This window comes from Lemur catta, chromosome 2, assembly GCF_020740605.2.
Source record: "Lemur catta isolate mLemCat1 chromosome 2, mLemCat1.pri, whole genome shotgun sequence".
Taxonomy (NCBI): domain Eukaryota; kingdom Metazoa; phylum Chordata; class Mammalia; order Primates; family Lemuridae; genus Lemur; species Lemur catta.
In genome coordinates, this window is record NC_059129.1 from 29244146 (window position 1) to 29314708 (window position 70563).

Consider the following 70563-nt stretch of genomic DNA (forward strand, 5'->3'; position numbering starts at 1 on the left):
TCTTGTAACAGACCTCCGCTCCCAGCTCCCCACTCGGGTCGTGGTCAAGGCCCCCGCTGCAGCCCGGACTCTCACGCCCGTCCCTGGCGCCACAGGGCACCAGCCAAGCGACACGGAGCCCTGGGCCCCCCCGACAGAACTCAAATAGGCCCCGTCCCCCCAAAACAGAAACCACTGCCAACAGCAGCCTGGGCGCAAAAACATTAAATAAAAAACTAAAACAAGGTACGATATTCTCTATTAAGGCTCAGTTAAGCTGCCTCCCAGGTCAAGTACTCATGAACGCCACGGCCCCGGCCCAGGGCGGGCGGGCAGGCAGGTGAGTGGGGAGCGGGGCAGGGGAGGACGGCAGGAGGCCTGTGCTGGTCTAGTCAACTGTTGGGGAGGTGGGGAGTCCCCTAAGAACCCCCAGGGGGATGCCCCCGCTGGGGGAAACTGAGGCTCCGCCTGCCCAAGTAGGGTCCAGGGAAAGAAGGGACAGGAGCCGGTGCTCCAGGCTGGTGGGTCTCCCGGGGCCCCTCCTCCCCAAGGAGTGAGTGCTCATGGTGGGGAGGACTGGACAGGGCCCCGCTTGGCAGTCGTGCTGGGAGTCGGGCGCAGGCCCTGTGGTTGGCAGGCGAGGTGCAGGGCGGCTGGGGTCCTTCCCAGCGCGGGGCCCCCGCCGTGCTCCTGTCTGAGCCTCACCAGCCACTCTGACCCGCTGGCCTCCACTCTGAGGGAACCAGCCCTGAGCCGATGGGACCAGGGACCAGGGACCAGCGACCACAGTACTCGGCCTCCACCCTCAGGGGGGCCTTCCGGGGCTCCACAAGCTCAGCCCCCCTCTGCCAGCCCCCTGGGGGGACATGAGGAACGGCACACCAGCGTCTCGTGGGAGGGACCAGCTTCCTTTGGCATCTGCCCTGGCTGCGGGCGAGGACGGGTGAGAGCGTGGATCGGCTCACGTGCTCCCTGGACCTCAGAAATCATCTTTGAGGGGTGGGGCTGGGGGGGAGGAGGCGGGTCGTTCTCCGGGGGGCCTGGGGGCTCCGGGAAGGCAAGAGGGCACGGGGAGGCCTTGGCTTGGGCCCCAGGCCTGGAGGGGTTGGCAATTGGGGGTCTCCCAGAGGCCCCTTCCTTGGGGGTCCCCGGGCCGATTTTCCAGTCTGTGGAGAAATACTGCAAGAACAAGCTTCGGGGCGGGGGCCGGGCCCAGGCCGGGTGGCGGCAGGGGCGGCAGGAGAGGCCTCTAGTGTTCCTCGGCCTGACTGACCTTCAGGGCACTGATGACGCCGCTGATGTTCTCTTCTGGCACCTGCAGGGGCAGAAGCACACACCGGCCCGTGAGCCCGGCCCCGCCCCGCCCGGCCCGCCCTGGGTGGGAGACACTCACCAGCGCGTGGTCGAACTTGAAAGTACTGATGTAGTAGGCGGGGATGTCTGCAGCGGCCAGGGGCTCGGAGATCTGGGCCACGATGCCACACTCGTCTAGGCAAAGGGGGACCACGCTCAGCACCGCGTGGCCGGAGCCCCTGCCCTCTGCGGGCAGCACCCACCCTGCTCCCACGGTCTTCCCAGAGAACTCCGCCCTCCCCGACCCCCAGGGCTCAGCCCAAAGGCCCCTCCACCCAGGAGCCTTCCCTGTCTGGTGACTGGCCATCGAAGGGCGTGCCCTCCTCAGGGCGGCAGAGACCCGGCTCTGCCCAACCCCCGTCACCCTCTGCCTATCTCTGCGCCCCGTGTTCCTCCGTCTTGCGAGTTCTCTGAAGACAGAGCTGGAGGTGGCGTGGGTGACAGGGAGGACGTGGGTTCGGGCCCCTCTCAGTCTTGCTCTGACTTCTTTTCTAACCCGAGGATGGTGGGCAGATCCCCTCCTCTGAGCCTCGGTTTGGTCCCCTTAGTCCCTGCCAGGTAACAGCCCCTGCCTGTTCTAAAGGCATTTGGTTGGGGCTGGAATGCGATGTCCTTCTCCCTCCAGACCCCCACAGTGGGGGTCTGTAAGGCCCTCCCACCCCTTCGTAACCTCAGCTGGGGTTGCCTGGGGCTGGTCCCTCCCTCACTCCCAGGCTCCCTTCCCTGATTGGAAGGTGCACACAGGGCTTCCTCCTGCAAGAAGAGCTCCATGATTTGAGGACCCCTCTCTTCTCCTCCTATACAATTCCCTAGGTTGTTTCCCTAAAAGCTTGTGCTCTGATTTCAGCAACGACGCACCTCCCCAACACCTTCCTTAACTGGGCGGGTGGGTGCAGATCCGGTCACTGGCTCCCATAGGATTCGGAAACCCAAGGCTGGACTCACCCTGGGCTGCAGCCTTGTGTGGGTCACCCCATTGTCACCAAGCCCAGCATCCCCTCGACCCCTGGCCCTGGTCCTGTGCTCTCAGCCCCTGGACCTGTGCGGGAGTGGCCTGGCCCGTCGCCCAAGCTCCTGATTTCTGCCCGAATCCACAGGCCTCTGTGGTGGCCGTGCGGGCCTAGTGCCTGCACTTCCGACCATCCACTCTGCTACGCGGTGGAGACAGGTTGTGTCCTAAGATCCCTCTAGCCGTAGACACAACCGTTCCTACAAACACGGGGGCAGGCGTAGGAGGTGAGGGTCTAGCCTGGTACCTTTTCAACTTCGAGTTGTGACGTCAATTTAGAGAGCTGGTGACCAGCGCTTTGTAAAATGACACAGAGCATGAGGCTAGAGCAAGTGTGGTCTTGGGAAACTTTGAGTTGTCTGTGGGTGTGGGTGTGCCGGGTCACCACGTAAAATCTAGCGAGACTCCAGACCATGGTCAGAAACATATGGGATCCGCCAGTCTAGACCTTTCAGGTTCTCCGTGAGTTATCTTTCTTGGAGGCATATTTATAGCTAAGCGTGCAGCTCCACAACCTCAACATCCGGGACGGAGCCTCCAGCTGTTGCCTGCAAGCCCAACGCGCGTGTTTCTTACACACGCATTCCCTCCATCGTCTGCCTCATGGGCAGACGTCTGGCACTGTGTGGACTCACGTGAAGGAGAACCACGAACAGTCGTTACCTCTGAGCAGCGGGACTAAGGAGTGTTTATTTTTCGCCTCGATTCTTATCACAGCCCAATTTTCTAACAATAAGCAATGTATTAGTTTTTGAGTGGGGAAAGTAAGAGCCTTCTGATTGAAGCCTCCTCCCGTCCCCGGGAGGCCTGCGTACACCTGTGGCACACTGGTCGAGGGACGGCGCATCGGGGCCCCTAAGCCTCAGTGTCCCCTCCTATAGCCCTGAGCAGGGGCAGAGTCACCAGGACGCTGCGTGTGAGTGAGCCCGGTGATGCCGGCTCCCTCCCAGCCCCGGTGTTGAGGCCCTCGGGGCTCACCAAATCCCAGGGGCTGTCCTCCAATCCGCACCATCTTCCAGAGCTCTCCAGACGCGCTCGTGAACAGCAAGTTACTAGGAAACCTTCAAAGGGGCGAGAGAAAAACCCCACGGGCTGGTGTTAATTTTGTTCCCTCCGGCAGCCCTCCGCGGAGCCTTCCCTGCCTGCCCGTGGGGTGGGTGGGGCAGAGCTCAGCGCCCCCAGCATCATCCCCTCCTGACACCCCAGACCTGCTCGCTCTGCAGCCTCCCTGTCTCGGGGGCAGGCGGACTGGAGGGCGGTGCTGGGCTGGGCTGTGCGGGACGTCCCTCCCCAGCTCCAGAGTGCGGGCTGACGCCAGGGCTCAAATGCCCGCTTTGCCACCTCCCGCTGGGGACCCCAGACAACCCCTGCACCTCTCAGAGCTGGAGGGCCAGCTCACCTACGGTAACAGGCTGCAGTGAGGGCTGATCAGGGACAAAGTGGCTGACGTGCCCCACACAGTCCCCCCCCCAGGGCCTGGCTCACCTCTGCTGGGTCTGCACGTCCATCACCAGAGAGATGTAGCCCTCGATGAGAGAGAAGGAGAAGAAGCGGATGTGGCCGCAGTCATCGCCGGCAGCCATGGGGTCCTTCACTCTGGGGGCCGGGGGCAGCTGGTGAGGGTGGGGTCCCCACTGTACCTGCCCGCCCGTCCTTCCTCGCCGGCCTGGGGGAGCTGGGCCAGATCCAGGCCCGAGCCTGCCTTGCTGGGGGCCCCTGAGCTGGTGTCTCTCCCTCTGTGTGCTCACCGATGCGACGGGGACGGCCCCATTCACGGAGGCGGGTGCTGCACTTAACAGTGCGGAGCCCAGTCGGCCCCGACGCCGGCCCCTTCCCTGTGTCTGCTCACGTATCGGGGCACAGGCTGTGGTCGCCGCCAGCTTGCGGGACGCCCCCCACCCCGCCCTGGTGTTGGTCTAGACATTACAAAACCTGCCGAGGAGGGACGCAGACTGTCGTCCTCCTGAGTTCTCGGTGCCTTCAGGGACTGGGGCTGCCCGTGCAGCTCAGGGACAGTGGGGAGTTCACTACATGTACATGTGTCCCTGGGCCCTCGCCAAATTTGGGGGTTCCCAGGGTAGACTGTCTCCCTCCTCAGACTGGGGCTCCCAGGCAGAGCCTTGTCGCCCGCCCGGCAGCCCCTCGCACCGGAGGGGGTCCTACCCATTGGAGTAGAACATGACGTCCATGAGGAGCGTGGCAACAGCAGGCAGCGTGTCAGGGTCCAGGCTGGTGACACAGAACCTGTTGCTCGGGCTGGACAGCGGGTGGATGACCGGCCGCTGGACTGGGAGAGGACAAAGACATGGGGCGCTGAGGTGGGGACCTGGAGTGGCAGCGTGGGTGGGTGCGGGGCCCAGGGGGAGGGCGGGGTGGCCGGCAGCTGCCAGAGCAGGACCCAGCACAGGCCCCTTGAGACTCGGCCCCCGTCGCTTCTCCAGCCTCCACCAGCACCTCCAGCTCTCCCGAGTCTCTGGCTTGTCTTCAGGCCCCCGGGCCTTTGCACATGCTGTGTGGGCTGCCTGGAATGCCCTTCCCAGCTCCCTGCTGGGCTCAGCTGCTACTTGTGCCCCAAGCCTCAGCTGGACAGCCCCTGCCCCTGGGAGGCCTGCATGCACGGCCTCCACCCTTGCTGTCCCATGGCAGCACAGTCTGCCTGGGACTGCTGCACCATGTTACGTCTGGCACTCTATTATTATCATTAGGGACAGGGTCTCACTCTGTTGCCCAGGCTGGAGAGTGCAGTGGCATGGTCAGAGCTCACTGTAGCCTCGAACTCCCGGGCTCAAGGAACCCTCCTGCTCAGCCTCCCAAAGTGCTGGGACTACAGGCATGAGCCACCGCGCCCAGGCCCTGGCATTCCACGCACGCTCCGTGGACAGAAGCCACACTCTCTGAATGCGGCTGGCCCAGGGCAGGACCTGGTAACCTCCTGAGGTGCCCCCCGCACACCCCCCAGCCCGGCTCACCCATCTTGGGCTTCACGAAGCCGTTGGTGATGCCGAGGTTCTCGGCTGCCACAGTCTCGCCATTGACAACCCGCAGGATGGTGAACTCTGACGACAAGGTGTGGGTGACGAAAGGCAGGTCCCGCTCACGCACCTGGGGATGCGGAGGGGAGGCGTGAGTGCCAGGTGGCCCCACCAGCACCAGCCTGTCTGCCCCCAGGTCTAGCTCCCCCCGCGGCGGCACAGGAGGGCCAGGCTGTGGGGTGCGGGGGGACGTGGGGGAGTAACGGAACAGGCGGGCACTCGTGGGGCATGCTGGGACTGCGGGGCGCGGAGCCGCGGCTCACCAGGATGAAGTCCGTCTGGTACGTGGACAGCATGAACACCGAGATGTTCTGGTCGGCCAGCGGGGCGATGACCGACTTGGCGATCTTGGTCACGCCAATGGGCTGGGAGCTGGAGAAGCTGCCACCACCGGACACCACGTTCAGGGCCAGCCAGGTGGCATCTGCCACGCTCAGGTGCTCTGAGGAGGGCAGCTCTGGAGGGGGGACACAGAAGGCAGCCTCATGACTGCTGAGGTCCCAGGGGGCCGCTAGGGCAGGGCGGGCCAGAGAGGTGGGGACTGGGGCTTTGGGGCCAGCTCTGTCGCCCTAGACATGCTGGGTGACCTCGGCCAGCCCTGCCCTGCCCCCGGCCTCAGTTCCCTCATTTGTCAACTAGATGGGATTTGTCTCCAAGGTCCCTTCCTTGGAGGACTGAGCAGGGAAGCCCTCAGGTGACTCATGACATGCCAGGAAGCTCCACAGGGCACCAACCACGTGGGCAAGGGTTTATCTGTGCTGAGCCTCAGTTTCCCCAGCGGTAAACCGACGTGTCAGTAGTCAGAGATGCTTTTGTTACTTTTAGTTCTCGCAGCCCTTCTGCGTGCCAAGGTGCTGTCATCGCCCCCACTGTTCCATGTGCAACTGGCCCTGGGGTTCTCAGACTGTGTTCTCCAGGGGGCTGCGGAGGGCTCTGGGCAGAGGGGAGGCCAGGAGAAGAGAGGGTGGGGCCCTGGGGTCTCTCTCCGGCTTTGGCCACAACTGCATGCTGGGCTTCTCTGGAAGAACAGGCAGCTCAAGAAGATGCTGCATTATGGGGGGCAGTGACTGTCACTCCCCAAAAAGCCTGGGGGCTGGTCCCCCGGCCTGGGCGGGCTGGGGGACTAGGGCAGCAGCAATCGCCGAGTCTCCTTGACTGCCTCATATAGACCCAGAACTGAAGTGTCTGAGCTGTCCTTTTGTGCCATCCTGCAGAGAGTCCCCAAGGAGCCCTGCACATGGGACACAGGTACACACAGGTGCACGTGTGTCCTTGGACACTCGGACATCAGCTGGACACAGGCTGCACACAGGACACTCCATGCACGACTGGGCACCTGCTCAAACCCAGCCCGTAGCAGGCCTGGAGGGGGGAAGGGAGCAAGACATGGGGAGGGGCCCCTGACCCCGCGTCCCACAAGGAGCCCGCAGAGGAAGCAGGATCACCACATTCCCACCACACACTCCGCAACCCAGAAGCCCCGGAAGGGTCGGTGAGACAGGGACGGACAGAGCCAGGACTTGAATGCAGGTCTGACTCAAAACCCAGGCTCCATCTTGGGTGCCAAATGGGAAGCAGCACCAAGTCCCCAAGGAAACAGGGGCCAAGAAGGGCAGGGCTCAGAGACTGGTGAGCTAAGGGGCCAATAACGATGATGACGATGATGCTGCCACGTGGGGAGACCAGTTGGGCCGTGTCGGCCTTCCGAGGAGGGGAGCTGCGTGAGGCCACTCCAGGCTCTGCTTGCCCGGCTCTGGTTGCCATGGCGACCGCTGCCCAGCGCGCCACCGGTCAGCCAGTGGTGGCTGGGGAGGCAGGCGGCTGCGCAGGAGAGGGGACAGGCTCGCGAGGGGGGGCAGGGACCCTGCTTCTTGGGTCCTGTGTCCAGTCTCTGCCTGCTCTCCAGGTACCGGAAAGGGCTTCTCGAGCCCAGGACCAGCCGAGGAAACACGCTCCCCAGAGCCCAGGTCTCATCTCAATCCCGAAATTCCACGGAGCCATCCCCGGCAAAGGGGGCACTTTGTGGGGGCCGTGTGGTGAGCCCCCCACCCCACTCGCCACCTCAGGGTGTGCGCGCAGAGGCAGGCCCGGGGCCAGCCGTGTCGCGGGGTCACCCTCTGCCCGGTGCCACCTCCAACTCGTGCCACCCCGTGCACTGGGCAGGAAACCGTGCAGCCCGGACGACAGCGTGTCGCTCTGAAGCAGCCATTTACACATATTTAACGAGGAGGTGAAATAGAAAATGCCCCTTTCATGAGAGCAGGACCCCTAAAGCGTTCTTGGGAAAGTTCTGGCAGCATGTTAACCCAGCAGGACCACGCCAGCTCTTGTGAATTCACCCCCTATTTGCCCGGCCCATTCCAAGCTCCGTGTGACCCCAAACCACCCGGTGGCTCCTATCTTCTTCCGAGTAAAAGCCAAAGTCCTTGCGATATTCTAACCCAGCGCTGCCCAAGAGGGCCGTCTGCGATGGCAGGGACGGTCCACACCTGCGCCGCCCAACGGGGTACCCACTCGCCACAAGGGGCCACGGCGCACCTGCAATGTGGCTGTGCCACAGAAGTGAAATTTTACATTTTATTTTAATTCACTGAAATTCTCATGGCCACACGTGGCGAGTGGCTGCCAAACCGGGCAGTGCAGCTCTACAGTCAGCCCCAGGCGGCGTCCCTACGCCAGGGCGGAGGCCTCTGCCTGCTTTGCTCCCTGCCAACCCCGTCCCGACACCTGCTGCACGGACGGTGAGGACTGTGGCGGCTCCGCCAGGCTCTCTACCGTTCCCACCCTCGCCAGCTCCCCCCGCCCCCGGGCAGGGCACGGTCACACTGCCAGACCTGGGGCAGGCAGGTGGCCTTTGACATTGTCCCACGCTTCCAAACCCAAATCGCCAGGATCGGGCAAGGGGCCGGGGGAGCCAATTGCCACAGTCCACCCCAGACCCAGCCAGTGTCTGAACTCCCCACTCACCAGTGAGGACACGGCTGTCCCTCTGCCTACGATGTACAACTGCCCTGCAGGAGCCTAAGGCCCAGGGGGGGCAGCTGACTGGCCCAAGGTCACAGGGCAGCAGGGGAAGGTGCGTGCCCTCCGAGGCGGTGACATGCTGGGGTGTGTGCACCTCCTCAGGGGCACCCTGTAACTGAGACCCTGCCACTGGGAGTGTCTCGGCAGGTTTGGAGGATTCCTGGAGTGGTCTCACGGAGAAGCCCAGGCTTGAGGCCAGCCGGAAGTGGGGGCATGGGGAACAGCGGGGAGGGGAACAGTGAGCAGCCCCCTGGTCACCGCTGCCTGGAGGACTTCGGGTCGATCCAACAGCTGGCCCGAGTCGGGCGGCCTGTCCGGCGGGATCGGTCTGCCTGCCCTGCTTGAGGCCTGAGCCCTGGGCAGAACCCACTGCGGTTCTTCAAGGCCTGGGCCTTGCGGGCAGTCAGCGCATGGGCACACAGGAGCCCTCTGAGGCTTCCAGAAGGGCGAGCTTTGTTAGAGCAGTGAAGCTGGAGGCCACAGTGTCAGCTGCCTCTTGCCCAGGACCCCAAATGCTGCGTGACACCCTGGCGGGGAGGAAGGTCTGTCTGGGCCGCGTCCCCACCCCAGGCCAAGTCTCAGGGGGCCCAGGGGGCTGCTCTGGGGCTGTGGGGACAAGCCACCGGGAGGCTGGCAGGAGGCAGCAAGCCTGCCCGTTCCCTGAGGGAGCATGGACGACCCCAAGGCTGAAGTGGGTTATCCCTGTCACTGCCTATATGGCCCAGGACCCTAAAAATAACCTCCTGGGGCCGAAGACTCCTCCTGGTGGAGGAGGCAGCAGTGTCTGGCCACCTGGCCGTGGGCCCCGAGGCTCCCTGTGCGTGGTGGCTGCTCCTTCCCTGGGGCCAGGCGGGTGGGTGGAATCCCGGCCATGTGACCTCGGGCAAAGTTGCTGCCCCTCGGTTTCTTAGCTTTCAAATGTGGGAGGACAAAATTGGGACTGACTCTGGGAGCCACTTCGAGGATGCAACAAGACAGTCCCCATCTGGCGTTTCGCTAAGTGCCTGGCATCCGGCGATTTCCACGATGCCGTGCCCGGGGCTCATTTTGCTGGTTCACCTTTCTGGATGGCTGGTGGGTAAAATGTATCGGGGGTTTTAAAAATGTGCAACTTCACTGTAAAGAAGTAATTACACATGGGGCAAAGATTCATGGGTGAGAACATTCAACCCAAGGGATGCAGAATGAGGACCCAGGAGCTACCTAAAAGTCCAATGACAGGATCAGGTAGATGGACCACACTCCATCTATGACAAAATATTATGCGTTTGTTTAGAACACATGTTTTCTGGCTATAAAATATGTTTTGGGATAGTAAAGTGTGAATATATTAATAAAATTTATGTTGGAGATGATGGGGTTAATGCCTCCCTGTGCAGAGACAATCAGTAGAGAAGGCTCATTCCTAGCAGACACATGCTCAAGTATCTAGGTCTTGGTATCTTAGTTTCAAACGGTTTGGTAAACAATAAATGCACGCACGCGTGCACCTGCGTGTTTACAGAGGAGAGAGCAAATGGTTGCCCCAAAGGGTAGCAACCAATGAGTCTAGTTCCAGGGGAAGGGTATCTGGGTGTTACTGCAGGAGGCTTAACTGTCCTGCAAGTTTGAAAACTGTCAAAATCGAGTATTGGGGAGCAGCATGCTTTTGAAGGCTCCTAGGAATGGGGAAATGAGCGTGAAATTACACTGAGTGGAATAAGAATACAACAAGCACATACACTACGGGCCAACACTGCACAGCATCACACACGAGGGGAGATCGCTTAGGAAGGACTCTGCCGTGAGGTGGGCAGGCAGGAGCTGGGTGTCAGGCATGAGGGTCCTCAAAGCCCACCCCTCCCTCTTGCTCCCTGCCCTCCTGGCTCTTCCCAGCCGGGGAAATGCAACCTCAGCTCCGGGCTGGGCAGTCGGCTGCTATTGTAAACAACGGGGCTGACCCTCCAGATGCAGGTGCGCAGTGGCCTCGGTCATGCTCATGGGCAGGGCTGGCTTCAGGGGACAGCAAGAAGACCCAGCCGCAAGGTCAGGCCTTCAGTTCCAATGAGGACATGAGCTTCAGCCTGGACCTCACGGAGAAGGGGCCCCGGCCGGGGGGCACTGCTTTGCCCCCTGGGTGACACGGCAAATGAGGAACTCGGAGCTGGGAGGGAGAAGTGGCGTTCTGATGTGCACCCTGGTGGACGCACAGAACGGTCCGACAACTCCCTGGGGCTCGCGGAGCGCATGCGCCTTGCAGAACTGAGAGGGAGGCACAGTGACCCCGGCTTCGGGATGAGGCCGTGGAGGCTGCAGGTTGCTGAGCAGTTTGCCAGAGTCGCGAGTAGTGAAGGGAGCAGAGTTGGGCTTTGAACCTGGGCCTTCCCATCTTAGCCTGGGATGAGGCCAAGAGTTACGTCTCCATGGTACCTTCTGAGGGGTCCTGGCCTCTGACCATGCCCTGCCCCACGTGTGGCTCGGATCACGCTGACACACCAGTGTCCCTGGTCTACAGACAAGGGCCCCTCCCCTCGAACTCCAACCTAAGATCCTACCCACTGCCCATAGGCTTATCACGTCATTCTGGGTCCCTAAGAGCCCCTGGCACTGCACGCGTGCTCATTAAATGCGTAAAAGATAATACACATGCGCATGCCCGCTTGCCGCACGGACACGCTGCATCCGCTGGAGCCGGGAGCCTCTTAGCAGCCTCCGAGCTAGACAAGGACCTCTGCTGGCTCGTGTCAATTGCAGCCTGCCCCCTGCCCTCCCAGGAAAGGCTCGGCGTCCCCTGCACCGCTGAACCGTGGCAGCTGCCGGCTTCTCGCCATGAAAGCTGCCAGCGAACAAGCACCCCGGCTAATGTTGAGGGGCCGCGGAGACCCTTTGGTGGGAAGTGACGTCTGCAGAGCTGGGAGAAGCGGCGCCGGCCTGAACTCTGCACGGCGCGGCCAGCATCCTTCTCCCGGGCCGGCCGAGGTGAGAGGTGGCCCCCGTGTCCACCCCACACCTGTGCCCCGGCCTTCCCAGAGCCTGCCAGGGCTGCCCGGGCCACACCCCCCACAGCCCTTGTCCCACGCACTCGCACTCCGCAGCAGCAATTTGGGCTGCAAGCAAGCTGACGCCAGCTTTCTCGCCCAAGGTCCCGTAGCAGAGAGCAGAGGGAGACACTTGTACGCCTTCCCCGCCCGCAGCCGAGGTGGGAGTGCAGGAGAGGCTCGCTGCTTAGGGAAACCTACGCAGTCCTTTCCTGGGTGACAAAGTATATCTGAGAAGCCCGGTTTGCTGCCCAGGAAACGTGCCCTGGAGGGGAGGCCCTTATCGAGGAGTCAGAGTTAAGGACAGCCACCACCGGGGTCCTGTCCTCTCGGCCCGCGGCACTGACTGAAACCTGCTTTCCCAGCCCTCCTGCCTTCTCTGTACTGAAGCCTGCGCCCTCTGTTCCCCGCTCTGCTCCGGCCACCGGCCACCGGCAAAGGCTTGGGGAGTGGCAGGGTTGAGGGACTCTGGGCACTTCCCTCCCTGGGCCAGCTGGGGGTCTCAGCCTGAGCCTAAAGACCTCGATTTGAACAGAGCCTGCTTACTCAACCCAGGGGGCCCTGCCTTGCTCTCTCCTCCCTCTCCTGCACATGCACCCAGGGACTCAACCCAAGTCCTGTCCCACGGATGACGAGCCCAGCTCAACAACCTTCAATGGCTCCCACTGCTGACAGAATAAGCCTTAATCATGTTCTGCCTGCCTGCTTTGTGTGAACCTCTGTTTTCTAATTTTTTAAGAGGCTGGACCTGGTCCCTGCTTCTGCTCCTGTACTTACTCACACAACTCTCACCTGATGTGTTTGGTTCCTTCCCCAGCCTTCTCAGCCACAGTGACACAAAAATGTCACCTCTTCCAGGGCCTCGTTACTACTCTTTTAGCTGGGTCCACATCAAACATCACCTCCTCCAGGAAGTCCTCTTAGACTGCTCCTGCCCAGCCAGGCACTGTTCTCCTTTGATACTGTCATTCTGGGTCCTGTGTCTCTGTCCCCAGGAACTGTAGGTCCCTTGGGGCAGAGGCTGGATCCTTCCATCTCCCTGCCCAGGGCCCGGCCCATGGGAACATCCACAAATGACACCAGCCGTGAGGCCTTGGGCAGGTTATGCCATATTTCTGTGCCTCAGGGGCCTCATCTATAACATGAGGACAGTAAGAGTCACTTCCAGGGCTTAGTACAGCGTGTGCAGATAGATGTGTCGGCAGGTTGGTGAAAAGTCAATATACGTTGGCCCAGTGAGTTCAGTTCTCTACTCTCTGGTGTCTCGCTCCTTATTCCAAGGGCCCCTCCTGCCCCGTCCCCTGCATGCAGGGTACCCTCTGTGACACGTTCTCACAGAACCCCATAGCCCCGTGCACAGCACCTGCCACCAAGGCAAGCCCATGACTAACGGTGTGAATAGCTGGCAGGCCCGAGACCCACGGAGTCTGAGGTGGTCTCTCATTCCTGGATACATCTCCAGGGCCAGCATACAGCAGGTGCTCAGTAAACGCTGCCTCTTGCAATGCTCAGGGGCTCAGAATAACCAGCCCCTCAGCGGCCGGACACATCCCAGGGTACTGACAATTCCTGCACACACAGCTTTGTGGGGCCTGCAAAACCAGCCCGCCAGCTCCCCCTCACCACACACGGCGTCCTCGCACCTGCTGCCCAGACAGGTAGCGAGTTAGTCTCACCTGGGGAGGCTGATTCAGTAGACTATCTAGGCCCAGGGAACATCACCTGTTCCCAGAGGTAAGATACACGAGCAGCTTCCTTCTATCTTTGAGCTGCCACAAGTCTCGGCAGTTCTGGGTAATGGTATACGAGTGCCCACAAGAAAATAAAAATATGTTTGGGTTGCCCGAGCAGACAGTCTTCACGGGGCTTCCGCTTTGTGGTTAAGGTGAAAGCTCCTGTCTGTGGCACTTAGCTCTGCAAATGCCTGCTGAATGAATGAATGAATGAATGCGTGAGTGAGTGAGTGACCAGGTGGGTGTCCCTGGTGCCGGGCAAGGGCTCCCTGCGGAGCACCTGCACACTCCCTTTGCTGTGACGCAGGAAGCCAGGCCCTGCTCCGGGGTCACAGCCTCCCCCTCTGGGTAAACCAGTAAAGGGGTCATCCCACCAACGCTGGTCAAGAACCATAAAATGGTCAATTTCCAACCCCATAATTCTATTTCTACTCAGACGCCATTTTAGGAATCAATCTAAATAAGAATCAATTTGACACACTTAAGGAGTTTATAAGCTTATCAATGGAGAAAAATTAAAACCACCTCGATTGTAACCGAAGGGAACTGGGTGAAGTCTACCACTATGCCTGCCGTCACAGTCAGTAACAACACATGATGTTTTAAGCTGTAATGTTAAGTGAAAACATTTCTGTACGTAATAGGATCGTAAGTAAATGAAAAAGCAGCAACCCGTGCAGAGAAAATAGTTGGAAGGAAAAACACTAAAAAGTTACTAGAACTTGTCTCCGGGTGGAACTGGGGTTTTTAAGAATGTCTAACTGGTTGCATCCTCTGCAAGTTTTGAAGGAAGTAACTTAGTGGTTCAGAGAGCAGCGGCTTTAGGGGGAGTCTGGCCCCACTGCTCGTGGGCCTGGGCGAGTGCCTGCCCCGTCCATCCCAGGCACACAGGGAAGGTGACACCTCCTAGTAAATTAATGCGTGGGCCAGCATGGGGCTGGCAGCCTAGAAGGCCCTCCACACGTGTTAGCCGTCCCTTCAGAGCAGAACAAACATAATCATCTTTAATAATAAAACTCAAGGGATCTGGGGTGGGCGTGGGGGAAATGGGGAGTGACTGCTAACGGGTAGAGGGTTTCTTCTTGGGAGTGATGAGAATGTTCTGGAATCAGGTAGTTGGTGATGGCTGCACAACCTTGTGGACATCAAAAAACTGCCAAACTGTGCCCTTTAAAATGGTGAATTTTATAATATGTGAATATTTCAATTTAAAAAATGGAAAAAAGTAAATGAAAATAAGAAAAGGATCGTGATTAAGGCTGCCCCAAAGGGGAATGAGGGCCGAGGACATTTAAAGCACGTGGCTCACACGACATGTTCAACCACGCCTGCTCCTTTTCCTTCTCAGCCGGGGGATGCAGGGCCTAATTCCCTCACTCCCGCCCCTGCAGCCCTGGAGTCTTCCCTAGGCCCTCTCAAGACCAGGCGGGGAGGACCCTCCCGAACACAGGGACAGAAGGAAACAGACTCTTTGCTGACTTTCTAGCTGACAAGCTGGCAGGGGCAGAAATGAGGAGGTGGGGCCAGGCCAGCCCTGACTTCCAGGGTCCCGCTGAGCCCCCAGAAGGGAGACGCACTTACCTAGGAATCCCTCCTCATCCACGATGATGGTGTAATCCTCCGGTGTCTCAGTCAGACTGAAGAACTTGCACCTGGGTGGACAGACAGACACAGGGTATCTCGTTAGTCCTGGGAGGCCCCTGGGGCAGCTGCCCACTGTGACCCAGTGGGAGATGGACTCAGTTTACCCAGAGCTCTGACGCCAGGCTGCTGGGTGACTGCAGCCAGGCTGCTTGTCTCTCCCGATGTGTCCCCCCAGTTCTGACTCAGGAGGTCTCGGAGAGGCACAGAGATGCTGATTGAACCCTTTGTACCTCCCAATCTTTGGGGACCCCTGAGCCACCTAAGATCCTGCCAGGCCCAAGAATCTTAGGTTGCACTTTTTCTTAGAGGGAGGATCACAGCTCACCGCAACCTTGAACACCTGGGCTCAAGTGATCCTCCCACCTCAGCCTCCACAGTAGCTACCAATACAGGCACGCACCACCACACTGGCTAATTTTTCTTATTTTTTGTAGAGACAGGGTCTTGCTCTCTTGCCCGGGCTAGTCTTCAATTCCTGGCCTCAAGCAATGCTCTTGCTTTGGCCTCCCAAAGTGCTGGGATTACAGGCGTGAGCCACTGTGCCCAGCCAAGGCAGCCTTAAAGGAAATGCCCAAGTAGAGTCGGCAGTGAGGGGGTAATCTCCACCCCCACCCCCCGGAAGGTGGCAGCATCCTGCCCCACCAACAGCACACACTCCTCAATTTCCCTCCGGCTCTTTGGTTTTCAAATTACATCTCTGTCCTTGCCTGTCCCACATCCAATCTGCATCTATTGCCTGGACAGATGAAATCTATAATTGCTTTGTGGACAACAGCAAGCACCAGTCAGGCCCAGCCCCTTCCTAGGGACCCCCACGCGCTTAGGAAGAGCCTCAGAAGCCCCCTCGTCGCCCGATGGCTGTGCGCAGGTACTCCCGGGCAGGTTGGGCCCGCCCACCTGTCCTAGAGAGCCCTCTGAAAGCCAACAGTCATGGCATTTGCTTCTTGTGCCTTCGGCCATGAGGGATGCTCCCAAAATAGACCACACAAGTTATTCCAGGGGGTATAAACACCAGCGGAGGCAACAGCAGCCCGTGTGTAAATGGAGTATAAACATGTTGTTGAAGTGACCCGGCTCCCGGGGTTGAGCCACTGTGGCCCTGCCAGCGGCTGGACACCCCCCTCGGAATGTGCACCTTGGCAGGGGCAGGCCTCAGGAAGGGCACAGCAGCCAACCTGCCGCGTGGCTCTCGGGAGTCAGCCCCAGACTCTTGTCCCACGCCCCCCGTGTCTGTAAGTCCCACCCTGTTTCACCTCCCAAGTCACCCTGAGATCTGTTTTCTCCTCTCTCTACCACTCCCCCACCGTGAACTCCTGCCTTGCTCCCTCTTTCCCCCGCCCCCCATGCCGGCAAAGGGTGACAAATGTTCTTCCCACCACCCAGCATATCCTTCTCCCTTCGCTGGCTGGAGACTTCCCACTCATCCTTCAAGACCCAGTTCCAACATCTCCTCTTGGGTAAAACCTTTCCCGATCCAAACCAGCCGGCCTCTCCCTCATCTCCCACCGTGGGTGGTCCTTCCTTGACGCCTAATGCCATGTCTATGAGAGGACTTTCAGGCCACTGTGGACAGCTGGGCGGGTGGTACATCACAACTCTGGGGGGAGTTCATTCATCTCACAGTCTATGTGAAGTACACCCCTAGACTTGGGCAGTGTACAACTCGTGCAACTGCGCGTGATGGTCCTAAGTTTGTCCTGTGATCTATTACAAATAATACTTAAAGTTCTGCTTCTGTCAGTAGACCACAGCTCTTAGAGGCAAGGACAGTGGATCTCTGTATACACATCCAGTACCTGACACCAACTGGGCATAGAATCAACACTCAGTGACAGCTGAGCAAAGGGGTGGACTGTGTCCATACACCCACCTTCCCAGCCACAGAGGCTCCTATCAGAACTAACCCTGCTGCCCTCAGGTTGCGTCGCCTTGGCTTACCCCTCCTTCATGAGAGGCTACGGTCTCGGGTCCCAGCTCTGTCCTCTCTAACAAGTCATGGCTGGGTCCACACCCCAGACGCTGGGCCCCGGGTGTTTGTGGCCTCTCTGTACTCTGTCTACAAAGAGCTGGAGAAGAGGATCAAAACCCAGAAGTTACCTGGTCTGGGGCTAAGTGCTGGCAGGAAATCCAAAGCAGGGGACGGGTGGGGGACTATTTGCCTTCTAGCTGCCCTCATGGTACTCAGGAACATGATGACACAAGGACCCCTGCAGAGCCAGGGCTCAGCAAAGTTTGCCTGCACGTGAAATCCTATGTAGGACCAAGGCAGAGGGAGGTGGGAGCTGACTCTGTGGGCCAGATCCACAAAATGTCCTGATTCCTGCAGGGTCACAATGCCCTGTGTCGGCCAGACCCTGCCAAGGTCACCTGCCGGCTCACCGCGGAACAAGCCCAGACCTTTGCAATGAGAGCCTGGCTCTGCAACGGGCCCAGAGTCTTCACTTTACCCACACGACCTGCCCACCCGAACCAGAGGCTCTGCAAACAGGGCTCAGAACGGCTGCCTGGGCCCTATAGGCACCTGCTTACAAACCAGTCTCGTGCCTCAGTTAAAGTAGGTCCTCTACTGGCCCGCTTGGAATCAGGCACCAGCCCAGCGAGCCAGGGGTGTTTCTGGCAATGTGTGGCCCATTCGGACTGGAATGAGGGAGGCTTGGCCACGTCTTCTGCAGCCTGTCCCAGGGGGGAGGCGGGAGGGCTGGGGGGGATCTAACCTGCCTCTCCTGGCCAACCACGGGCTGCCGCCCAGCCGAGGTTTCTCTGTGGTGGCTCACGGGAGCCCTTTCAAACATACAGCTGGTGACAGGAACGCTTTGGGGCCACCATTCACGGGGCTTTTCTCCCAAAGGAAAAACCGGGTGGATGATGTGTGCCAGGCTTTGTTCTCTTAACCAGCCGCGGTTTTTCATGTTTCTCCTGGGTCTTCAATAGGTCTCCTGTATTATTTACATTTCATTTCTGCTGTCTTTAACAACTAGAAGCTGCCCTTTCAAGTTTTAGCTAGGAAAAAAGCCCTTAATTGGTTGTGCAATTTGAAGGGCAACCCTGAACAGGGGTCTCTTTTCCTGTAAGACGGAAAATAAAATCTGCCTGTGTCAGGAGCGACCGGGAGAATCACATCAGACAGTGTGGGGTGATGGCACTTGGCCAGTTCTAGGGGCATGTGCAGAGGCAGGACTGAGAAGGGTGGCCGGCAGGGCAGAAGAAGAAACCAGAAAGGTCTGGAGAAAGCCCCTGGCACCCAGGCTCCCTCCAGGGGTGCTCAGGCCTTGCAGACGGGAGCATACCTTCTGCGTGTTTGCTCTTACCGCAAAAGGATCCCCGATTCTGGGGCTCCCCATTCCTTGTGGCCCCCAGCCCAACTTCTGCATGCAGGCCAAAGTCCTCCCGTCCCAGTGAGCCTGCACACCCACCGGGCCATCAGTCCCCAGCAATGGTAATATCCGTCACAGCCCTGAGATTATGCACTTCCAGGTGTGTCTTTGCACACGAGCCACCTGCTCCCGGGAGACGGGGCTGCATCTCTCTCCTCTGCCTAGCACGGAGCTTGGTACAGGGTCTGTAACCCGTGCGAACTGAATCCGTGTGCAGGATAATCATTCCCATTTGACAGACAGGAACACTGAAGCTCAGGTAGGTTACAGCAGTTACTGCCTGGGGTCCACCGGGCCGAGCTCAGCTGCCTCTACGTGGGGCTGGTGGCCGAAGACCTGTGACTCAGCTGTTCCACTCGGCGGCATCCACCCTTTACAGATGTGTAACGGGAGACAAGGACAAGAGGATACATAACAGCCTGTTCTCAGTAACAAAAACCTGGCCACGGCCCAGACGCCCATCAGCAGGCGAGGCCGTGAGTAATGGCAGAATATTACCCGGCAGGCAACATGAGTGGCCCACGGTGACAGGCGTCTCTGTGATGTAACAGTCCCATGGATGGAAAAACAAGTTCCCACATACTGCGTACGGGATGGTATTCCTTTTACAGAGTGAAAAGCAGCTGCAATTTTAAAAAAATACACCTCTAAGGACTCCATGGAGTTGCAATCCGACTGCACACAGAGGCGGCGAGCCACGTTGGGTGGGGAGGGGAGAGAGCGGCCGAGGGGCTTTCTGGTTACACGTGGGCTACGGTCCAGATCCGACCTTGGGTCTGGCCCGTGTGTGCTGACTGTATTATTAATGTGAACTAGTTGGGTAAATAAATAAAAGCAGGCCGTGCAAGCGCCGATGATGGCTGAGGGTTGGGAACCCGAGCTGGGGTCCTCGGGGCCCAGAGTGAGGGCAGCTGCAGGCGGAGGCTGACCTCCGGGGAGCCTGAGAGGAAGCTGGGGCAGCAGGAGGGTAGGGCTGGGGTCTGCCTGACAGGCGGGGAGGACCCAGCCACAGAGCCGGAGCCAAGGCAACCTCTAGGCCTCAGAGAGGTGCTGGAAACCAAGTTCAAGGGCCACCAACAGGAAGTGGCTGGAGAATGGTCCAGGCACCCGGACCAGGCAAGAATCCAGGTGTGAACAGGCAGGACTGGACCCGGGGCTACGACCCCCCGCCACTGTCTGGGTCATCCAATTTGGGGTTTGCTGTGGCTCCACTGATGTATTTTCGCTCCCCTACTTGGTCCCCAGATCATAGTGCAGCCTTCCTCTGTCCCTCTGATGGTGCTGGGGGGTGGGGGGAATGCTCTGGAAAGAGCTATGTTTTAGAGCTGGGGGTCTGGGTTGGAGCCCCGTTTGTGGCACAGCCCCTGAGCCTGGACCCCCACTCCTGAGAGAGGCACACCCGCTGGCCTCGGGAACAGGGCAGGAAGTTGACGTCCCTTCATAGATAAAAAGTCCCAGGCCCTCTGTGGCTGGTTTGTAAACAGCACCCGCTTCTTTTGGTCCATCCAACCTGGAGTCCGATGATGGCAGGACATTCCCAGGTTTTCTCCTGACACGAGTGGAAGCTCGTTTGACCTTCCATGCTCCTCGTACCGCAGCTGAGAACACACGACACACAACCTCCGGCCTCCCTAAGGATGCAGACGGCTTTCTGTCAACACACTGAACACGACCGTGGAAATACTTGACCCTAAAGCAGTGAGCAGTCCTGCTCCACTCCCCCCAAGTCCCTGACAGTACTAAAGGGGAAGAATACTGCCCCGGGGACATGCTATCATAGGACTCTGGGGCCACCTCGGGGCACTGCCTGGGGCGGTGGTCCCACTGCTTGGCAACTGAGTGGCCCTGGCTCCTGGGACCCCCTCGCTTCCTGCGGCCACCACCGATCCAACTCTATCGTGTGCTGCTGGCCTGTGAAGCAGGGTGTCCTTGGTGGCTCCCGGCTGACCTCACTTCAACATCGTCCTCAGCAATGACCTCCAGCTCGAAATCCGCCCAGGACCCGACCCTGCCCACCCTCGCCCATCTCTCACCCTCTGGCACGCTCAGCACCCCAACCTGCACCCCAGATTTCCTAAGGCACAGGCCAACTGGTGAGGGCCCCTCTCATGAGCCCATCCTTCCGTCTGGGCTCAGGAAAACAAACTTCCCCGTTGCCGACTCTCCCGAGCGCCTCTCTGAGCGATCTGTCTTGTATTTGGCTTCTGGTCGTAGCGGCAAACAGGCTCAAGTTTCCTCCATCCTAAAAAAAGTCTTCCCTGGTCCCCATCTCCTCCTCAGGCCACCGCCCTCCCTCGATCCACTGTCATCGGGCCGGCCCTCAGCTCCCCAGTGGGTCCCGGCGCTGCTGGCCAGGGACCTCCACTGCCAACCGGATGATCTTCCCCTCAGGCCTGCCTGCCCTTGACCTCGGGCCGCACCCAGAGAGGCTGGCCAAGGCCTCCCTGGAAACCGGACTCCCCACACGGTCCTCTGCAATGTCGCGACACCAATACCCCTCTGTGCTTCCTTCGGCAGCCGCTGCCCCCCGTCCCCTACCCCCCACCATGTAGGCAGCACTCAGGGGCGGCCCCAGGCCCTCTCTAGCCTGTGTCACACAACCCTTCCCAGGGTCCCTCTCCCGGGGGCCACCCACCCTTCGGACTTGCACTTCGCTGCCCGTGCCCTGGACTCGCTTCTCACACCAACTCGGACACGGACACAGCTGCTCCCATTTCACAGATGAGGAGGCTGAGGCCTGGGTGGCCGAGTGACCTGGCCGGGCCGGCCCTGAGACCCGTTGGCACGTGCCCTCACCCTGATGGCACACAATGGACTGCGCACCAGCTGTGGGCTCCGCAAACCCACTGTCGTGCCCCCTTGGGCTTGGCCTAGAGCCAACCACCAGGGCAGGGCCAAGGCCCGGGGCTGCCCCTACCCGGGGCCAAGAAGCTGAGTCATCTCCGAGGAGAACACCCCCATCTTCAGTCACCGTGGCTGCCCGCGGTGGACGCCCGCTGACACTGGTAACTCGATCTGTTTACTCGCGGATTCCTAACCCAGCGGAGCGAGGCCCTCGCACGGCCTCTCCCCGGGCATCCTGGTGACAAGCCCCGGCCCGTCCCAGCCCTGTCCCCACAACAGATCTCAAACCAGAGGGCAGGGGGCAGGGAAGTGGGGCAGGGAGGGTCATTTACAGGTAAACCTGCCCAGCAAAGCCCACTCTGAGACATCAGACTTAGGAACCAGAGAAACGAGCAGAGGGAGGGAAACTGCACGTGCTTGTTGTTTAATCTGTGGCAGTGTACCACACGGTCCCCACCAAAACCACAAAAGAGGGACCTGCATGGAAGCAGCCAGGCGGGGAGGCAGGGCACAGGGAAGCCCAGAATCAGGACTAGAAGGCCGTTCTCTGCTGCCCCCTCTGGTAATGGAATCCTGAACAGATGCTGACCCAGCCTCCATTTGCATACCCCTAGGGATGGGGAGCTCACTCCTTTTTGAGGCAATTCATTCCATCCCAGGGTAGCTGATTTCGAGAAGCTCTATCAATGTGGCCTCCTTTTAACCGATACTTGGCTAGTCTCCCTCCTTCCTTCCTTCCTTGCTCCCTCCCTCCTTCCTTCCTTCCCCTTTCCTTCCCCTTTCTTCCTTCCTTCCTTTCTTCCTCTCTCTCTCTTTCTTTCTTTCTTTTTTTTTTTAGAGACAGGGTCTCACTCTGTCATCCAGGCTGGAGTGCAGTGGTGCAATCATAGCTCACTGCAGCCTCAAACTCCTGGGCTCAAGCGATCCTCCCACCCTAGGCTCCTGAGTAGCTGGGACTATAGGCACGTGCCTAGCCGATTCTTTTTTTTAGAGATGGGGTCTTGCTCTGTCACCCAGGGTCACCTGGCCAGTCTTAATTCTGCCCTTCAGGGACCCATAGACAGTCACCTAAATAACATGGACACTCCACCTAGGAAAATGACCAAGGAGGAGGCCAAGTCACCTCTTCACAGCCACAGAAGGAACAGGGCTTAGGGGCAAAAACGCTGCATACACCTCTAGCTCTGTGTTGCTTAAAGCACCGGTTCTCAACCCCTGCTACAAGCTGAACTCACCTGGTGAGCTCTAAGCCATACCCAGTGGCTCAGGGAGCCAGGAGATTGGGAGGCAGCCTCCCTGCTGGATGCCTGGGCCTCCCTGGCCCCCTGCCGTGCTCTGGTGGCCCACCTTGGGTGGCTGGGTGCCTACCGGCAGGGCAGGGTTACCGTAAGGAGTCTCTCCGGACCCTCCTGGGGCTGTGTCACCCCCTGCCCAAGGCACCTGTGCGGATGGCTCCGTGGGTCCTCCGAGACAGGGGACCACGCTCCACTGCCGCTCAAATTCATTCCATTTCTGCGACCGCGCAACCAAGCCTGGGGGCCCCCACACCTGAGTTACAGAGTGGAGGTGACATGCCCACTAGCTGTGGAAAGAGGGTGACACAGCCGAGAATGCTCACTGGGCTTCTTGGAGCAAGCGATGCCTGAGTCCGAGGCCCCGCCACCCCAGCGCCGTGTGTTTAAGCTGGGCACAAGCAGTGCCTGTTCCCCACAGTGCCAGCAGCAGATGACCAGGGACACCAACCATCCTGGCTTGCCTGGGGCTGTCACTTGGGCACTGAAAATCCTGTATCCCAGGAAACCCCTCAGTCCCAGGCAAACCAAGAGGGTTGGTCACTCTAGAAGAGACAGTCTAGACCCTAAAGACCTTCAATCCACACTGAAGGGACCATCCTTATGTCAAAACCAAGGCTCAGACAAGGCACGGAATCTGCCCGAGGTCACGTGGTGATCTGGCACCAGACAGGACCCTGCCCCTGCAGCACGGTGACCCCGAGATGTCCACCCAGCCAGGCTGTCTCTCTTCCTGGTGGCAATCGCTGTGTGCCACTTGGTTCACCACTCCCTTTGACCCACCACCTGGGCACCTCAGATCCGGCCCTTGAGATGTCTGCTGTCACCTCCCAGGCATCCTCCTGAGTGTCCTGAGACCCTGTCCATATACTCTCTACCATGCAGACAACGGTGCTTCTCAAAGCACAAATCTGATGATCTCATTCCTCAGGTCAAACACCTTCCATGGCTCCCTACTACCTCTAGGATAAAGCCAAAGGCTTCAGCATGGCTTATAGTGCCCTGTGACTTGGGCTGTTTCTCTTCAGTCTCCACTTGGTCACTGCTGGGTCCCTCCCTGGGACCTTAGTGTGCTGCACACTCCACCTGGGACCCTCCCCCCATCGACTCCCAACCTTTGGCCTCAGTGTGGACACGTGCATGGTCGCCCTCCACTGCCTACCCTCCTCTGTGCCGCCCACCCCACCCCCCTGACGGCAGGTCCCTGCCTAGCGAGGTGGCGCGTGCAGAGAAAGAGCCTGGATGTTGAGTCACTGCTGAGTTCGCCGCCCCCTGCCTCGGTGCTGGCTGCTGAGTGGGCAGGGACCAAGGCTGCCTGGCACCGTGACCCCGGCTCCTGGCGTCGGGTGAGCCTCACGATATTTGCTATTGACTCCGCACCTGCCTTGGGCGGCAGGGAGCGCCTGGGGGCTGCTGGGGGCTGACCAGGAGGGTGGTGTGGGAGGCAGAGGGGTGCGTCCCTGGCTCGCTGTGGGACCTTGGCCCTCCCCCTATCCCAGCCTCAGTTTCCCTAGCTGCACAGCAAGATGACCGGCATGGGCAATCCCTCTGGGTCACTGTCCCATGTCTCTCTCATGTCTAATGGGAATGTGACAAAGGCAGCATCTCCCTCCAAGCCAGGCAGGGCACCTTATAGGCCGAGGGGCCCACGGTCCTCACACTTTCCTGCTCACTCACCCTTAGGAAGGTACGGCTGGCTGGTGGCCACGTGCATTGTTTACGTGCTACGAAGGCAAACCCACGAAAGCTGAAGCGACAGACCAATGTGTGGCTGGCGAGCCATGTTAAGGATGACTGAGAAAAAACGTCAACGATGCTTCCAGAACAGGCAGAATCACGTACAGGCAACAGGCGTCGGGGGAGGCAGGACAGGAGAGGAGGCACTGGGAGAGGGAGGCTTCTGGAATTCCAGCCATGGCCTCTTCCCGGTCTTGCCGGGTGCTGGTTCCCTGGTGTGTTCAGCCTGTGACAAGGCAGTGAGCCACACAGGTATGATCTGTGCGTGCCGTGTGACCGCGGCACTTACTACATGGCAGGAGAGGCTCCCCCAACTCAAGGAAGAGAAACACCCGCTGGCTATTCTACAGCAGTGGAAACGCAGTGTATCTCTGGCACTTTGCAAGGCTGAGTGACAAAGGCAAGCCTCAGATCACACACAGCCAGGTATCCTTTTCATACGTATAAATGGGACAAAACTGTTTGCAAAAATCAAGGGGAAGATAAACGTGGGTAGGTGGCAGTTACCGTCAATGTCATGGTCTCTGCTGGAGGCACAGCGAGTTATTCCAACAAACATAAAAGCAGGATCAATAAGTATGTCATGAACCAAGGGTTATGAGTAATCAAATTCCGTGCACCTGGGGTCCATTTACAAAAAGGGTCTGGAATGTTTGAGGGTGGGTGACAGCAGATCTATGCTTTACGCAGCTCACCCTGGCTGCACGGAGGACGGTCGTTCTTGTGGCTCGTGGAGGAGCGAGCTGTTCAATCTCTAAACACCCCTTTCTGCTCCTGCCTGGGCCCTGCATTCTCTCGGTGGGGGGGCCAGGCCCAGTAGCACACGGGTGTGGATATGCGAGAGGGGATTTATTAGGGGAATCGCTCATGCAATTACGGAGGCTGAGAAGTCCCACGGCAGACCACCTGCAAGCCGGGGTAGCAGGGAAGCGGGGGTAGCAGCTCAGTCCAAGGCCAAGGCCTTGGAACCCCAGGGGCTGCCGGAGCAAGTCCCAGTGCCCAAAAGCTGGAGAACCTTTGAGTTCTGATGTTCAAGGGCAGGAGAAGGGTGTCTCGGCTGCAGATAGGAGCAAGCGATTCCCCTTTCCTCTGCCCTTTTGTTCCCCACAGGCCCTCGGCCGGCTGGACGGTGCCTGTCCCTGTTGAGGGTGGACCTTCCTTGGTCCGCTGATTCAATGCCAATCTCTTCTGGAAACACCCTGACAGATACACCCAGGAATAATGTTTTACCATATCTGCATGTCCCTTAATCCAGTGCCGTTGACACCTAAAATTAACCATCACAGGCTCTATCCATTGTTGTCCACAGAGGGGACACCAGGGGACGCCGGGATGCAGGACCCAGAAACCGGAGCCCGGGGGTCTGGCAGTGTCAGAGCTGGTACCATGGCAGCCCCAGCCCCTGTGCCCTCCAGCTGGGAGCCTGGAAGGACAGTCAGGGGACCAAGAGGAGGTGACCCAGCCGTCACTGTCACTTCTGAAGTCAGCAGTGCCTGCCAGAGCTCTCCCAGGGATGGGGGCTCAGGACATAGATGTGTTTGTGTTTTTGCAGGGGGTCGGGGGGAAGGACCCCCTCAAGGAAGAGCCTGGAAACGTCTAGAGCAGGGGTTACAGCGCACAGGCCTGCAAGGGACAGGCAGCTGAGCTACTCGGGTGAAGGGAACCAGGACTGAGACATGTTTCACATATTAAACACCTGGGAACCTTGTTTGTTTTCACAAGGAAACACGGGGACCCTGTCAGTCTATTTTTCTTCGTTGCACTTTTGGGAAAGAACAGTAGAGATATATTTTTCTGTACCCAGAAAACAGGCCAGTACCAGCACGATGACAAATGGCCCAGTACCCGGTCTCAGTGTGGGGGGCACCTGGGAGTGGAAGGGACTGGGCCGCCTGGGAGCCCCCAGCTGAAAGGGGGGGGCAGCTGCCAGTTGGCTCTGACAAACTGTCACCATATGGGCCCTGGGTTGCAAGATCTTCCAATTTTTCAAGAAAAGATGGGAAGGCAGATTTTCGTGATCTTTCTCAATGTTTAAATGCTGGTATAAGTTTTAAAAAACACACCAGGTGGGCCAAAGAAAACACGTCTGGCCCACAGACACCCCGTTCCCCCTCCTGGACCCCCAAAGGCTCAGTGTCTTGGGTTTTTGGGGTGGCTGATTTCCTAGATGGCGAAGGGTGGCGTGTGTGGCCGCTCGTGGGGTCAGTGCCAGAGCAGCCGGGGGCCTGGGCTCAGGGCCTGCAGGACTCAGAGCTCCTGGGCTGCTGCTGAGGTGGCGTCAGGGGCAGGTCAAGCAACATGCAAACCCGATGCAACAGAGGTGGCTGTGACCGTCTCCCAGCTTTGGACGGCAGACGAATGATGCTGGCCGCTAAACTGGGGGCCGCCGAGTGGCCTTATACGCTGATGTGGCCACAGCCTGGCTCCTTCCAGGATTCTCCAGCACCCAAGCCCATAGTCTGGGTAGCAGCGCCGCAGGGCCTGTCCTGGCCAGCCCTGCCTCATGCCTGGGCATGTCTGGCCTCCCCGTCACCCCTCCTGGAAACAGCCAGGAAGGAGTGTGAGCCTCTGCTCCCTGCCCCTCCCCCAGCAAGCTGGGTGACGCTGGGCCTGCACCTTGTCACCCCCCCGATGCTCACATTACCACTACTTTTCTCCAGGAAAAGTCCCCTAGTTGTTCTCTTAGCTCATAGGGGAAAACTTTTCAGCATTTACACCAAATGCTTTCAATGAGCTCGACCCTGGCCAGGGGACAGGGCAGGACAAGTGCTATCGCACCTGCGGGCACCTGCCTCACGGGCCTCTCTCTTCGCTTCCCATTAGCAAGATGGGCACGAGGAGGCTCAGGACACGAGCTCGTCAGTGGGGGGAAGGGGACTGGTGCTCCCGAAGCCTGTGCCCTTTCCACCGGCCCTCACGCAAGGTCCCCAGGTGGTGTGGGCAACAGAGAGGGCACGACAGTGCCCCTGCCTTGCAGCCCGGGCTGCTGGAACAAAGCACCAGAGATGGGGCTTGAACACCAGACGCTGGTTTCCTCAAGCGCCGATGGCTGGAGTGCGGCGTCACGGCGCGGCAGGGGCTGATTCTGGCGAGGGCTCCCTCCCTGGCTTGCCGGCGGCCGCCTCCTTGCTGTGTCTTCACGTGGCCCCTTCACGGCACACACTGAGAGCAGGCGAGGGAGCTCTCTGGCATCTCTTCCTATGAGGACACCGGCCCTATTAGGTCAGGGCCTGCCCTCATGTCCTCCTCTCACCTTAATCACCCCGCAGAGCCCTGTTTCCAAATACAGCCTCCCTGGAGGTCAGGGCTCCAACATGCGAGTTTTAGGAGGGACAAATGTTTAGTCTGTAACACCCTGAAGGTGACATATGCTACTGACAAGAAGACAGACTCAGGAAGCAACTGGACAAGACCAAAGGTGACAGATAAACGGCTGGAATGAACACGAGCCTGTGACAAAATGCACCAAGCAGTTCCCAATTGGAATGGAAGGGGAGGCAGCATCGGTGGCTGTGTCAAAGGTTACACAAGGGAGAGGTGGAGGCTCAGGAGGGCTCCCAGGACAGGGGCCTCCAGCCGGGCCCTAAGGGACAGGGAGGGCCCAGCAGTCACAGGTGTGGAGCTGGGAGGACACACGGGTGGCAAGAGGACAAGGAGGTGCATCCCTTCCCCATGCCACCCCCGGGGATCGGTACGTTTTCACAGACGCAGGCCCCGCCATCCAGACTCAGCCCTAGTGAGCAGCACCCAAGGGGCCCTGGAGTCGGGGCCTGGGCGCGGCACGCGCTGACCGGCAGCCTGACCCGCAGGGATGCTGTGCGCCTGAACGAGTCCCTTCGTCTGGGACTCGGTTCCAAATCCATGAAATAAGAAAGGTGAAGTACAGAAGACACCAGGCTCGGAACAGCCCAGAGCAGCCAAGTACCAGGTATTTAACACGCTGCCCTGCTCGACCAGGAAGGGCAATGCCCACCCCAAACGGTGCCACCCTGGACCTCAGGGCTGGGCTGGCAGAGGAGGAAGTGACTTTCCCAGGCCTCCAGCCCTGCACCTCCTCGCCCACTGCAGGACGCTGCGTTTGCTCTTTCTCTTCAAGCGCGTTGGAAGATGGGGCCTCGCTACCCACGGGGTCCCCAGGCCAGCGCAGGCTCGTTCCTGGGGCTACGTTTACTAACCAGACTGCATCGCCAGCTCTTGCTCCTTTCGAAGCGCTTGGACCACGGGCCTGGGGGGTCAAGCTATGGCTGAAACCCTCCTGCAGGCTCCCAGGCTGAGCTGTCGCGTCACCCTGCACTACCCGGATAATGGTGGCACTGACCCGCTGGAGTCAGGACTTGGGCCTAAAATCAACAGATGCGTCCAGCGTTGCCAAGGCTACCGAGGCAGAGGGAACAAGAGAGAGCAGGGCTTTGGAGAAAAACAGATAAAATAATCAGAGCATAAAAATGTACAACTACAATTCCTACAAGTCACTGCTCTACCTGATTTTGGCTGTGAGCTGGTACCTCGTGTGACTACTTGGGCTCAGCAGACCCCCTGGGTCCCAGAGGCCTGGCCCGTGTGGCACCAACATCCTCCCTCTCTGTCCAACCAGGAGGCAGGTGACCTCAGGGGTGGATGTTGGCAGCAACGAGCAGCCTCTTCCAGAGCCCTCGGAGGGCCCAAGGGGCCAGAGGCACCTACTCCCGTCCTGGGGTGGGAGATGTTGGCACCTGGCACATTTCACCTCTGGGTCAGCTGCAAACGCCACACTCCTGGTGGCCTGGGGGCCCTGGGGAGGGCGCTGCTCAGGCCCAGCCCACCCTGCTGCAGACACCCCATGGCCCAGGGGGTCTCAGGGCCTGGAGCCTCCGGATCAGCTAAGCCTGGCGGGAGAGTGGAAGGCCCAGGGTGCTGGGACGGGGCCAGGCTTCCCAACATTCCTGGAGGAGAGACGGCCCTGGACCCGGAGAGGGACAGCGTGAGGAGTGTGGCAGTCAGGAGTGGCTCTTCGATTGGATTGCTGAGGCCAGACCTAGCTTCTTCTCTCACTGAGTGATACGGCCTGGGCGTCCTCACCTGTAAATCGGGGGAGGCATTAATAATACACCCGCCTCAGCTGCTAACACAGCCAAGCACCTGGCACCCGGCCTGGCACAGGGAACCGGAGTGAAGGGGAGATGGCAGCGGCCTGCTGTTCTGGACCCGCCAGCGCTTCAGCTCTCCCGGGTCCAGTGGCTGGTGACCCAGTACCTGCCGAGGATCACCCCTGGGGTGACGTGGCCCCGGGGCCCACCCCCAGTCTCAGCATGCCAGCGAGGCAACCACGTCCCATTTCTGGCCTGATAACCAAACACGCCTCCCCCCACCTCCCGGGAGAGCTGGGCTAACCTCCCCGTCTGCGGGGTCTCTGGGGGAGGCTGCTGCCTGCCTCGGGGTGTCAGGTGCTTCAGTCTCCACGCCCCAGAGCAAGAACCCCATTAAATGGGGCCTACTGTGTGGGGGGGCAGGGGGCTGAGTTCGACCTTATGTTATCTTCCTTAATCTGTACAGCTCCTGTCACAGGTGAGGGCTGGAGGCTCAGAAAGGCCGGTGGCTGCCCACCAGGGCCCCGCACAGGCCTGGCTCCAGGAACCAGGTCATTTCCAGGTGACCCTGAGCCTGTGGCCCTCACCTGGTGGAAGACCCAGCCCAGGAGGGTCGCTCAGCTGGGGGGCAGTGTCCAGCCCAGTGGGTACAAATGAGTCATCCAGGTGGTTCCCCAGGGGTCTACCCTTAGAGCTGCGCCTCCCTGCAGACAAGGGGGTGGCTGGGATGGTTCACCTGGGGGCCCAGGGGCCAAAGTTGGGGAAGGGAAGGGGCAGGGGAGGAGTGGAATAGTCAGAGACCCAGGTCCTGGGTGCTGGGGGCGGGGAGAGGGGGCAATCTCCTTTCCCAAGCGTCCACCCCAGTCCCCCTTTAAGGCAGCTATGGGGGTTAGAGTCCAAGGACCCCTCCAACACCTCCTCCCCGTGGCTCCCCCATCAGTGTTCCAGATTCCAGAGCAGGCGCTAAACTCTAACCCCCCGAGAAGAAGGTGTGGGCTTTCTTCCCACCTAGTCGGCTCATTCTGCATCGTGCCACAAGCCGGAGAGACATGGCTTTGGGCAAGGGGCAGGGGCTTCTCTGGGCATCTGTCTGGAGGCCTACGATTCCACATTTAAACTCTCCCCCCGGAATCACACTATGGACACCCTCTCTGTGCCCGGAAGGCCCTGCAGGGGCCCCTGGGACCCCCAGCGGGTGAGCATGCACTTAGAAAGAGCCCCCCATGCTCAAGCCCACCTGAGACTGCAAACAGAAACCCCCTCTTGCCCGGCTAGGCCTGCAGCCGTGCCCGCCCTCACCCAGGCCGAACCATCCAGGTTGCATGAATGACTACACCGGCACTGCCCCCGCCTTACAGAGCAGGACCGCAGGGCTCAGGGACAGGAAGTGACCTGGCCGGGACTGCACGGCTTGTACGCGGCAGCAACACCTGGGGCAGGGGTTGTCCTGGTCAGAGAAGAGGGCAAGAGCACCACAGGGGTGAGGGGTGGCGAGAACCAAGTAGGAAATGAGAGAAGGGGGCAGGGGGAGGCAGAGTGGGGTGGGGAAGGCGGAGGTGGCCACGCACGCTCAGGGCCTGGACGTCATCCTCGGGCAGCTAACACATGTGTAGGACAGGATTTGATTTCTATGCAAATTGAAGCTGCCCTGCCAAGGAGGGCCCAGAAGGGTTGGGGGCCTCAGGGTAGGGGGACAAGGGGTGGCAGTGCGGGTGGCGAGGAAGGGGAGATCACAGAAAGGCTGCGGGTCAAGCAGGTAGGACTTGCATGCCGGGGGAGGCGGCCGGGGTGCTGCCTACTGGGTAGGGGACACAGAGGTGTGGGAGAGCGTCTGGGAGGAAGACGGCAAGCACCACAGGGAGACATGGGACATCCAGGATGTCCAAGCAACAGTTAGGCAGAGCTGCCTCGTGGTGCAGAGAAGGCCCCCAAGACTTTGCTCAGAGCAGAGATCACACCTTCGTAAAGGCCGTTCGTTCTAAGGAGCTGCCCTTACTGCCTGCCTGGCCCCAAAAGTCCTCCAGGCTGTGCGCTGCAGAGCCCTCCCCGCGGCCAGCCTCTGGTCAGCCCACAACCAAACCAGCAGCCTCCCCTCCTCAAACACAGATCAGAAATTGGATTCCACCCTGCAGCCATCAGCCGTTCCGATGGGTCTAAAGCAGAACAGACCATCGGGGCTGCGGGGACAGAACCTACCACTGCCGCTTCGCCGCCCGCATCCGGCGCAGGGCACTTCGGTCCTCAATAAATACCTGCTGAATTATATGAATAACCATTCACTGTGTGTCAGACGCCTAAGTAAGTCCTTGACATGAAATTCCCCACTTAATTCTCACTACCCAGAAGGGTGACATTATTATCCCCACTTTAAAGATGAGGACACTGAGCCTCTTTAGAGGCTCCTGCAAAGTTGCCCAAGGTCATGTAGCTGGTAAGTGGTTGGAATTTGGATTAAAAACACATTTTCCTGACTGTGAAGTGCACAGCCCCTGAGAATGGGCCCTTAGCATAATGTCCTCCACTTCGAGACACAGCAGAGAGTGGAGTGGGGCACAGGGGCGCAGGAGCTGGGAGTGGGGGAGCCAGGCTGAACCCCAAGCTGCCCTCGGACACCACCTCCCTCCTACGGAGCTGTCCTGATGTGCAGTGGGCTCCCAAGAAAGATGTGCTGAGGTTTAACTTTGTTCTAAATCCATCCTATCAGTCACTGCACCTGTGACTTTTGAGCTCAGAAGGAAAACGACTGAACTTGGGGAACACGTTTCCACCCACCGGTCTTCCTGCTCAGGAAGGGAGTAAATCCTGGGGGCTGGGGTGGCAGGGCTGGCGCAGAGGCCACGTGAGTGTCCAGGGAGCCCAGCCTGGTTTCGGTGGGGAGCCAGCCACTGGGGGAAAATCAACCTACCTTGAAAGTACGCACCTGGATGCCGGCCTGGGGTGCGGGCCCGTGCAGGGAGAGGAAGGCTCCGCACCCCGTCCCTCCCCAGCAGGGCTGTTCATCCCCGGCTCAGATCAAGTGGCCGCAGCCCAGGCGGGGTGGAAAGGGGGCGGAGTGGCAAGTGGGAATGCCTGCTGGCTCAGCGGCTCTTTTTCGAGTGATGAAGATGTTCTGGAATTAGGTAGTGGCAATGGTTGTACAACTCTGTGAAGACGCTAGAAGTCACTGAATTGTAAACTTTAAAAGGGTGAATTGTATGGGAGGTGAATGATATCTCGATAAAGCTGCTACGAAAAAATCCTTACTCTTTGCTTACTGGTTTTTGTGATCTTGGGCAAGTGCCTGGAATGTTTAGTGCCTCAGTTTCCTCATCTATAAAATGGGACCAGTAATGGCACCTACTGATAAAGGCTGTGTGAGGATTAGATGAGTTAACACACAACATGCTTCGAGCAGTTGCCGCACTAGAGGTCAACGCTCTCCTGGCTCCCTGCCCCCACTTGCCAGGCTCCCACCTTTGTGTTTTTAAATTGTGGTAAAATATACATAACAATTTGCCACCTTGACCATTTTTAAGTGTACAGTTTGGTGGCACTAAGTACATTCACACTATTGTGCAGCCGTCCCCACCACCCATCCCCAGGAGTCTTTGTTTTGCAAAACAGAAGCTCTGTCCCCAGTAAGCAAAAACTCCCCACCCTCCCTCCCCTCGACCCCTGCAACAGCCATCATTCTACTTTCTGTCTCTATGAATTTGCCTACTCTGGGGACCTCATATGGGTGGGACCATATAGTATTTATCCTTTTGTGACTGCTTTATTTCTCTTAGCATCATGTCCTCAAGGCTCATCCATGCTGGAGTCAGAATTCTCTTTTTTTTTTTTTTTTTGAGACAGAGTCTCGCTGTGTTGCCCGGGCTAGAGTGAGTGCCGTGGCGTCAGCCTCGCTCACAGCAACCTCAAACTCCTGGGCTTAAGCGATCCTACTGCCTCAGCCTCCCAAGTAGCTGGGACTACAGGCATGTGCCACCATGCCCGGCTAATTTTTTCTATATATATTTTAGTTGGCCAGATAATTTCTTTCTATTTTTAGTAGAGACGGGGTCTCGCTATTGCTCAGGCTGGTCTTGAACTCCTGACCTCAAGCGATCCACCTGCCTTGGCCTCCCAGAGTGCTAGGATTACAGGCGTGAGCCACCGCGCCCGGCCTTGAGTCAGAATTCTCTTTCAAGACTGAATAAGATTCCATCGTGACGGACATACCACATTATGTTTATCCACGCGGTCTCTGATGAACACTTGAATTGCTTCCACCTTTTGGCTCTTGTGAATAACGCTATGAACCCGGGTGTGCAAATATCCCTTTGAGTCCTTGCTCGCAATTGTTTTGGGTACATACCCAGAAGCAGAAGGCCTTGCTGTGTCACATGGTACTTCTACTGTTAATTTTTGTGAGGACCCACCATACTGTTTCTGTAGCAGCTGCGCCATTTTACACTCCCATCAACAGTGCACAAGGGTTCCGATTTCTCCATGTCCTTGCCAACACTTGCTGTTTTCTGTTGGTTTTTATTTTATTTTTTTTTTACAATAGCCATCCTCATGGGTGTGAGAGGGCCCCCCTCTGCACTGGCAATCTTCCCCTTTGGCCCCGGTCTTTGTGTGGCTGGCTCCTGCTTGTCATCTGGCCTCAGCTCAGATGTCACCTCCTCAAGGACCTGACTCTCAGACACAAACCACTACTCTCCCCCACCCCCCCATCTCACTGTCCTGTGTCTGCGACCTCACAGCACTTAACTGCTCCCTGAACATCTCCTCATTTGTTGTTACCCGTCTTCACCAACCAGACGGTAGGCCCATGAACTTGGGAACTCTGACTTGGTCCCTCCCAGGATCCTCCAGGTGGACGACAGCATCTGGCACATGATGGGGTCTCAGGAAACATCAGATAAAAGAATAAAATGGCAGGGCCAGGATTTACACCTCAATCTGTCTGGGCCCAAAGCTTATGTTGGTCTTGAAGCTGTGGACCACAGCAAATCGCAGGATGGCCAGAGCAGCACCAAGCAAAGAGAGCCATTACTTGACAATGAGAAAAACTACACAAACCACTGTCGCCTGGGGCCATAGAGTGCAGAGCAAACGGCCCTCACACCTCCAAAGCCCTGAGAAACATTGCTGTCTTAGACAATAACTGGAGTACAATGAAGACCCCAAGTTTCAAAAATTTACTTATTTTCATCTTTTTTTTTTTTTTTTGAGAAGTGAGTTCCCTCTTAGAAGTTTTAATTTAGCATACTTACAACAAACCGAGGGGCTAAGGGTTTAGGTAAACTGCCAGCTGTAGATCTTGGTGGGTCTACCTGCTCCTGCCAAGGGGCAGTACTGGGCCACCAAGGATGGCCACCATGGAGGGCCCGTGGGCCTTGGACAACCAGAATCCAACTGCTCCAGCACTGATGGGACGATGATGTCCTAGTCAGGGCTGGTTCCTCACACTAGGGGTCTGTTGTAAGAAAAAACCTGCCGGCCATATGCAGGCTCAGAAGAGACCAATTAAACCTTTTGCAACGGACTTTCTTGACCCCTGGGAGGTAAGTCAGGGCGGAGGAACACTGGCCCTAAGGCATGGACGTGCAGCTGGGGGTGAGGACAGAAGGGGACCAGCCCTCCCAGCCTGCACCCTGAGGTACGTGCAGTTCCAGGGGGCCACTCATTCTGTGCTAGGGTGGCTTCCTGGAGGAGGTGACACAGGCGCTGACCCCAGGGACAGTCTGCGTTAGGTGTAAGAACCGTGAGAGCTCTCTGGCTGGACTCAAGGTAGGGCAATCACACTTTCTGCTTGCCCTGTTGTCTGGGGTAATTATTTTTAGTATTCCCTGCTATTCTCAAAAATGTCCCCATTTGGGAGATAAATGATACTTCATTAATTATCTATTGCTGCATAACAAATTATTCCAAATCTTAGTGGACTGAAACAACAATGAACTTTTATTCTCTCTCTCAGTTCCTGTGGTTTGGAGTGTGGGTGTGGCTCACAGGGCGGTTCTGGTTTAGGATCTCTCACGGGGCTGCAGGTAGGTGTCGCCGGGGCTGCAGGCCACTGGAAGGCTCGCGTGGGGCGGGAGGTCCTGTTTCTAAGGCGGTCCCTGCGGCCGGTGCGAAGCCTCAGCTCCTCACTACGTGGGTCTCTCCGCAGGGCTGCCTGGGTGTCCTCACGCCTTGGCGGCCGGCTGCCCACAGAGCGAGGGCTCCGAAGGGCTCCAAGAGAGTGTACTGGGCAGACACCATCCTTTTATGACCCAGCCACAGAAGTCTTGCAGTATTGCTTCTGCCACCTTCTAGTGACTTAGAAGAAAGTCACTAAGCCAGACATTTAAAGGTCAAGGGGATGGGTGGGTCTAGCTGTTGAAGGGAAGAGTGTCAGAATTCGGGATATTTTACAACTACCATGGTTATCCTAAAATAGGGCATACGTGGCGGAGAGAGGGGACAAAGCCAGAGAGGACAGAAGACGTCAGATCAAGGGACAGTCCCGATGCCAGGCGAGGGGTGTGAACAGGGGCCGGGCGCAGTCTGAGAAGGGTTCTGAGCAGGGCAGAGATGTGGCTGGGGATGCAGAGGGAACGCACAAGCACCCACCTCCAGTCGGCGACACCCTCGGCTCTACCCGGCCCCGTGCTCCGAGCGGCCTCCCACCCACGCCCCGGGCCTTTAAGACCTCTCACCCCTACTTTTGGTGGAGAACACACAGAACAGACATCTTCTCTTCCCACTGGACAGAAGCTCCTTTTGTGCTTCCCACTGGGCCCTGCACATAGCAGGTACACGCGGCAGGGCTTCTGCATGGACAGGACATGCCAGTTTGCACCAACCTTGGGCTGTGGCCACACCAGCCACAGGACAGCGGCTTGTCCCCTGCCCTGCAGACATCTTTCTCTTTCCAGCCTCCAGGCCTCTGCTCAGGCTGTTCCTCCTGCCCAGAGGGGCCTGGCTGCACTAACTCTTTGGGTTGCCCTGGAGGCAGGAGGCTGTCTGGACAGTTCCAGGGAGAGCTGAGGAGGATGGGCACAGGGCAAAGGCAAGGGCATGGTGAGGGGGCATGGACCACGCTGAGCAGCTGGACGTGGGACAGGCCAAGGACAACCCTGCGCCTTCCACGCGGATGCTTAGGAGCTGGGGCTGAGCCAGCCCCTCCCTCTGGGGCAGCAGCAGGCCATGGCTGCTCTGAGTGGGTGTGGGAAACGGCTCTGGGCTCACCCTGTGCCCTCCCCACATCCATCTGTGCCCACCCACTCCTGCTCCCTGCTCGCCTGTCTTCTTTTGTCCTCAGCACCTCCTGACATCTTCTCATTCCACCCATCTTGGTACCACCTCCTCTAGGAAGCCTTACTTGCTTGCAGCTCTGTGGTCCTAGGGCAATTTGGCTGCCCCTTCCAGAGGCCCTGCACCTAAATGACAGGTGTCCTCGGCTAAGTTCTGTGAGGGCGGTGACAGAATCTCCACTTCCTAGAACCAGAATGTGATTGTGTGTGTGAAGTTTCCTAACCCCGGGCTTTTCAGGCTCTGCCCTCACGGACTGGCGTTGGCCGGTTAAACCCAGGGCCTTCTTGGTTAACACTTGTTGGAGCTTATAGTGGACCAAGCACCCTTGGCAGTGCTTGATGTGGTTTATCTTATCAAGTCCTCACAACCACCTAGGCTGTGGGCGTGATCAGCATCCCTATCTTACAGGTAAGAAAGTGATAGCACAGAGAGGTCAAGAAACTTGCCCAAGGTCACAGTGCCAGGATGCAGCAGTGCTGGGGTCCCACCTGAGGTGTGCCAGGTAACTCCCCTGCTAGCCTAAACCGCAATCAAATGGTGGCCTTGGCCCAGTGCACTCATGGCAGTGATGAGAACTACATGGGCTTTTTGGAATTTTAAGCTTTTCTCCCACAAATGCCTCTTAAGTCTTCCGCGCTCACTGTGGCTTGCTGGCAGACCGAAACCAACTGGAGACCTGCACACGGCAGATCTGGCCCTGGCAGGCGGCAGGGGGTGTGTGTGGGCACATACTTATTGCACAGTCACCTGTGTGCCTTTTTTGCCAATCAAATGAGATGGGCTTTCTAGGATGGAATTTAAAGATAACAGCATTTCACAGGCAAAAAAAGAGGGTGCTTCACCCTCCTGCCACCTCCAAACATTTTGGGATCATGACCTTGCCCAACCTCTTCCCCAGCCCCCATTGCTACGGCCTCCCAGCAACACCCCTGCCAAGTGGCTCCTGGCGACAGGGAGTCCAAACCAGTCTGCTTGGATGCCTGGCTGAGTGGTTATCATCCTACAGCCGGATTTCCTGGGTTCAAATCCCAGCTCTGCCACTTCTGTGTGTCCTTGCCTACTCTAGTTTCTCAGTTTCCTTGTCTGTCAAATGGGGACAATACTGCTCCTACTTTATAGAATTGTCATAAGGATTAAATGAGCTACTAGATGGTGGTGTTTGGAATTGTGCCTGGAATGTACTAAACGCTTTATAAGTGTGAGCTATTACTACTGTTGCCACTGCTATTATTACTGTACACTTCTTAATTGTTCTCAGTTTTGCCTTACAGGGTTACAGAGAACAAATCCCAAACGAGCCTCGTTACACCTGGGGAGGTGAGCAGGTCCCTTGCCGAACACCTTCAGCCCCTCCAGCTAGTTCCCGGGTCCTGAAGGCCTCCCAGCTCTGGCTAGACTCCCAGGCTTGGGCCAGGCCAGCCATGGCCCACTACTGAGGGGGCTCCACAAGCAGTAGAGGTTCCAGTGGGGTCGGGGTAAGCTAGGCAGAGGGGGAGCACCATGAGCTCACCTAGATTTGGGGTCACGAAGCTGTCTGTGCACAGAAACCTCCTCAGGTCAGCCATGGGACCGGGAGCCTCTGTCACACCATGCACACTCGGCCAGCCACCACCCACAGCCACTGGGTTCTCCACCTCCCTATGGCTAGAAGCCTCCAGGTGGCAGGCCCCACCTTCAGTGGTGAGTCCTGATTGGACCACGATGGTCTCATTCCCTGTGCCAGTGATAGGCTGAGGCATGGACATGTGACCCAGTTCTGGCCAATGAGATGAGGATGTCTGTGCAGGGGTCTGGGGTGCCCCGGGAAAGGTTTACTCACGGATACCCTGGAGGCGACAGCCCTTTCTCTCACTGGGTTTCCTTCTGAGATGCCCGGGACTCCCCCATTTATACCGGAAGCTTCGCTGCCATGCCACGGGGGGTCAAATACTGGAGTCCCCGATGACCTCATCAAGCCTTTAAGTCACCCAGCACTGTAGCAGCCCAGCGAAGTTCAAACTTACTGTTTCAGCCATGGCTTTTTGCTATCTGCAGCCCAAAGCATCCTTGCTGATAGCTCGTGGTTACGTTTCATCTTCTTGAGATTATGCCCATCACACCGGAGGAAGGGTCTGTGCCCAGCCGTGCACTCTGGGGCTCGAAAATGGAATCTAAAAGGATGCGCAGGCAGAGAAAGTAGGTAGGGCAAGGGGCATCCCTGCAGGCAGAGGGAACCAAGGCCTGAAGGCTGGAGACATCCTAGGCTGTGGCTGGGATAGACAGGCAGGTGGGCCACAGGGGCCCTCAGCCAGGCTACAAAGTGCCAGGGTTACCTTAGGCACAGGACACAGGGCAGAGGGGATGCTCTGGGGACGGCTTTGACTTTGCCCACTGGCTCTGTGCTAGCAAGTCCACTCACCTGGCCTTCTGACCCCCTACTCCAGCTATGCCCAGCTATGCCCTGGTGGAGCGGGGGGCAGGGTCGCCAGGCTGTTCTTCTGCCAGGTGTGGTTCTGCCCGCCATGTCCCTTCCAGCCCCCAGGGTACACACAAGAGACTCTGGCAAACACTTGGCTGAAATCTGGGTCACTCTGTGCATGGGTCGGAAATCCATCAAACAGACAGTTACTAAGTGCCTACAAAGCAGGGTGCTAAGCGCAGCAGAGACAGGGCCTGGTTCAAATCCCAATTCTGTTTCTTCCCAGATGTGTGACCTTGAGCGAGCTATTTTACTCCTCCAAACCTAGTGTCTGCACCTCTTTGTAAAATATGGCAGAATCGATGGCCACCCTTATCCTCACTGGTACTGTGGTGACAGTGGTGGTGGGAGGGGTGGATAAAATGACACACAAAAAACTTCTGAGATGAAGGTTTATAATCTGTGTGAAAGAAAAAGACAAGCAAACAACATATCACAGGCCAAACTTGAGAACTGATGGGGAAGGGGAGGGAGCATCTGAGATAGGCCCCAAGGGCCCAGAGGAAGAAGTCTCCATGGGGGTGATGAGGGCCACTGATTCCTAGAAGAGGAAAGGGCCCACCAAGGCTGGTGGGAAGGAATGAAGAAAGGCCGGCGGTTCCATTCTTTGCTCACAAACCTCTCAGAACAGTGTGCAGCAAACAGAAGGGGTGGGAATAACCGTTCAATGTGGGCATCATTTGCAAACTGCGATAGCAAAACCTCTGAGCTTGAGTAAGAAAGATGCAGATTTGAATCCCAGCTCTTATTGCATGACCTTGGCAAGTCACTTAGCCTTTGAGCTCCAGGTTCCTTATTTGCAAAGCAGGTATAATACCTAATTCACAGAACATACCTAGAGGGCGGGACCCCTTTTCCACCCAGCTAATTCCTACTTCAAAGAGCTAATAAGATCCAGTGCTACCTCCTGCAGGGAGCCTCCCAGCTTCCTCCCTACCCTGCTAGACCGCCACCCCTTCCCTGAGTCCACCCTGCAGCACTGTGATCCCTGGGGCAGGGTATCTCAGCATCTCTTGGACCCAGCTGTATCCCCACACAGAGTGGGTGTTTCCCAATGCCGTTCCCTCCCCACACCTCCACTGCAGGTAGACACAGAGTGAGGAAGTGACTAAGTCTGCTGGGGGCTTTGGGAAGGTTTTGGGGTGTTGAATAGGAATGTACGAGGGGGGAGGGCAGAGAGCATGCCAGGCAGAGCTAGAAAAGGTGCAGGTACAAAAGCAGAGGTGTGAAGGGAACAATAAGGTATTTGTCAGAGAAATGGCTAAACATGAGGATTCAGGATCCAGCTCCTACAGGGCCTCGAAGGCCATGCCAATGGTTTGACTCTATACAGAGTGACTGAAAACATTTTTAACAGGTGGCACAGAGACCCTTGGGAAATGCTGCGATAGTTTGGGCTAAACTTAGGTTTGGGGGAGGGGTGACAGGGCTACGGGTCACTACTTGGGGGCAGGTATTACAGGAAGCGTCAAGGAGGACCACAATTTCCAGCTGGATGGCTTACTGAAAATCTCTTAGATATTATATCTGCACCCCACTGCCCCTTACAATTGCTAAAAACCATTTCCCGCAGTCATCCCCTGCCATACACACAGCAGACCTGTGTAAACCAGTGGGCCAAGGGTGCTATTCCCATTTTACAGGCAGACAAAGTGAGAGCCAGAGGGACCTTGCCTCGGCCACTCGGGCAGAGGGGGCTAGTCATAAACGAAGCCACTGTTTGGGCTCAGAGTGTGCTTAGAGCAGCGTGTCCTCAGCCATTTGCCATTTGCCAAATGCACTCAGCACCTTCTGGAGCCAGACCCTGGAGACATGGAGATGACCTTTGACCTCTGAGTCATCTTGAGACTGTACTGGTCACCTGGGCCTCGGACAGGCTGTGGCTCCCCAGGGAGAGGGAGACAGAGCCGAGGAGGAGCAGGTTTCCCAGTGTTCAGACATAGCAGGGGCTTACCCCGAGGCCATGGCTATCTATGAGTCTTCCAAACCGGACCCTGGGGTGGGGGCTGCAAGGCCAGTCCCTCTACAGAGGGAAAGCGCAGAGGGAGCCTGCCCTTTGCTGCTTCTCTCCGAAGCCCCCAAATGCCCCCTCCTTCCAGCACCTAGGCCCCGTGCACAGCCGCAGCCTGAGTCATCATCCTCATTTGTATGGTGGCCGAGAAATCAGCCAGGGGGCTGCCCAGGGCCGAGGGCCAGGGGTTGGAAAAACAAGGCTGTTCTGTTACCTCCAACCTTGGAACCTCAAGACTGGCCAGGGAGTGGGGGGGCAGAGGGCAGGTAGATACAGGATCAGAAGGTGTCAACAGCCAGAGGGGGCTTTGTGTGTATTTGGGGGGGGGGTTTCAGAATCTGAGCTGTTGGCTTTTGTTTTCAAATGACCTGTTTAATAATTACCTTTTGCAATCAAAGGTGCAACGGGCTCTGCAAAAGCAAGGATTTCAAATCTCCAAACCCCACCAAGCAGCCCAGAGAAGAAAGTAAACAAGATGCCACTGGCAGATCGGGCTCCATCTCGCAAACAATAGCCAGACCGAGCTCCGGCTCAGACACACACATCAAAGTGAGATTTCCAAGCAAGAACTTTAACAGGCAGATAACAGGCTCAGATTGAATTATTTCTCTGTGTCCCCTGAGCTCCTGTGAGCTCAGCGCCAGAGGGGGCAGCCTTGGGGGGGGGGGCTGTCATTTTAACGTTAACCTTGACCTGTAATGTATTCATTCATTTTGCAGTGAGGGAGAACCATCACTGCCCCGAACCCTGGAAAACCAACCGGCAGCAACTTCATCATCCCTTTTAGCAGTCACAATGGTGGGCGAGCAGAGGACTTAAGTTACAGCAGCTAGCTGGCACTCACACTCCACCGGGCTCCAGGCTCCCTGAACAACAACAACAAAAACCCTACTCCAAGCACCTACCGGGGCTCACAAAGTCAAACCCTTACCGGGCATTGGGAAAATCCAAGTTTCCCCCCCGCCTTTTACCTACCAAGGCCTTCAACTATTTTTCCCCTGCAGCATCCAAGCCCAGCCTCAAGGCAGATCCATAAACACGCCTGCTCCTCCCCTTCCACGGTTTGGCAAAACACCCCCAACCCCCCTTTCCAGGACCCCAAGGAGAAAGGATCACCGCGACCCTCGCCCGCGGCCTCCCCCGGGCCCTTGCCCACCCCTCCCCCGCGCCGTCCGCAACCCTCGCAGGCACCTCGAGATAAACACCCACTAATGATTTTACGATTTTCTGCTCAGGGTAGCCGCGCTCGGCACAATCCCTCCCCCCGCCGTGGCGACGGGGGCCGGCCCAACCGAGGGATTGGGGGATGGGGGCGTTAGTTTGTTTTTTCCACGGCCGCGTCCCCACACCTGTTTTTCATTCATTCATTCGTTCGTTCGTTCGTTCATTCATTCACGGATTCGTCCCGGCGGCCGCCCCAGCCCTCCGGATCCGGGGAGGGGGCTGAGACGGGGGCCGGCAGGGCGGGAGGGCGTCGGGGCGGGGGAGCCGCTGGAGGGACCCCGCCGGCGGGGGCAGGGCAGGCGGGGGGGCTCGCTCGGGAGCCGGCGAGCAGCGGCGCCGGTGCCGGGGGCGGGGCGGGGGCGCCCCGGGGGCCCGAAGTTGCTTTCCGAGGCGCGGCGGCGAGGACAGCCGCCCGGGGTGCGCCTCTTTGTCTCTCCCCGGCCGGCGCCGCGGCCCCGCGCGCTCACCTGGTCTTGGAGGACAGGAAGGCAAGTTTGATCAGGCCGTAGGTGAAGAGCGGGATACTCTCCTTGGCGACGCTGGCAACTTGCAGCCGGTGCTCCAGGATGTGGAGTTCCATCGTCCGCCCGCGCTCCGCGGCGCCTCATCGGCGGGGGGCGAGCCGCGGCCCCCGCCCCCTCCGCGCCCAGCCGGCTCCGAGCCGCCGCGGGCAGCCGGCCCGGGGACCGGGAGCTCGGCGCCGGGCGGGAGGCGGCGGCCGGGCCGGGCCGGACAAAGGCGAGGCCAGCCAAGTTGCGAGGGGCCGCGGCGGGCGAGGCGGCGGCGCCGGCGGAGCAGCCGAGCGGCCGGGCAGCGGAGCGGCGGCGCGCGGCGCCGGGCGCGGGGACCAGCTGGTGCTCGCTGAAACAAACAACTTGCCACTCAAGCGCTGGCCCGCTGCGCGTGCGCGGCGCGCGGCCTGCCGGGACTTGTAGTCCGCGCCGCCTGCGCGGTCGGGGGCTGGGCGGGCGGCAGGGGCGCCGACCTGCGGGAGCCGCGGCTCGCGGGCCGCCGGGAGGCCGGGGGCGGGCGGGGCGCTGGGAGCCGGCGCGAGCCCCCGGGGCGCGCCCGGTCGCTCGAGCACGGGGCTGGGCGCCTGGGGCGCCGCGAGTCCCCCCGACAGCTCCAGTGCCCGAGGAGGCCCGAGCCTGGGAGGGGAGAGAGGTAGAGAAATCGGTGATCACGGAGCAGACGAGCAAACCGAAAGGGGTGCTGGGGACGGGGGCGGGGGCGCGGGCGCGGGCCGGGGGCGCGGGAGCGTCACAGCCCCGCGCGGCACTGTTTGGCTTTGTGGCCGCGGAGAGCGGGAGGGGGCAGAGCGCGAGACGAGGCCGGCGCCGTAGCCGGGTCGGAGGGTCGTGCGTGCGGGGCCGGTGAGGCGGCCGTGAGTCCCGCAGGAGGGCGGTGGGGACCGCGAAGGCCGGACGGGGGACGAATGCGACGCGCTGCCGGCCAAGCCCGGTGCCAACGTGCCGCCCGCCGCGAAGTTTCCCCCTTCATGGCTGGGTGCTTTTGAAATTTTCTAGGTTAAAGTTAACGGTGCTTTGCCCTTTGGCAGAGTAATCTGGGGACTTGATGGGTCAGGTCTACCTGCTGGGGCAGGCCGGGGACTCTTCTTTGGGAGGAGAACGTCGGCCCTGCTCGCTCGTGTTCTCTCGGCCCTCTCTGGCCGGCGGGAACGCGTTGGGCTCCCTCTTTTCCGCAAAGGAGAGCCCGGAATCTGCGGTCGACCTTGGAGCCGTGCCCATCCCCTCCGGCCTTATCTTCTCTAAAGAATTGAATTCCCCTCTAGTAAAGAACAGATTTCTTCTTCTTCTTCTTCTTCTTCTTTTTTTTTTTTGCTTATCTGTCTCGCGCCTCTAGGATCTCAGCTCCACGAAGGCAGTGTTATTTGTCTGCTGCTGCTGTAATCCCAGCGTCAGCAATAGCCACCGGCAAGTGGGGGCCGCTCATTCAATATTTGTGGAATGCATTAATGCATCCATCTATGCCGTTAGGATCCGGAGATCTAGAAAGCCCAAACAGAAACGGATCCAGGGGCCAGATCGGTAACACAGATGTGTGAAGCCCAGGCAGTCGGAAATAGGACAGGAGAAGGGAGGCCTGCCTGAAGGCGTAAAATTCAATTTCTAAAAACAACAACAACAAAAAACCAACAGGTGAAACAAAACAAGGCAGGATTTGGCCAGTTTTCTGACTTCTTCTTGGGATGGTCTAAGTAGTTTTTGATCTGCTGGCCAAGTGTGGCCCTGTAGTGGGTGGGAAACTCAATTTAGCAGGAAATGCCAAGCCTTATGAGAAATTTAAATAGTGACATAGTGTTGTACAAAGTACAGGTATGATACTATTATCTTTTCTATGCCTCAGGAAACTTGTTTTGGCCACATGTGTATGCATGCATGTATGTGTGTGTCTGTGCATGCGTGTACTAGATCTTGATAAAAAAGTATTTTTTACTGTGAGTTTTGGTCAAAAACATTTAAAAATACTGTGAGCTTTGTATTTAATCAAGCCAGACCATCATACGGTTTGCAGATGCAGACTGTGTTGGTTCGACTTGCAGAATTGCTTTCACTGAGCTGTGTTTGGTGCTTAAGATTTCTGTGACACCAACTACTGAAATTGATGTTGAGGTGTTAAGGAATTTGACTTCCAGGTTGCCAAAACCTGAGGATGGTTTCATGCTGGGATTAGAGTGAGGCAAGTGAGGCACCTTGGGCCTTGAATTTAAGGAAACATTGACGCTCAAGATCACGCTGGTGCTGGGTGGGCACTGTCCCTGTAGCATTCCCTCCCCCCTGGGTTCCTGAGCTCTGCACGCCTCTGGTCCTTCTCTGGTTCCTCTGGTTTCCAACTTTGGTTTCTTCTCTGCCCAACCCTAAGTTGAGTGGAGGCCCATCTGGTATTTCCTCCTGTAGTATATTGTTACTCTGATGACTGCCAATGAATCATGTCTCCTGGTAAGTCCTCCCACATGGACTCTAGGTTCGGACAGTAGGATATTAGCAAACGTGCTTGCTAAGTCCTGTGCACTGGGACTTGCCCTGTTGGGATGCTGCCCTGAGACCATGATGCCATACAGAAGAAGCCTGGAGGAAAGGCTACATGAGAGGGCCAGCTGTTCCAGCTGAGCCCAGCCCCTGCCACAGCTTGCACCAACTACCAGGCACATCAGTGAGACCATCTGGGACTTCCTGGCTGACCATTCAGCTGAACGCGACCCTATGAATGAGCCCAGGTGAAACAAGAGGAGGAACTACCCAGCTGACTTACAGAAACATGACAAATAATAAATTGTTTTTAGCCATTAAGATCTGGAGTGGATTATTATGCAGCAACAGATACTGATCTATCCCCTCAACCCTCATCTTCTCTCACTCTGTGAGAAACCAGTCTCTGGCTTCTAATATATCGATGGTCCCCAAATTGACATTCCCAGCTCAGAAATTGTTCCTGAGGCCCCCGAACACGTATCTAGCTTTCTCGCGGTTGGCTATGTCCATGCAAAGGTTCAGGCTAACCCAGTCTGTTCAAATCTTACATCATCACATCTGACCCACCTCAGAACTTCTATACTTTCTTCCTGTAATCCCTGTCTTGGTTAACGGCACCATCCCCAATCCCTCAAGTTGCAAACCTTGTGTATGGCACATTGTATTTCCCAAGACCACCATCACAAGATTTTCCATTCTATGTGATCTTCTTATAACATGACCTTGACGATCATCCCATTAAGAGGTGGGTCTATGCCCCCTTCCCTTGAATCAGGGTGGGCCTGTGACTGCGACTGTAGAGGAAATGACGCCCTGTGACTTCTGAAACCAGGTCATAAAGGGCGATACTCTTTCCACTTGGTCCTCTTGGACTGCTCACCCTTGGAGCTCACCTGCTGTGCTGTGGGGAAGCCCGGCCCACAGGGAAAGGCCACCTGGCGGCATTTGTGTCAGTTTCCTAGGGCTGCCGTGACAAAGCACCACAGACTGGGTGGCTTAATAAAAATTTATTGTCTCACAATGCTGGGGGCTAGAAGCCCGAGATCAAGGTGTTGGCAGGGCTGATTTCTCCTGAAGCCTCCTCCCTTGGCTTGTAGATGACGGTCCTCTCTCTCTGTCTTCGCGTGATCGTCCTGAATGTATCTGTGTCCTCATCTCCAGTTCTTATAAAGACCCTAGCCATGTTGGATTAGGGTTCACCCTAGTGACCTCATTTTAACTTAGTCACCTCTTTAAAGACCCCATCTCCAAATATAGTCACATTCTGAAATACCAGGGGTTGGAGTTGTAAAACATAAATATGAGGGAGCAGCCACAACTTGGCCCGTAACAACAGCCCCAGCTGAGGTTACAGCTGACAGCCAGTGTCAACCGCCAGACACGCAGCCTTCATCTGACTTCAAATGCATGAGAGACCCTGAGAAAGGACCACCTAGCAGAGCCAAATCAACCTCCAGAACTGGGAGAGATAATAATAAAACTGTTGTTTTAAGCCATTCCATCAGGGCTGGTTTGTTCAGCAGCAGTAGATGATCCGAACACTCTGCTGGTGGGTTTGCGGGGGGTGGGAGGAAGGGCATGAGTGGAAAGGGAAGTGGACCAGGGACTCATCCTAGATTGCTGCCTCTCACTTCCTGTGCCCTCTCCCCGTGTCTAATCACCACCACGTGCCAATGACTTTGTGACTTGCATGCCTCTGTATGCCAGCCTCTCTCTCCATCAGGTTCCACGTCAGGACTTAATTATCCAGTGCCAGCTGGGTACAGTGGCCTCCTAAGTCCTGCTCCACTCCGCTCTTGTTGCCGAGGTGGCTGTTCTACCCCGTGGCCCCACAGCTTCTCTGCTTTAACAGCCTTCCGGGCCAGGAGAGGAAACCTCAGCTCTCGCAGGTGAACCAAGCCCAAGTCCTCCAAGGTTGGTCGTGTGAAAGGAGGGGACTTCCTCACTCCCCGACCCACACTCTCCAATATGGTAGCCATTAACTGACCAAACATGGCTACTAACTTTACTTCATTTAAATTTAAATTGTAAAGCTAATAGGCAATACAGTTATTGGAAAACATCCAAGGATGTTTGGAAGAGGAAGACCAACTGTCCTGGTTTTTCTGGGACTAAGGAGGTTTTCAGTATGTGGGGCTTTCCATTTTATTTGTTTATTTGAGAGATGGGGTCTTGCTCTGTCGCCCAGGTTATAGTGGCGTGATGAAAGCTCACTGCAGCCTCGCACTCCTACACTCCGTCCTTGCTTCAGCCTCCTCAGTAGCTGTGACTACAGGCGCACACCACCACGCTCCACTTATTTTTAAATTTTTTTGTAGAGACGAGGTCTTGCTATGTTGCCCAGGCTGGTCTTGAACTCCTGGGCTTAAGTGATCCTCCTATCTTGGCCTCCCAAAGTGCTGGGATTACAAGAGTGAGCCATTGTGCCCAGGAAGACTTTCAGTTTTGAAACTAGAATAGTCTTCAGTAAACCAAGACAACTTGGTCACACTACTTTGAAACAACTTAGTTATGTAAATCTATGAAATCTACATACAGATCAAATATTGTGAATGAAAATTGAGCATCTGAATCGAGATATGCTATAAGTGTAAAATGCACCCTGGATTTTAAAGGCTTAGTATGGAAAAAAGAATGTAAAATATTTAATTAATAATTTTAATATATTGAAATGATATTTTGGATATGGGTTAAATAAATTTTTATTAAAATTACTTTTACATGTTTCTTTTTAGGTTTTGGTTTTTATTTGTCTGTTTGAGCTGGCGAGGGTCTCCCTGTGTTACCCAGGCTGGTCTCCAACTCCTGGGCTCCAGCAATCCTCCCAGTGCAACCTCCCGAGTAGCTGGGCCTGCAGGCTCGTACCTCTGTGCCTGGCTTCTTTTACACTTTCAAAGTCAAAATTCCATATGGCTGGCTTCTATTGCTATTGAACAGCAGTTCCCTAGAGCAGTGGTTTTCAAACTGTGGTCCGTGTCAGAACCACATAGGGCACTTGGTGAAAATCCTAAGTCCCAAGCCCGGGCTCTATCCAGCCTCCCTGAGCCTGGGCCTCTCTGTTTTTTGTCAGCTGTTCAGGCTTCGTCACCCCCTGTGGCAGGGTGGCATGGAAAAGTGTGGTCTACAGCAAGCCCCTTTCCTCTTAAGTCTGGAGTCTCTGCACTCACGAAAGCCACGTGCAAAGACAGGGAGTTCTCACTCTGCCTGGCTAAAGTCCTGTGTGTGCTTTGCTTCTGAGATCGTAACTTAAGAACCTGCCACCTCCCTGGAAGATAAACCCCCGTGATGTCCACCTCCTTCAGAGATGGCCCTGTCCACTCTACACGGGGTACAGCTTTCCCCCAAGACTGCAGTGCTCCATTTGGCTGATTTTGATTTAGTTGGTCTGGGGGAGGGGTCGGTATCTTCCCTGCGCCCCCCCCCCCCAGGTGAATGCTACAGAGCAGCAGGGTTGAAAACTCTCCCCACCCTCAGGCCTTAATACCAAGGTTCTCAAATTGGGTCTGCATTATCGGTATTACCTGGGCGCTTGTGAAATGCAAATTCTCAGGCCCCCTCCTAGACCTGCTGAGTCAGAAACCCCCAGGTGTGTGTTTCACAAGCTCTCCAAGTGACACTGAAGCACAAGAGCAGAGTGAAGTCAGTGCATGATTCAACACAGCAGGGTCTAGAGACATGCACGAGTAATGAGGGGCGGGTCATTTCTTTTACAGGCTACTCTCTGTCCACACTTGGTTTGCCCTGGTGGCCGTCTGTCCCTGGTGGCCACCAAACATTCCACAGCCTCCCTGCGGCTAAGACTCAGGTTGAGGAGGGAGCAACGGGCGAGCGGGTGGGCTTTCAGGGAAGGCAGCAGGGATGTGTTCTGGTGACGATCTATTATTGTGTGACACACAGCTCACACTTAAAACAACCACCATTGTATTAGCTCATGCATTCTATAGGTTGTGAATTCAGACAGGGCACGTGGGGATGGTTTGTCTTTGCTCCATGATATCTGGCCTTCGCCTGGGAAGACTGGCATCCTGGGGATTTCTCGGATGCCCCGGGGGCTGGAATCCCCTGGAGGCTTCCTTGCTCTGTGTCTGGAGCCTGGTTGGGCTGAGCTGGGACTGTGCATCGGAGCCCCTCTCCCAGGGGCCTGGGGTTCTCACAGCAAGGCGGCTGGCTGGATTCCCAGAGGGGCATCGCAGGGAGAGTCCAGAGAGCCAAGCTTCCGAGAGGGTCACCTGCACACAGCACGGCCTTTGGTCACCTAGTCTCAGAAGCCACAGGGGCGCCACTTTCGGGGTATTCTCTGGGTCGAAACAGAGTGGAGGAGTGACAAAGTGACCTTGTGGAAGAGCATGTTGGATGGGGTTATTACTGTACTCATTTTGGGAAAATACAGCCTGCCAGTTAGTAGCATGAGGCCCTGGAGAGGGCGTGGCTGGTGCAAGCAGTGGCAGCGTCGTTTTCTCATCCGGCCGGTTCTGCTCACTGTGCAGGGCAAGGGGCCTCGACCCTGTCCTTCCAGCCTCCCCAGAGATCCTGTTCTCTGCTTAATCTTTTAAAATTAAGCTTTTATCTTGAAATAATTGTAGATTCACATGCAGTTGTAAAAACTAATACGGAGAGAGACCCTCTCCACCCGGTTTCCTGCAACGGTAACAGCTTGTAAAACTAGAACACGATCTTAGAACCAGGAAACTGGCTTTCTACAACCCACTGAGCTTGTTCAGATTCCATCAGTTTTACACGTAGTCTTGCGTGTGGGTTTTGTTTTATGCAATTTACCCAATATTTTAAAAACATACTCTTCATTTTAGAACAGTTTCAGATTTACAGAAAAATTGTGAAGATAGTACAGAGATTCCCATATACCCTGCACCCAGCTTCCCCTGTTGTTAACATCTGACATTAGTATAGGAACTTTGTTACCATCAATGAACTGAAATTAATACATTACTATTAACTGAAGTCCATACTTTATTGAGATTTCTTTGGTTTTTTACCTAATGTCCTTTTTATGTCCCAAGATCCCATCCAGGATATACCACATTACATTTAGTTGTCATGTCTCGTTAGGTTTCTCTTGGTTGTGACAGTTTACTGAATTTTTATTTTTATTTTTTATTTTTTATTTTGAGACAGGGCCTCGCTTTGTTGCCCTGGCATGATCACCACTCACTGCAGCCTTGAACTCCTGGGCTCAAGCAATCCTATCACCTCAGCCTCCTGAGTAGCTGGGACTGCAGGCATGTGCCACCATGCCCAGCTAATTAAAAAAAACAAAACTTTTTTTAGAGATGTGGTCTCACTATGTTGTCCAGGCTGGTCTCAAATTCCTGGCCTTAAGTAATCCTCCCGCCTTGGCCTCCCAAAGTGCTGAGATTATAGGCATGCACCACCATGCCCAGCCAATATTTTAAAAATAAATTCCTTTTGTATGTAAACTGACCAAAACAGATTCTGTTGCTTGCAACTAAGACCCAAAACTGATGTACTTGGCATTTAAGGCTCACTATGGTCTGACCTCAGTTCACACCCCTGCCTCCATCTGCAACTATTCCGAGCCTCATACGCTCCAGTGAGAAGACCTCTGTCCCTCCTCCACACCCTCTCATGGCCTCTGGCCACCTCGCACAGACTGACAGACCCATCTTCCTTTTACCTCTGGCATCACTTCCTTTGGGAATCTTCCATGATCTTTCTGGCAGTCCAAATTGACGCCCCTCCGTGGCTCTGCGAGGCAGGGTTGTGTGCTTGTTAAGAACGTGGTTTCTGATGTCAGACACATCTGCGTTCTGGCGCTGCCTCCTTCCAGCTGTGTGGTTTTGGACCAGTCGTTTCATCTCTGTGGATGCTCTTTTCCTCCTACATAAAACAGGATCATAGAGCTCCTGGCTCATGGCTGCAGCGAGGATGGAAGGTGCTGCTGAAAAGCACCTGGGACACACAGTAGGCCTGCAGCGTATGTCAGCCATCTCCGCAAGCCCTTCCCTGGGCATTCATTGCATTTGGGTTAGAGCTGTCTGGTTGCATGGGGTCCCACGTCACCTCTAGTTGGTTAGCTCCAGAGGGCAGAGGCCACTTCTTTTTCATCTTTCTATTCTCAGAGTTGACCTAAAAATAGGAGTTTGCTCAGTGGCCTAAATGGATGGCTCAGTCTGCCTCTTGCAGTTCCCACCACATGGGTCCAGGTGGGAATCTCCTCCCAGAGCCGGGAAAGTTTCGCTGCCTCTGCAGATCTGGGAAGTTTTCTCCTTGTGGACAATTAGGATGATATTTCTACAGGAGTGTGTTTGCCGAGGCAGGAGGGTGGCGCCGTGTTTGAGGTGAGGCGCCGGCATCTGGAGCCACTGCCCTGGGCTTCAGCCCCAGTTCTGCTGCTTGCAAGCTGTGTGATCCTGGGTCAAATTGTTCCCTCTCTGTGCCTCATTTCCAGTTTGGCCTGACACACAGGACTGGCTACAGCGTTTGCAGAGCCCGATGCAGAGTGAAACTTGAGGGCTCTTGTTTAAAAAGTATTAAGGGTTTAAAAATGGCTGCAATAGAGCATTAAACCGAATATGTGATTGCGCAGGGCACATGCTCCTGAGGCCGGCTCTGCGGGCACAGGACACTCCTGGTGGGTGATGGTTTGTACCTGTCTTGCCCAGTGCTGTGTCCCCAGGGCCTAGAACAGTAGGTTATTGAACGAATAAAGTTTATTGAATGAATGGATGAGTGAGTGGAGGCCGGGAGAAGTACCAGCTGGTGGGGCTGAGGGTGGGGCAGGTCTCTCACCTCCGTCACTCTCCTCTGCGGGACTCAGTTTCTCCATCTGTAAAGCAGAAGGGGTGGCCTGAGCAACCTTGAACCCTCCTTCCAGGTCTGTAGTTCCAGCCACCATCACTCAGAACAGATTGGAGCTCCCCTTTTGGGATTTGTCATGGGATTCATGGGCGTGGCACTGGCAGGTGGCCTTGGTAATCACGTGGCACCAGGTAAGTGCAAAGGTGTGTGGCCACCTGGTTCCACACACGCGGTGTGACCGTGGGCCGTGGGACCCTTTTCATGCGTGTCTGTTGTGCGCCGGCTCCCAAGGCTGCTCTCAGGGCAGATTCTGCGAGGAAAGGGGCCCCGCTGGGGACGCGGAGGTGAGCAAGAGTGACATTCCGGTTGTGGTCCAGAAACAAGTAATGACAGACACATGCTCTGAAGACCATACACCGGGGTGACAGGCGAGAGATGAGATGGCCGGAGGTGGGGGCATTTGAGCCGAGACCTTTGCCAGGAGCCCTCCCTGCTGAGGTCTGGAGGAAGCATCCGCAGGTGGAGGGATGGTGAACACGGGGGCCTAGGGGCGGACACTGGGCTGCCTTCTGAGGTAGTGAGTTCCCCGTGTGTGGGAGGATGTCACAGAAGCTGAATGGTGGGCAGGGACTGGAGAGGGGTCTGCAGTGGGGGGTTAGATTGGAGAAGATGGGGACTGGAGCCACATGGTGGGAAATCTGTGAGCTTGGGGTTGGACTTTGCCTGGACCCCAAAGATCCCCAACCTGCCCAGGGACCCAGGGAAGGATGTGCTGGGCATGGAGGCTCTGGCTGCTCAGGTGCGGATAGAAAAAAGAAGAAAGGGAGAGGAGGGTTTGGAGAACTCTATTTGGCTAAGGGGTGTCTTTTTCTGGGGCTCAGATTCTTTCTGGATCCTTCTCTAATCTCTAGGTGAGCTGACTTTCAGTCTCCTCCCTTGAGTTTGACAAATAACACTGAGGACCATGGGGAGCCACTGAGTGTTCTTGAGCAGCAGAGGAACCAGATCCAATGGGCACCCCAGTGGCCCATTCTGAGAAAGTCCAGGCCACAGTCACCTCCCTTTCCCACGCTTTCCCACAGGGCTGCAGGAAGAACAGATTTCTCTGATTCTTTGCTACAGATGCCACCCCACTCCCTGCACCCCCACAGGAAAGGATTACTGGTTCCCAAAGTGCGGGGGACTGGATTAGTGTAAACAGGCATGGCTTAACCCACACCGGCCATTATCCTGATCTCGGGGACAAGGCCTTCCTTTCTCGGTGCTCCTAGGCCTGCCCAGCCTTGCCAGGAGTCTCCAAGGACCGGCTGCCAGCCTCCGTGTGCAAATCCACACATGTAGACACAGGCACCAGGTGTCACTTGGTCCCGCCACAGTGGAGAGTGTAGGGTATGGAAAACAAGCTGACATTTGCGTCCTGGAGAGCCGGCCTGGTCTGACTCTGGCCTGCGTCCCTTTCTGTGCTGTGCAATCCGTCTGCTTTCCCTGCTTCGGTTTGCTGATCTGGGAAATGGGCATCACGGTGCCTCTTGCTCGGTGTGTGCACACGTGTGTGTGTGCATGGGGAGTAAATGAAAGTGTGCCTTTAGGAAAGCCCCTAGAGCTCTACCTGGCGCACAGTAGGTGCTCAGTAAATATCTGTTGAATGAATGAATGCGTGGACAAAGCAGTGCTTTGGCAGTCTGGTCTTCAGGGCAAGTCCTGGAAGGAAATGGGTGTGTCCAGAACAAGCTTCTCCTTGGTGCCCACGGGTGCACCATCACCTCTGATCCTCTGGAGAGGTGGGGATTCATGTGCCCTTTCTATAGATGGGGAGACTGAGGCTAGGGGAGGTTAGAAGGAAAAGAACATGTGGGCGATACAGAGCTTTTCTTCGGTCTTTTTGGGCCCCCCAAGGCCCTAGCCCAGGGCTAAGCAGGCAGAAGTACTCAAGGAGCACCCATGGGTTGGATCAGAGAGGGAACACCGGGCACCGTGGTGACAGTGGGAGCCCCAGGCCCTTTCTTGTGCCATCCCTGGGCAAGGCTAGGGCAGGGCAAGAGGCCACCAGGTCTTTCCCTGTGTCCTCTCTCTCCACCTTGCCTCCTCTCCTTCTGCCTCCTCCCTTTCCCTCCCTGCTCCCCAGCCTGTGCCCTTTCAGCACTTTTTTGTTTCATTTTGGTCTTAATCTGTGGCTGAGGACCAGCCTGCACAGCTTCTGAGAACCAAAGCTTGACCTGGTAGAAGATAGAGGCTGTGGGGCCCCCACATGCCTGATCCTCACACCCACACCTCGGTTTCCCCATCTGTAAGCTGGGGATGTTATAAGGATTTGGGGTGCTGTGTGTAGGTGCTGAGTACAGGCATGGCCAATGGGAAGTGCCCAGCAGAGGTGAATTGTTGCTGTTGTTGTTTTGCCTTGTTTCTAAGGCTACTGGAGCTCTTCAGTATTCTGGGAACCCATTTTGGAGAGAGCAGAGCCTGAGATTCTGAAGGTGGGATTCTGGATACATGGTACCTTGATTTCATGATCACTGAAATGCAAGTCTCTGGATGGGTCGACCTCCCAGGAAGGTGATGAGATGTTGGTCATTTAAATCACCAGGACAGGAAAACCGGAAGTGAGTCCTGCGGAATTTACACACGGTCAAGTTTGGATTGTAAACCCAGGAACAGCGGGGCTGGAACGACCTGTGGCCTTCCCCAGAGAGTGTTCATTTAAGGCTTGTGGATTGACTCATCATGCCTGTGAGGGGACTGACAACTGGGGGTGTTCTGGGACTTGAGAATGACCTCAGATCCCAAGCAGCCCCAGATTTCATACTCGACGTGTCATGGCAGAGGGGGCTGTACCCAGGGCATTTTTCTGGACATAGCAAAGATGATTTTCTCTCTTGGGAAGGAATCTGGTCTCTTGCAATCCTTTGTGCAGATGCTGAAAACATCTGCAGCAGACGCTACTGGGATCGCTCGTGAGATGTAAGCCATGTCTGCGTGCAAAGTGCAATTTATCAGAGGACGTTCCTTCCAGCGACCGAGAGCCTTTCAGAACATGACTGCAGTTAATGCGCTAGCCTCACTAAAGTGTTTTATTCCACTCTCAAATGAGATAATGAAGCCCTTTAATTTACTGTTCAACTCCCAAACAGAGTGAATGGGTCAGGCGTCATCCAGGCCCAAGGCCCCATGAGACAGAAGGCTGGAACCAGGCTCCGGAGGCCACACTGCACCTGGCATGTTGTCAATGGCCTTCTCAGCTCTTGGGTCCCCCTAGCAAACTGACCCATGGGGGCCACTTCTCTGGTCTTCTGGATTTCACTGGGCATCCTTAAATCCTCTGGACAGGACCAGAGTCTAGATTAAAGGCAGGACATCTCCTTCCCTTCCTTTTTATCCCCTACCCCTAATCACAATCTCAGTAATTTTATGAGAGGGAAACTGAGGCTCAGGGGAGTTGAGTCACTCTCCTCGGAGCACACAGCTAGGAAATGAAAGGCTGAAATTGGACCCAGGTCTACCTGGACTGCCTCCATCCTGCTTCCCAGCACTGTGCAGAGGCTGATGCTCCAGCGGGGTCCCCTTCTAGCTCAGCAAGGCCTAGAGCCACTTTGTTGCCCTCTCACAAAGTCCCCTCAAAGAATTATACCTCTTGGCAAAGAGGATATACATGCCAATGGCCAAAGGGGCTCCACCTCACTGGTGGCAGGGAGTTGCAAATGAAAACCCACAGCATACCCTGCTGTCGGGGACTGCAGAGTCACGTCACTCAGGCCACCTCCCATAAAGGATTTGTGGCCCCTCTTTTAGGAGTGTGAGTGCTGTCCACAGGAACTGTCCCAACTGCAGACTGCCCCTTCTCCTAAGCTCATGGCCTTTCCTGAGGCAGCCCACATGCAATGACTGTGGAAAGGGTATAAGGGTCCAAGCGTCTTGGCCAACTTGAGACCAGTGTGAAAGGCTGTTCTGGCTCTAGTTCTGCTTCTGGGGTCAGTCAAGTCTCACCTTCTCCTCCGCCTGTTCCTGCTTCCTTCTGGCCTGTCACTCTCATGGGCACTTCTTAGTACATATCCTTCATGCTCAATCCATCTCAGAGTCTGTTTCTTGGGGAATCTCACCTGTGACAACTACATGTGCACTAGAATGGTTAAAATATCTTGCAAAAATTAACTAATTTCATCTATCTAAATTATCCTTCTTTTCTCCTTAACAGGAAAAGCCCTACCTTGTTCTTTATGTTTTGAAACTTTATAAACCAGAAATAAATCCATACATATATGTTGGATTTTTACAAAGATGTTGGATCTTTACATATATGTTGATTTTTAAAAAGGTACAAAGGCAATTCAGAACGCAAAGTGTAGTCTTTTCAACAAATGATATAGGAACAACTGGGCATCCATATATATGTGTGTGTATATATATATATATATACACACACACACACATATATATCTCTCTCTCTGAAACAAAGGACCATGACCAGCTATACCTCACAACTTATACAAAAATTATCTCAAAATGTATCACAGACCTAAATGCAAACCCTAAAAATAAATTACTTACAGAAGTAAGCATAGGAGAAAAATCTTTGCATACAGTGACTTTTACTGTATGCAAATTAGTTTAGACAAAAGTTTCTTAGATATAGCTTCTATATCCATGAGCTATAAACAACAAAAGGATACTAAATTAGATTTCATCAACATTAAAAACATCCAATTTTCAAAAGACACTCTTACAAAAATGGAAGGACAAATCACAGACTGGAAGAAAATATTTGTGATAAAGGACTTGTATCCAGAATATGAAGAATCCTAAAAACTCAACAGTAAGAAAACAACTCAATTAAAAATGGCCAAAAGATTTGAACACAACTTGCAACCAAGAAGATATGTGGGTGGCAAATAAACGCATGAAAGGATGCTGAGTATCATTAGCTATTAGAGAAATGCAAGTTAAAATCATGGTGAGATACCACTAGACTCCCATTACAATGACTTAGCAAACAAATGAATAAACAACTTGTCGATACCAAGTGCTGCCGAAAATGTAGAGTGGCTAGAACTCTCACACAATTGTACAGACAATTTAGAAAACACTTTGGCAATTTCTTATACAAGTAAACATACACTTATCACATGACCCAGGAGTCCCACTTCTAGGTGTTTACCCGGGAGAAATGAAAATCTGTATTCACACAAAAACCAGTTCACAAATATTTATAACAGGTTTATTCATAATTGCCCCAAACTAGAAACAACTCAAATGCCCTTTAACTAGTGAAGGGATAAATAAATTGGTACATCCATACAATGGACTAATATTCTGTGATTAAAAAAACCTGTTGCACTCGATAACATGAATGAATCTCCAACACATTATGTTAAGTGGGAGAAGACAGACTCAAAATGCTACACATTGTATGATTACAGGAGTTGTGGGGGAGGGAAAGAATTGATTACAAAGGGGCACTGGGGAATTTTGGGGGGCATGATGAAACTGTTCCACATCTCAATTGTGATGATGACTACACAACTGTATGCATCTGCCAAAAATCACAGAACTGTACATGAAGACAAGTAACTGTTACAGTATGCAAATTATAACTCAATAAACCAGATGAAAAAAATTGAACCAAAAACATTTTATCTACCTGGTATCACAATGTATCCTTCTGCGACATGCTTTTTTTTGCTCACCATTAATGATTTTTGAGATTTATCCAAGTTGACACTGTGTAGACTAAAATGATACATGTAGCTCTTGTTCATTTATTCTAACTGCTAGAACATATTCTATTATACATTATGCCTAAATTTGTTTATCTATTCTCCTGTGGGTGAACATTTACTTTGAATCTGTTTTTTTCCCTCCTGTTTTAAACATTGCTGCAATAAACATTCCTGTAAATGTATTCTGCATCATGTGTGCTGGGATTTCTCTGTAGGATATTTACCTAGAATAGAAATAAAATAGTTGGGGCAAAGGATGTGAGCATCTTTGCTTTGCTGTCCAAGGGTTTATACCAACTGACACTACCAGCATACGTGAGAATTTCCTTTCTACGTCCCCATCAACAATTGCCATTATTAGACTTTAACTTTTGCTTAGCTGATGAATGTAAAATGGTATCTTGTTGCTGTTTTATTTTGCATTTTCCCTGATTACCAGTAGGGTTGTGCATCTATCCATATGTTTGTTGGCCATTTGGGTTTTTTTTCCCCCTGTGAATTGCCTGTTCATGTTCTTTGCTTGTTTTTTTTTTTATTGTGTTATATATTTTTTCTTTTTGATTTGTATGAGTTTTTTTTTTTAACTGCTTCTGGATTATAATTCCTTTTATGGGTAGCAAATATCTTCTCTCAGTCTGTGGATTGTCTTTTAACCATTTTTATAGATAGAAATTTGTACTTTTTTTTGTTTTTGTTTTTGTTTTTTGAGATGGGGGTCTTATTATGTTGTCCAGGCTGGTCTCCAATTCCTGAGCTCAAGTGATCCTGCTGCATCAGCCTCCCAAGTAGCTGGGGTTATAGATATATACACCACCATGCTTGGCCTAAAATTTGTAGTTTTAAGGTGATTGAATTTATTGGTCTTTTTTTTTCTTTATGGTGTGTGCTTTTTTTGTCCTTTCTAAGAAATCCTTCTCTACTTCAAAGTCATAGAAGACATTTTCCTGTAAACTTTTAAAAATTGTTTTTCATATTTAAGTCTTTAGTTCACTTGGAATTGATCTTTTTATATGATGTAGAGATCTGATTTTATTTTTTCATATGCATAACCCTACATCATTATTAAAGAGTCCACTCTTTCTCCACTGATTTAGATATACCTGGACCTGTTTGGACCCTTTTGAGTATTTTATCCCTTTGGCTCTTGGTGCTCTTGGTGCTCTGTTGGTCAAGACACCTCTGGTAACAGAACGGCCATCAGAATGGGGGTCCATGCAAGGTTCCTTTCAAAACTGATGTTGAGATCTGCCATGACAATGGCAGGATGTCATTCAGAAACAGGTGACATTGGGGTTGGGAGAGTCCTCCAGGCAGAGGGAACAGGGTTTATAAAGGCACCAAATGAGAAGGTGCATGACACAAAGGGCATGGGAGGGTTGCCACTTGGAAGCCACCAAAAGGCTTTAGGCTGAGGAAAGGCTTGATCCATTGGCAGATCCCTCTGGCTGCCTTGTGGAGCAGAGGACAGGAGAAGGGCAAGGATGGGAGTGGGGAGTCCATCGTGGGAGCTATTGCAGCCTGGGTAAGAGCGGTGGTGGCTGGGACCAGTGAGGCACCGGCGGGGATGGAGAGAGGGTGGACGCAGAGATGTGCAGGACATGAGCTGGCTGGTGAGGGGTGGCAGGGGGCAGGCTGTGGTGCGGGAGTCCAGGGCTCAGCTGCCACTAGGAGGGCAGGGAGGTTTGGGCGCAAGCCCTTGTCTTACTTATCCCTGTGCCTCCCGCACAGAATTTGCCTGCTCCCTTCCTGAGCCATTTCAGACGGGCTCCTGGGGATGAGGTCTGGAGAACGTTGCTCCACCCTGTGCTAGCCTCTCTTCTGACCCCCCGGGTGTGTTGAGTCAGTTCTGGGCTTCTGCTCCAGCTGTGATGGACACCGGGCCTAGACCTCAGTCCCGAGCCCTGGCCCAGCTGCACAGGCCTGGCCAGGCCCCTCTCCCAGGGCCGACCCCCGACTCCGTGTCTCCAGGTCCTACTCTGATCTGGACACGATACCCAGGACAGAATCCTGCGCCAGGCTGACTTGGAGCAGCTTCGCTCCCGGAGACTCTGCTGTCGAGCCGCAGCCCTGATGGCCAGCCTGGGTGTCACCTCCAGCCGGCTCTAGCTGGGCTCCCCTGACTCCTGGACTGCTGGTGGCCCTGCCAATTCTGAGTTTTCTCCTCTTCCCTTCTGCTTCATTTGGGTTCCCTTCAAGGATGCAAGGGCGAGTCATCCCAGAAACCCAGCAGGAGAGGGGAGAAGCCAGACGGGGAAGGGAAGGCTGCCGCGGTAAAGGGGTGTTATCAGGCAAGTTGCCGGTGTGGGCAATTGAGCTTAAACCTGGTGGGGACCTCTGGGAGCGCAGAATGCAGGGACTCACCGTCGTCCCACTGGTGAGCTGAGATTGCTTACCAGGCACGGGCTAACGGCAGCCCCTGGGGTCGGGGGAGCGTGATGCCCCGGCACTCGCTCCTGCCCTGCTTGCTTTGGAATGGCAGAGTGTGAGGCACTCTCTCAGCCCAACCCAGAAGTCGGAGTTGCTGTTTCACCATTTGCAATGCAGGGACAGTGCCACGTGCCTGATAGCACAGCAAAGGGCCCCAACAGAGCTGGGCAGGCAGGGAACAGGGGCCTCAGGAAGCTGAGGAGGGGCCGGGGAGCCCTCGGGGCTGTGCACGTGTGCCCTAGGTACACGGGGAGCACAGCCGGAGCTCCAGGACAGAGGGTGGCCTGTCTTTGCTTTGCACACAGCCTCCTTCCCCACAGCTTTGGTCACTGGTTCCTGCCAACGTGACGTTCTTGTTCTAAAAACAGACGTGTCACACCTCAAGCAGATTTGCAGTCCCTTGTCAGTGGCCTCGTCTGGCACATAAAGGGCCTCTGCCTCTCTGCGTGGCTTCCCAGGGCCCCGTGGAGAGCAGCGAGGGCCAGTCCGAGTGGCCTGCTCCGGAGGCAGAATGGCCGGCGACCCCACCCCCACCCCCACTGGGAGGAGGGGACTCCTAGAATGAGCGCTCTGTCTGTCCTGGGGCTCTGCTGATGGGCTTCCCTCAGATGGCTCCACCGTCACAGGGAAGCCTCCACTTTGGGGATACCGAGTCCCATGGAACCCAGGTACCCTCCCTGCTCTTCTCCAGGCGGCTGCTGGCTCCAGACACCTCACAAACCCACCGTGGAGCATGGAGCATGGCAGCAGGCCAGGAATGGCTGGGTGGCTGGATGGGGGCTCAGGCCTGGCTCAGGCATCGCTGCCCTGGGGTCTCAGGGTGCCCTGTCACACTGGCCATTCTATTATCTCTAGTGTTTCTGGGCCTCTGGCAGCCAGTGTCGCTGAGGCCTCCCCTCTGAGGTGCTGGGGCCAGTCCTGGCCAGGGCAGAGAGTGGGTCATCTGTCCCAGCTCCTTGAGCGGCTGGGGCTGGCACTGGTCCCATGGTCTTATGCCTGGTACCTAGTGGGGATCCCTGGGCACCTGTGGGCTCACTTATGTGGTCCCCCCTTGTTAAGTAGTCCAACCCTGCAGTACAGCCTCTGCCTCAGTTTCTCATCTCGTGCCATAGATGCCCCTTGGGGCTGTCATTCCTCCCTGATACCCAGCCACTTTGGCTGGGCCCCGGTGCTCTTGATGACTGGTGGCAGCCTCTGAAGCCAGAACTCTTTCTCTTGCCCACTTGCTAGGACCCTCAGCCCACGAAAACCCAACCTCTGTGTCTGTCAATAGGGGTGATGATGCCCACCCTGCAGAGCTGTGGGAAGGGTAGTCACCGAATAGGACAACACAGCCTGAGAGTCGAGACTGTTTGCAACAGGCAGAAACCAGTCAAAACACACTGAATCTGGACTATGCCCAACAATACAAGTCTAAACCCATCAAACCTGGATGGAACTGATCAAAACTGGCCTAAACCAGCCAAAACCAATCCAAGCTGGTTCAAATCGATCCAAACTGGTCAAAGCTGGCTGAAACCAGTCCCAATGGACTGAAACCATTAGAAATCTATCCTAGCTGACTGATACCATTTGAAACAGGCCCAGACTGGCCATACCAGTTGTTGAACCTCTTGGAAGCTGGTTGCAGCTGGCTAAAACTGGTCGAAGGCAGTTTAAGCCTGTCACAGCCAGCCCAATCTGGGAGACTTCATGGTGCAAGTCAGTTGCAGCTGGTCTAAATGGTCACAGCTGGCCAATACTGGTCTAAACCAGCTATGGCCATTGGAACCTGTTGTAGCTGGTACAAATATTAATATTTATTGGTGCTACCACCGCCTGTTTAGAGGTGCACTAATGACAATGGGCAAGATTGGCAAGATCCTTGCTCTCATGGAGACAGAAAAAGTTAAATCCATAAATAAAGTGATTTCTGACAGTGATGAGGGAAGGATGTGGGGAACCGCCCACCCCTGCACCACTGAACTGTCTGCAGTGGTGGGGATTAACTGGGTGGTCCGGGGAGGCTTCCATGGGAGGTGACCTTGGTGCCCGGAGCCGAGTGGCAAGGAGAGCCAGCCTGGTGTGCGGGAAGAACATCTCAAGAACGGGGAACAGCCACTGCAAAGGGTATGTCAAGAGTGAACTTGTAGGGCTTAAAAAAATAATCCATCTGGGTGCGGTGGCTCACACCTCTAATCTGAGCACTCTGGGAGGCCAAGGCAGGAGGTTCACTTGAGCTCAGGAGTTCAAGACCAGCCTGAGCAAGAGTGAGACTCCTTCTCTATTAAAATTGAAAAAGTTAGCTAGGTGTGGTGGTGCACACCTGTAATCGCAGCTACTTGGGAGGCTGAGGCAGGAGGATTGCTTGAGCCCTGGAGTCTGAGGCTGCAGTGAGATACAATGATGCCACGGCACTCTAGCCTGGACAGTAGATTCTGTCTCAAAAAAAAAAAAAAAATCTTTTCCTATAAGGAAAAGTCATACTGAATTAGGGTCCACTTTAATGACCTCATTTTAACTTAATTACCTCTTTAAAGACCCTATCTCCAAAAACAGCCACAGTCTGATGAGTTAGGGGAGTTAGGACTTCAAGATGTGAATTGTTTAGGGAGACAGAATTCAGCCCCAAACAGTCTTAAACCAACTGGTGTTAATGCACATCTCTAAAAATGAATCGACTGGCATTGAACTTCAGCTACTAAATTTTACAGCTTTCAAAGCGTATGCCCTAGGTAGTGTCTCTCTTAAAGTGTTTTATGGGTATGCACGCTGGCATTTGACAGACCGGACGGGGCCATCATCTCCACCAGGTCAAAGGAATGAATTCCATTTGGCTTTGCTTTTTGCTTGATCACTGGCACTTAAATAAAGAAAAAAGCACTCTTTACCCAAATTCTTCCCGCAAACACTGGCTTTCTGTTCTTGAGAGCCTCTTTATCTCCTTGGACACAGTTTATAGCGGAAGCCCCTCCAGCAAACAACCTGATTGTCCTCAGGCATTAGAGCCTCTAAGATCCATCTGGCGGTGACGGCAGATCTGAAATAATGGCGTATTTATTTATTTATTTATTTGAGACAGGGTCTAGCTCTGTCACTTGGGCTAGAGTGCCGTGGCATCAGCCTAGCTCACTACAACCTCAGACTCCTGGGCTTAAGGGATCCTCCTGCCTCAGCCTCCCAAGTTGCTGGGACTACAGGCATGCGCCACCATGCCTGGCTAACTTTTTCTATTTTTGGTAGAGATGGGGTCTCACTCTTGCTCAGGCTGGTCTCAAACTCCTGAGCGCAAGCAATCCTCCCGCCTTGGTCTCCAAGAGTGCTAGGATTACAGGTGTGAGCCACCCTCCTGGCCCTATTTATTTATTTTTATTGTGATAAAGAACATAACATGAAATCTACCCTCTCAACAAATTTTTAACTGTGCAGTATGGTATTGTTAACTCTATGTGCATTCTTATACAGCAGATCTCTAGAACTTTAAAAACATTTTTAATTGACAAATAATCGCATATATTTATGGGGTATAATGGGATGTTTTGATATATGTATACATTGTAAAAAGATTAAATTAATCTAATTAACATATCCATCACCTCACCTGCTTGTCTTTTTTGTGCAGTGGGAATGTTTAAAATCTACTCTTTTAGCATTTTTGAAACAAACATTATATTGTTATTATCTGTGGTTACTGTATTGTGCAAAAGATCACTAAGGCTTATTCCTCATGTCTTACTGAAACTTGGCATCTTTTGATCAATAACTCCCTTTCCCCGCCTTCCTCCCCACCCAGATCCTGGTAACCACCATCCTATTCTTTGTGAGTTTGATTTTTTTAAATTCTACGTGTAAGTGAGGTCACGCAGTGTTTGTCTTTCTGGGCCTGGCTTATTTCACTTAGTGCAATGTCCTCCAGGTTTATCCATGTTGTCACAAATGATGGAATTTCCTTATTTTACCGGCTATATAGTATTCCACTGTGTATATATATACCATATTTTCTCTATTCATCGATTGATTGACACTTAAGTTGCTTACATGTCTTGGCTATTGTGAATAATGCTGCAATGAACATAGGAGTGCAGGTATCTCTACAACACCCTGACTGCAATTCCTCTGGAAATACACCCAGAAGCAGGTTGCTGGATGGTATGCGGAGTTCTAGTTTTAGTGTCTTGAGGACCCTCCATATGGTTTTTCAAAATGGCTGTACTAATGTCAGTTCCCACCATCTGTGTACCAAGGTTCCCTTTTCTCCACATCCTCGCCAATATTTGATATCATTTGTCTTTTTGATAATAGCCAGGCACTAATTTTTTAAACAATCCATTTGTGATAAAAATTAAATATAGTCTGGCATTGTGGCTTGTGTCCATAATGCCAGCTACGCGGGAGGTTGAGGCAGGAGGATCACTTGTGACCAGGAGTTCGAGACCAGTGTGGGCAAGACCAGCATGAGACCCCATCTGTTTAAATAAATAAATAAATACATAAATAAAAAATAGCCAGGTGTGGTGGCATGAGCCTGTAGTCCCAGCTACTCAGGAGGCTGAGGCAGGAGAATTGCTTGAGCCCAAGAGTTCGAGGTCACAGTGAGCTACAATGAAGCCACTGCACTGCAAGCCTGGGCAACAAAGTGAGACCTTGTCTCTAAAATAAAAAAATTAAAAATAAAAACCAGGCACTAAATGTTGAGCAATGTGATATTTGCAGAGTCATGGGTATTGATGTTGTTATTGCTGGTGAATTGTGAGAAGTTGTATTAGTTGTATTAGATCAGATCCATATGGACCAGGCATCACCGGCAATAAGCATAGGGCAGAAGTGTGCTAGATTTGGAGACACTGAGTATGACAATTAATTTATTACATGAATCAAACCAGGAAGATCTAAAGTATACTCTGCTCTGAAAGACAGCCTTGAGAATCTTTGTGTACAATGTTTAGTTTTATTGTAACAAAGCAACTGGTACATTTTAACATTTAAGACTGAACATCTTTTTTCCTTTCCAGTGAAACAAAAGGAAAACAGCGAACTTTTTACAACAGAAACATTTCTAAACATTCTCGGAAGTAGAGGGGAGAGTGCAATGCGTGCCGCGGACCCATCGCCTGGCTGAGACCGCGATCAGCACTTGCAACTGACTTGCTCTGCTCTCCCCTCCCCTCCTTTCCTTGGCTGGAATATTTTAAAGCAAATCATAGACATGTCATAAAAAGAAAAGTTAAAAATGAAACAGAACACAAATTACAATACAGGATATTGTTTCCAACTAAGATCCTTCCCATTCTGCTGGTTTTCCACCCAGTGGCGGGGCTCCAGTTCAAGTTAGGAGAGGACATTATTCCTAAGGCTACAGTGTCAATGGCAAGGGCACTGGTTAAACCCCACCCAAGGAGAAACTTTGTTGTCAAAATGCCCACTGAACCCTCCCAAGCATCCCAAACCCACCCTTTCCTGATCTTCTCTGGTCTCACTTCTTTTGTTTCATTTTTTTGTTTGTTTGTTTTACAGGGATGTGCAGTGGCAGATGCTTGTTGTCCGTGTTCGCAGGGATACAGATGTGGGGAAAGAAGGGAAGCTGGAGTCCTGCCGCTTCCACGTGGGTGCCGGGCAGCCTCCAGGTGCTGGCAGGGCCAGGGCAGTGGAAAATTGTCCTTTTCTCCCCCGTAGAACACAGTGGTGTGTGGATTCTGTAACGTTTTTGTTGAGAAAGACAGAGACACAAAGGGACTTGGGACAGAAAATGTTCCCCCCTTCCAAATAAATTGTGCATCAGGATAGAGAGGATGGAAAGGGGAGCCTAGGAGGACTACATGACTGAACATATGACAGAAGAACAGACCCCCCCCTGGCCGGCAGGGCTCAGACAAAATCATAAAGGATACTTGGAAAAGGAAGGCTGACCTCCATCAGTGTTTCGTTCGTCTTCCTCTCCCTCTTTCCCCTCCTCCTCATCGTCTTCTTTTTTTAAAAATTATTTTTAATCATTATGGGTACATAATAGTTGGGGGTACATCACATATATTTATGGGGTCCTTGTGATGTTTTGCTACAGGCATACAAGGTGCAATGATCCAATCAGGGTAATTGGGGTATCCGTCACCTCAAGCATTTATCATTTCTTTGTGTTAGCAACATTCCAATTCCATTCTTTCAGTTATTTTGAAATATACAATCAATTATTGTTAACTCTAGTTGCCCTATTGTGCTACTGAATATGACACCTTATTTCTTCTATCTAACTGTATTTTTGTACCCATTAACCATCCCCACTGCACACTCCCTCCTTGCTACCCCTCCCAGCCTCTGCTAACCATCATCCTACTCTCTATTTCCATGACTTTAATTTTTAATTTTTTTAGCTCCCACATGTGAAATTTGACTTATTTCACTTAACGTAATGTCCTCCAATTCCATCTATGTTGTTGCAAATGACAAGATTTTATTCTTCTTTATGGCAGAATAATATTCTATTGGGTATATACACCACATTTTCTTTATCCATTTGTCTGTTGGTGGACACTTAGGTTGATTTCATAGTTTGGCCATTGTGAATAGTGTTGGGAGAATAAACATGGGAGTGCAGATATCTCTTTGATACACCGATTTCCTTTCTTCTGGACACACAACCCAGCAGTGGGATTGCTGGATCATATGGTAGTTCCACTTTTAGTTTTTGGGGGAACCTCCATAGTGGCTGTACTAATTTACATTCCCAGTAACAATGTGTGAGGGTCCCCCTTTCTCCACGTCCTTGCCTGCATTCATTATTGCCTGTCTTTTGGGTAAAGGCCATTTTAACTGGGGTGAAGTTTTGATTTGCATTTCTCGGATAATGAGTGATGTTGAGCATTTTTTTATACACCTGTTGGCCGTTGGTGTGTCTTCTTTTGGGAAGTGTCTATTCAGATATTTTGCCCATTTTTAAATTGAATTATTTGATTTTTTACTATTCAGTTGCAGAGCTCTTTATGTATTCTGGTTATTATTAATCGCTTGTCGGATGGGTAGTTTGCAAATATTTTCTCCCATTCTTTGGGTTTTCACTTCACTTTGCTGATTGTTTCCTTTGCTGTGCAGAAGCTTTTTAGCTTGATGTGATCCCCTTTGTCCATTTTTGCTTTGGCTGCCTGTGCATTTGAGGTGGAACTCAAGAAATCTTTGCCCAGGCCACTCCCCTGGAGTTTCCCCAATGTTTTCTTCTAGTAATTTCATAGTTTTGGGTCTTATATTTAAGTCTTTAATCCATTTTGATTTGATTTTTGTGCATGGCGAGAGTTACGGGTCTAGTTTCATTCTTCATGTGGATATGCTGTTTCCCCAGCACCATTTGTTGTCATTTTTATCTTCATCTTCATCTTCCCCTTCACTGTCTCATGGCCATTTTTGGAAAATACAATCTGTCGCAAAGCCACCATGGCCCATGCTACCACCGCCACGGCCACCTTTCTCCCCAGCCCACTACTCGAGTCTCCCCGCCTCTCTTTCTGGTCCTGGTTATTATTGCTGCATAACAAACCACCTCCAAACTTTGCAGCTTAAAATTACTATTTAATTTTGTCCACTGTTTTGTAGGTCAGGAATTGGGAAGGGGCCCAGCTGGGTGGCTCTCGCATGGGGTCTCCCATGTTCCCATGTGGCTGAGGTTGATGCTGGCTGGGAATGCAATCGTCTGGAGGCATAAATGCGCCAGCCACCCAAGGTGGCACACTCACATGACTGGCCATCCATGCTGACTGGCTGTGAGCTGCTACACGTGGCCTCTGCAGCCAGGAAGTCTCTGGGTGGTTGATTTCTTCCATCATAGCTAGTTTCCCAGAGGGTGAGCATCCCAAGAAAGTCAGGTAGAATTTGCATGGGAAGTGGCAGTCTACTCTGCTCTACCTTATTGGCCAAAGCAGTCACAAACCTGCCAAATTTGAGGGGAGGGGGCATAGACTGCCACCTCTTGATAGGGGAGTGACAAGGTCACATGGACGAAGGGCATGTGGGATGGGAGAGATGCTTGTGGCCATCTTTGGAAGACACAGCCTGTCACACCTTCCATATCGGTTCTGCAGAGAGTGTGGCCAGACGCTATCTTTGGCGGCCTGTTCTGACTTGTCTGTTCCTGCCTTAGGAGGTCAGGGCACTGGGAGAAGAAGCTTCCTGCCTCGTCCTGCCGTCTCTTCCCGCTGGCTTTGTTCAGCCCCCAGCTGGCTGCCTGGCCCAGTTCTTCCCAGACTTCAATGGATTCAGTTGACTCTCTCCATTCTTAGATGAAACCCTGCGGAGATGACGCCATTCCCAAGTCAGGATTTTCATCAAGATAAAAATCTATGTAGTGACCCAGTTTACTATTTGTCACTTCAATCCTAAAAATCACCAAGCTTCTTGGTCCTCCTCCCTGGGAAACTCAGACCTCGCTGAGGGTTGACAAATGTTGTTTCCTGGAAATGTGGGATTTTGGCAATGAATCCTGACATGTTCCGGAAAGCATGGTTGGTGGAGCTTGCTCTATTTTGGTTCTACTTTCAAAGTTTCCTCCCTGGCGTGTATGTTCACTCTCTCCTTTTTACTTTGGTTTTATCAATATGTTCAATTTTTTTCCTGTTGCTCTTTTCTTCTCCTTAGTGTAGCAGATTTTCCTTCAGCTTCCTTCAGAGTTGGAACTGGGCTTTGTCACTGGCCATATGGTTTACTTAGGTTTAGGGGCCATGCTGTAAGGGAAGTTCTCGGAACCCCCGCCAGGGAGACTCCCACTTCAAGGGGCCCAGGCGCCTGTGAGTCCCAGGGGGGCAGCGTGGGGTGTCCGTGGAATGTCTCGCGCAGTAGACAGTCCCATGAGTCCGTGGTACAACCCCTGGGCCCTGCCCAGCCCCCTGCTCCAGACTCACCTATTCCCATTCCCACCCAGACACCGATTGGAGCTTGGTATTAATGAATCTGGGAATAGAAACAAGGCCGACGGGGCTGGAGCAAAGCAGGTGGTCAGCCCTGTCCAGCGGTGGCACAGGGAAGCAGAGAGGGAGCTGGGGGCCCTGGGGCCCAGGGTAAAATGCGTAGATTTTATTCCAAGTAAAATGGGCTTGAAGCAGGAGAGCACCATGGTCATATTTTCAAAAAGATCAACTTTATAAATATGCAGTGCTGGCCAAGATATTGAGCAAAGGACTCTCTCACGAGGCTGGTGGGAATGGAAGTTGTACAAATGCTAAGGAAACCAGCACTAGCCCTATGACCCAGCAGCTCCACCCCTGGCTGAATGTTCCAGAGAAATGTGTGTGTGCAGCAATGTTCATAATAACATTGTTCACATTGGTCCCAGAAGGACCTGAGAGTCCATCAGCAGGAGAATGGACAAATGCATTGTGGTTTATTTTTACGATGGAATGAAGAAAGAACCAACCACTGCTAGAAGCAACAACACATGTGAATCTCACAACACAATGATGAGACAAAGGAGTAAAATGTGAGAATATACACAATATGCTCCCAGGCATACAAAGGTTAAAGACAGGCAAAATAAGACATTACCCAGGAATGCATACCCAGAAGACATAGATAGTGAAATCGTAAAAGAAAAATAAGGAAAAAAATGTCCATCAACAGATGAATGGATGAAAAAGTGTGATGCATACAAACAATGGAATATTATTCAGCCTGAAAAAAGGAGAGCCTACCATTTGTGACAACAGGGATGAAACTAGGGGACGCTATGCTAAGTGAAATAAACCAGTTGTGTAAGAATAAAGACTGCAAAAATTCCACCTATATGAGATATATAGAACAGTCAAACTCACAGAAGCAGAGAATAGAATGGTGGTTGCCAGGATCTGTGGGGGAGGGAAAATGGGGAATTGTTCTTCTACAGGTGTAAAGTTACTTTTATGCAAGATGAATAAGTTCTAGAGATGTGCTGTATGACTTAGTATCTATAGCTAATAAGGTATTGTGCACTATAAAATCTGTTAAAAAATTAATGTATGTTAAGAGGATAAATCTCATGTTAAGTGTTCTTACCAAAAACAAAACAGAACAAAACACCCGCAAAAGAACACAAGGAAATTTCTGGAGGTGATATTAAGTTTAGTATCTTGTTTGTGGTGATGGTATCATGAGTGTATGCATATGTCCAAATGCATCAAGATTTATACATTAAATGTGAGTAGTTTTTTGTGTATCAATTTTACCCCAATACAACTGAAAAGAGAAAAAAAAAAAAAGAAAGAAAAGCAAGGAAAAGATTATCATAGAAGACAGGATGGTGTTTACTGCTAAGGAGGAGGAAGAAGGTTGTGATTAAGAAAGAACATGTGATAGGGAGGGCCAAAAAACAAACAAACAAAAAACCAAAAAAACCAGCGGTGCTGTGCAGGAGGCAAGTCCTTTTTTCCTTTTCAGTGGACACTGTTGTGCCTGTGTGTGATGTTCGGAGCAGCGACAGCCATCTGGTGACCATGAGGGCAGACGCTGATCACTCTTGCAACCTGCTGAGTGGGGCAGAGGGAAAAGGTGGAAAGTGGTTCCCTGATGACATCATTAAGTCACTGAACTAACCCTGGAACTGTCCTGCTTTTAGATTTCTTATTGTAGGGAATAATAATTCTCTGATGGTTTAGGCCCTTCTGAGT

The 70563-nt window shown here is 54.4% G+C and overlaps 1 protein-coding gene across 1 annotated transcript; it reads right to left on the reverse strand.

Annotated features, from left to right (window-relative positions):
* Positions 1–221: 221 nt before the first annotated feature.
* CASTOR2 (cytosolic arginine sensor for mTORC1 subunit 2) lies at positions 222–42916 on the reverse strand. The gene is made up of 9 exons (XM_045543177.1): positions 42528–42916; positions 14729–14799; positions 5637–5830; positions 5311–5443; positions 4505–4628; positions 3827–3937; positions 3320–3402; positions 1373–1467; positions 222–1294 (listed from the first exon to the last, which is right to left on the reverse strand). Exons 1-9 carry the CDS (start codon positions 42638–42640, stop codon positions 1229–1231), a joined length of 990 nt encoding a protein of 329 aa, XP_045399133.1. The 5' UTR covers positions 42641–42916; the 3' UTR covers positions 222–1228.
* Between the last annotated feature and the right edge of the window lie 27647 nt (positions 42917–70563).

What these genes read in the sequence shown, in the direction of transcription:
- CASTOR2 (XM_045543177.1), bottom strand. Translation starts at nt 42,640, where the DNA reads ATGGAACTCCACATCCTGGAGCACCGGCTGCAAGTTGCCAGCGTCGCC. An exon ending in TTCCTGTCCTCCAAGACCAG is followed by an intron (nt 14,800 to 42,527) that starts GTGAGCGCGCGG and finishes CTGTCCACCCAG; the next exon opens with GTGCAAGTTCTTCAGTCTGA. An exon ending in CTTCGTGAAGCCCAAGATGG is followed by an intron (nt 4,629 to 5,310) that starts GTGAGCCGGGCT and finishes GTCCTCTCCCAG; the next exon opens with TCCAGCGGCCGGTCATCCAC.